This window comes from Zingiber officinale, chromosome 11A, assembly GCF_018446385.1.
Source record: "Zingiber officinale cultivar Zhangliang chromosome 11A, Zo_v1.1, whole genome shotgun sequence".
Classification (NCBI taxonomy): domain Eukaryota; kingdom Viridiplantae; phylum Streptophyta; class Magnoliopsida; order Zingiberales; family Zingiberaceae; genus Zingiber; species Zingiber officinale.
In genome coordinates this window covers 13,538,446-13,610,534 of record NC_056006.1, presented here as the reverse complement: position 1 = coordinate 13,610,534, position 72,089 = coordinate 13,538,446, and the positions used below count along the sequence as shown (strand labels likewise).

Here is a 72,089-nt window from a genome sequence, read left to right as displayed (position 1 = left end):
TTTATATATATATAATCTAAGTATACGAGTCTTTGGCTCAATTAATTCAAGAGATAAGTAACTTTCTTTCTATTTCTTATTGATTAAATTCGGAAACATGGACAGTTCCTCATCTAGTAGCTTCAGATTTTTTCTTTTTAGGAAAAAGATATTATATACCAGAGACACATAAAATTATTGTTCAATCAAGTGAACAAGTAGAAGGAGCATGAGAGCTATTGATCATCCATATGGTCCAACACATTGCCACTCAAAGAATCGCATGAAAGCTATTGATCATCCAATATGGTCCAACGTAACACAGTGTCAAATCGGTGAGACGTCTCACCAACTTGATAATTTTTGCTTTAAATTGTAAGGCACATAATGCAATTGAGACGGGACGGGACGGGACGGGACGGGACAATAGTATTTTATAATAATTGCACAAGAGCAATGCATAAACCATAATTTAATAATTATTAATTTCATACTTAGATTTTATTAAGATATACTTCCTCATAAATCTTAAATCTTGGAGTTATTAATATCTTCTCATGGTAGTTGAGACAAGAGTATTATTATATGAGATTTTAAATTCGAAATTTAGTATTTTTGAACATGTCTTTTTCTATATCTTTGATGAATGATTAGTAGTTGTTAGTTATTATTTAATGGGTGGGTTTAATTATAAATTGTGCATATGAGTATAAATTGAATTTATTAAAATGATCTAACTTAGACTTATTAGATTTCGATTATTGGATGTAGATCTTGTATGTGTAGAACTTATAATTCTATATCTATTATCATCTATGAGCTAATAATAGATATCTACTATATATAAGGTTGGTCCTCAAGGGTTTAGGGTTGAATCTTGACAAAGCTTTTGATTTCCCATTGACCTAAAGCTTTTCGGCGTCGTTACCCCTAAATCTCTTAGAAGATGTTCCTTTTCTTTTGACTCTTCAATCAGATTCTTTGTCATAGTTGTTTATGTACTTATTTTTCTTATATTATGTTCTCGATGAAACGAAGATCCATCTTCATATGTTTTTATTTTTCATATACGAATTCTTATTTCGGCTGTCTAGAATTCATAAGAATTATATTTTATAAGAACTATCAATTGATATCAGAGTCACAGGTTCTGTTTCATTATTTTCATTGACAATAATGTTTAAATTTACTGTTTCAATGTGAAATTCGTCAAACAGAAAAAAAAAAAAAAAATTTGAAACAGTGACTATTTCATTGCAAGAGTAAGGAGAAAAAAACTATTATATTTTTATGCGTAAAAAATAAAATTAGCTACTGTTTCATTTTGAAACAATATGACACATTGTTTTTTTGACCGTATTAAACCTTCTGTTTTTTTTAACAGTGCTTACTATTAAAAAATGTATTAAATATTTATTTATTATTTTTTTAATGCATGAATAATTAAAGAATTAAATAGTATTAAATTAAGGAAAGGTTCTATATATAATCATGTAATCGTACATTGACTTTAAGATCGATTGAGATAATCAATTGAATTATATCAATCAATTACTATCAGGTACCAATCGATTAATAAGCCTAGTTTTATGTTATTAAGGTTGATTAAGTAATTTCCATTCGAATTAAGTTTCTAGAGTTTTCTTGGATCTATCTATACAACGTGCTACTAAGTTAAACTAATGTGTTGGCTCAAAGGAAGGCACATTAGATAGGTTTAGTATATATATATATGCTAAAAGTAATCGGTCCAAAGGAAGATTACTTTTATACCAGGTATATGCATAAGGTAGTTTATAACTCTGAAATAAAATATTATTTTATTCAGATTATGCACAAAATATGTCGGCCTAAAGGAAGATATATTATGTGGCTGATTAAGGTTGTTGTGATCTATGGATCAAAATATAACTCATATAAAGTATCATATTATGTGAACAATGGGTTGGTCCAAAGGAAAGTACATTGTGCGACCAATTAAAGTTTGAGTTATATTAGAGAGTATCGCTAACAAGTAATGTGTTGGCCCAAAGGAAGGCACATTATATTATACTTGGTATCTCATAAAGAGCTCATTTATATGTATTTAAAATTTTTATTTTATTTGTATAATTTTATATTACTTATATGTTCTTAGTTTTTGTTAAATCGTGAGCTTAAATAAATTTCTCTCTTTAATTTCAGTGTAATCTGTAACTGCCAGAATTAATAACATTCCAATACTAACTAGTTCGAATTTTGCTGAATGGAAAGAATACGTGACTGTAGTCTTAGGCTGCATGAACTTAGACTATATATTAAGGAATGATCGTCATGCACCTCTGATCAGTGCTAGCACTATAGAGTAGAGGGCTGAATTTCAGCTGTGGGACAAATCAAATCGCATGTGTCTGAGTATCATGAAACTTTTCATACCGGCACCAATAAAGGACTCAATAATAGAGGGAGGAGATGCTTGGAGTTTCCTAGACCAATTAGCAGACCGATTCATTTCAAATGAAAAGGTCGAGACTGCCACACTTCTTACGAAGTTGGTAACCACGAGACACAATGGTAAAGGAAATATAAAGGAGTACATTATGGAGATGTCCAATATAGCGACAAGTCTGAAAGTACTAAAACTCGATATGTCTGAGGGTATGTTAGTGCATTTCGTCTTGATGTCTCTGCATGCACGGTTCACTCCTTTTAAGATATCATATAATACTTAAAAGGAAAAGTGGACATTGAATGAGCTCATTGCTCAATGTGTGCAAGAGGAAGGGAAACTAAAGATTAAGACACTTGAAAGTACTCACCTAGCATCTAGATCTCAAGGTTCAGGCAAGAAATGAAAGATAATCAATAACAAAGGAAAAGGAAAACAAACTGCAGATTCTGGAGGCAATGACCATAATGAGCACAAGAAGTAGAATAAGGAATCCACTTGTTTCTTGTGCAAGAAGAAAGGTCATATGAAGAAAGACTACCTCAAGTACACTAACTGGTGTGTAAAGAAAGGTAAATTTCTCAATTTTGTTAGTTCGGAAGTCAATCTAACTATTATACCCACTGACACTTGGTGGATAAATACCGCTGCTACTACTCACATAAGTGTCACTATGCAAGGTTGTCTCAGGAGCCGACATTCGCTTGATGGTGAAAGATACATCTATATAGAAAATGAAAAGAAGGATAAAATCGAGTCGATTGGTGTTTTTAGGCTTTGTTTAAGAACCAATATTTTTATGGATTTAGAAAATACATTTACTGTACCATCTTTTCGACGGAATTTAATTTCAATTTCTTGTTTGGACAAATAGGTTATTCTTGTTCATCTAGAAATAGAATTTCAGTATTTTCTTTAATTCAGTGTTGGTTGGCAATGGTTCCTTGATTGATAAGCTTTATAAATTGAACACCTTTACTCCTACGGTTGACAACGTAATAATGCATAGTATAGGTACGAAACGCAAATTGACCGATGAGAATTCTTTCATGTTGTGGCATAGGCATTTAGGACGTATATCCAAATAACGCCTAGAAAGGTTAATGTCACATGGAATTCTCAATTCCCTTGACATGTCAGATTTTGATATCTGCATAGAGTGTGTTAAGGGAAAGATCACTAACAAAAGGAACAAGGGGGCTAGCAATTGTAGTGACGTTTTGGAGCTAATATATATGGACATTTGTGGACTATTTCCCAAGGCATCTTGGAATGGACACATATATTTTAGTAGCTTCATAAACGACTATTCTAGATTTGGCTATTTGTACCTTATTCATGAGAAATCACAATCTTTGGACATATTCAAAAATTTTAAAGTCGAAGTTGAACTTTAACTAAGTAAAAAAATTAAAGTTGTTCGATTTGACCATGGAGGTGAATATTGTTAGAGTGTATACTAAAAGCCTAGCTTTTTGTAAACATTTATTTTAAAATAAAGAATCACATTGGTCATATGTCTATATTTATATGTTAAGTGTAGTTGTTCAATTAATTTATATTTTAGATAACATGGTGTGTGGTGCCACACACAGAAGATCATGTTATCAATTCCTTATAAATTATAAACAATAGCTCACGACTAAGATGGATAGGAACAAACCATTGGAATAGTCGTAGTATAATTTGGTATTAGTTTATCTTAACTATAAAATTACACTAGTACACTCAGAGTGTATTGAGCTGGACCATTTAAGGTAAGTTCCTTTTATACTAACTACATAAAAGAGCAAGACCTTTGTTATTATGGAAGTGTGTGCTCTTAATCCTGATATAATAACAAGCACATATATCTAGTATTTATTTCTTTGACTTATCAAAGGGTGTGATTTAGTTCGATAAATCAATAGGCCCGATAAGTTAGGAAATGATATTATTTATAGTGTGTGTTATTGATTATAGAAGAAAACTGTATCCTAATAATCTAAGTTGATGATGTCTCCAAGAGGAGCTCATAAGGATTGTCATGTAAACCCTGCAGGTGGACTTAGTCCGACATGACGATAAGGTTGAGTGGTACTACTCTTGGAGCTAGATATTAATTAAGTGAGTTGTTAGTAATTCATTTAATTAGTGGACATTCTATATCTTAAACACAAGGAGACTGATACACTCATGATAAGGAGCCCAAAATGTAATTTGGGATTGGTGCGGTAGTTCAATAATAATTCTTTAGTGGTATGAATTATTATTGATGAAATTAAGTTGGGTGTTCGGGGCGAACACGTGTAGCTTAATTTCATCGGGAGACTAAAACCAATTCCTCCTCTCGGTCCCTATCATAGCCTCTTATTTATAAAGTATTATATCCACCTTCTTACCCACCTTAAGGTGGCCGACCAAGCCTAGCTTGGAGCCCAAGCTAGGGTCGGCCAAACCAAGGTGAGTTGGTTTCATTAGGTGGCTGACCCTGGCTTGAACCCAAGCTTGGTGTGGCCCACCACAATAAATTAAAAGGTTTTTTATTTTTTAAAATCTTTCTTATGTGGAAGCTATGATTTTAAAAGAGAGTTTAAAATTTAAATCTTTCCTTTTATAGTTTTATAAAAAAGATTAAATGAAATGTTTGGTATCTTTCCTTATTTATAGTTAAAAGGAAGATTTTAATTTTTTGATAAAACCTTCATTTTTTAACCATCCTCATAATTTAAAAGAGAGTTTTAAAATTAAATCTTTCCTTTTATAGTTTCTATAAAAGATTAAGAAAAGATTTGATGTCTTTCCTTATTTGTAGATTGAAAGGAAGATTTTAATTTTAGAGAAAACTTTCCTTTTTGTAAATCATCCATATGTTTTAATAGAGAGATTTTAATTTATAAAAGTTTCCTTTTATGACCAACCATGAAGGGAATTTTCAAAAGAGAAATTTTTATTTAAAAATTTCCAGAAACAAATTAGAAAGTTTTAATTTTGTGTTTAAAACTTTCCTTTTTTGGAGGGATTAAGGTGGTCGGCCATTGAAGTTTAAAAAGGAAATTGTTGTTTAAATTTTCCTTTTGTTGGCAAGGAGAATAAGGAAGTTTTTATTAAAACTTTCCTTATACGCCAAGACTAAGGAATATAAAAGAGAGGGTAGAGGTGCCTCACCTCATGACCTAACATCTATTATTCCCTCTCTTCTCTTCCTTGGTGTGGTCGGCCCCTCTCTTCCTCTCCATCTCCTATTCTTCTTCCTTGGTCGACATCATCTTCATCTCAAGGGTTTTGGTTGGTGGCCAGATTTTGTTAGAGGAAGAAGGAGAGATAGGAGGTTTTGTTTCTAGCATCCCTTGGAGCTTGGTGGTGGTGGCTGAAGCTCATCTTCTCTTGGAGTTCTTGTGGTGGCCGAAACTTGCTTGGAGAAGAAGGAAGCTTGGGTGGTTCTCGTCTCGGTAGATCGTCACCCACACGACGTCCGAAATAAGAAGAGAAATACGATAGAAGATCAAGAGGTTGTTGCTTATAAAGAAAGGTATAACTAGTAATTCTATTCCGCATCATACTAGTTTTCTTTGTATAGATTTTGAAATACCAAATACAAGAGGCATATGATTCTAGGTTTCAAATTTGTGATTCGAGTTTGTGTTTTTTTTTTATTTTTTTTCGAACTTGTGATTCGATTGTTCTTTTTGGTTAAACCTAGGGTTACTATAAGAAAATTAAATATTAAATTTCGTTGAAAGGCTTTGTCTAGGAAGTGGTGGATGTTCTCATACCCAAGAAGACCTAGTGCCTCACTATGTTTAACCTGAAAGTTGATCTCTGAAATTAATATTTAATTGAATTTGTAAAATGGGTGGATTTGGATCAATAATATTAAGTATCGTTTGCGATCCAAGTCTAAACCTCTAAGAACAGATAAGTTAAATTTAGAATCAATAATGTTAAGTTCCGTTTGTGATTTCTAATTTAATTTCTAAAGAATACAATAGGTTGCTAGGAATGGTTCAGGACTTATACAAAATTTTTGTGCAGGCGAACCGGTACGATATTCCGAGTATCAACCAACAAATATTACGGTCGATATGATAGATCAGGTGAGCAATGTCTAGGACCTTTTTCTAACTACCTTGCTGAGTGTGGGGTTGTGCATCAATATACCATGCCTAGTACACCCAGTCAGAATGGTGTAGTTGAGCGTCGCAATCGGACCCTAAAAGATATGGTAAGAAATATGATAGCTTTCACTTCTCTACCAGAGTCTTTGTGGAGTGAAGCATTCAAGACCACAGTTTACCTATTTAACAGAGTACCTAGTAAGGTAGTAACTAAAACCTCATTCGAGATGTGGACAGGTAGAAAGCCTAGTATTAATCATTTACACGTTTAGGGTTGTCCAGCTGAAAATAGGCTTTACAGGCCTACTGAAAGGAAACTAGACTAAAAAACAGTTAGCTATAATTTCATAGGTTATTCTGAGAAGTTAAGAGGATATAAATTTTATGATTCCTCTAATAGATCCTTTTTTGAAACAGTAAACGCCAAATTCATTAAGGACAGTGGGAGTAATAAGATTAGGGAAATATCTTTTATGGAATGTATTGACAATCCTCTTGTGGTCACTACTAGCGCGATCAATAGCGGTGTGGTTACCATACCATACATTATGGGCATCACACATCCAGTGAGCATAGTGAATCGAGATATTTTCATGATATCTCCAATACAATTAGAGGGGTCTGCCACTGAAATTGAAGTATTGTCTCATATTGATGAGCAAGTATCTCAACCATCTCAAACACAAGTGCCTTTAAGGCGATCCATAAGGGAACGGAGAACCACGAATTCTCGTGATTATGTTTATCTTTAAGAGCATGACTTTGATATAGGGTTGGAAAGTGATCCTACATTTTTCCAAGATGTCAAACAATACTTCATCCTGTCCGAAAGTCGAAGAGATGGAAAGCTAGGGATGTAGCGTTCCCACTAATCACTTGTAGACTCTGCTCTGACCTGCAACACAAATGACGTCAGTGCCGAGCCAGGGAAGGGGTCACCGGCGTTGGCCCTCCGACGCTCAAGTCAGTCACTGACGATGAAGTATAAGGCGGAGCAACAAGGAGACTAGCGCAAACAGTGAATATCGTATGTATTGCGTACCTTCATCGATACTTGAACCCCCCCCCCCCCTTTATATAGAGCTCCTATAGTGCACATGTATGTTCCCTAAGGCGGGCATACTTCCCCAAATTTTCCCTGAAAAGACTTGTCAGTAAAGTGTCACTGACACAGTACCTTAACGGGCCAAGCATTTCTCTGAAGTGACAGTGGAAGCTTCCGTCATATGGTCTTCTAGTTATCCATGCCCAGTGTCAACGACACTAACTTCCAAAAAGATGTCGCTAGATATCAGAGAGAGTATGTTGCTAGGCCAAGTAGGTTGGCTGCTCGGCAGGTTCCCTCGCTGTTCATTGTGTCTCGTCCGCTCGACCGAAGATCCAACGTGTCAATGTCGAGTCCTGCCGCCTGGCCGAACGGGGTAGCTGCTCGGTTGAAATTCTGCTCTGCCAATGTCGTATCCTGGTGCCTGGTCGAGTGGGGTAGCCGCTCGGCCAAAGTGCCATTATGCAAATGTCAAATCCTACATCGCTCGGACCAGCTTCTGCACATCATTTTCTCCTTCATCTAACATCCCTCACTTCATTGAGCGTCGGGTGTTCGGCACACGTCCGAGTTAGAGGCGGGGTTGGATCGAGCATCCTTTCCTCCCGGTTGGGGCGTCTCCGCCCAACCGACTGATGCTAATTGAGCATTGACCACCTTGACTTTGACCTCCACCGTGGCAACTACCCTCTGCGGGGTAGGGCCCCTCCTTACCACCGTATCACATGCCCCTCCCTCAAGTCTAGTCGAAGGAGACTGCAAGTCTGGCTGACTGGACAATTGTCTGTGAAACGTGTCATCCGCTCGGCTTCGTCACTCCTTGATTTCTGATCAGACTAACGCGGTGCAACGGCCAACTGTGTGACCTCTCTCTACCGGTCGGCTTGTTGAATCTTCTTGTTCGGCCGTAGGTATGCTCCCTTGAGCCAGTCCGAACAACGAGCATTCATACGTGGAAATCTTTTCTGGGGCTTCTTTAGGTAAGCACGATCTGGGCTTCTTTAGGTAAGAGTGATTCGGGCTTACGTCACCTTGATTTCTAGGAAATCATGCAAATCTCTGCGCATTAAGGCTGAGCGCACCCCCATGCCTTTTAATTACCCTCATTAAATGTCGGCCTGTGGCAATGCGCCACGTGTCACGTCTGCTATCATCGCACACTTGGCGTGATAGGTAGATATCTGCTGGCGATGTGATGTTTGACGGTTCAAATTCAATGGTACAATCTCTACTTGGGTTTTCGAGACCTAAATCGCACGGCTCCGGTCGGCCGACCCCGGGGTTTATAAACATCGCTTGCTTCATCTTCGTTACCCTGTGTCATCTTCGTTTGTAAGCTTCTCGGTGATACCGCGATCTAGTCCATCGCCCCCTTTCTCAGGCAATCTTCTGCGATCTATAGTAAGCTTTCTTTCAATCGCACCTTGCATTCTTCCTTTGTACTTCCCCGTCTTTGAGTTTTTCGGCGTCTCTTTGTGTTCCGGTGATAATTTTGCCAGTAGGCTTCCTTCCCTTCGCATCTTGTCACCCTCCCTTTCTTTTGCGATGGCGAGTTCCTCACAGCCTCCCGCCGACATCCCTAGGCTCTGGTACACCTCTATCGAGTCCTGGTTTGATGCCAACGATGTTGAGAGCTTGACTGTCGCCTATGAATTTCCTCCTGATTATCTAATCGTTCTTCCCACTCCTTCCGATCAACCAAATTCTCCACCGTCAGGCTGCATTTGTTTCTTTAGGGATCAGTTTATCGTTGGTCTGCAGTTTCCTATTCACCCCTTCTTTCCCGCCGTATGTAAGTACTTTCGTATCTCCCTTTACCAACTAGTGTCGAACTCCTTTTGGCTGCTGCAAGAAGTAGTGATCTTGTTCCACCTACATGGCATTTCTCTCACTCCTCAAATTTTTCAGTACTTTTATTATCCGAAATTGTTCAAGTCGGAGACTTTTCTTTTCCAAGCCCGAGTGAGCTTAGTTTTCTTCGACAAAATACCAACCTCCAACAAGCATTGGAGGGAATATTTCTTTTTTGTACACCTTCCCAGATGGCCGGACTTCCCGACCCACTAGCAGCTCGAAGTGGAGAATCAACCTCCTTTGAAATAGTACAAGAGCTAATCGGACTAGCTCAACGTAGCTTCAATGTTGGCCGGTCAGAAGTATGACATCCATAAGTTGCTCCTGGAGGGTGTCCTTTATATCTTCGGCCTGAGTCCAATCCACATCCGGCTTCCGTACAGTCTAGGTATGCGACTTCTGTACTCCTTCCTTTGATTTTAACTGATTTTTCTTCCACTTTTGCAGCTGAAGTCATGCTACACACGCGTCTGGCCGGCAAGGCTAAACTTGCGAACACCATGATCAATGAGGCTGCTGTGGAGGAGTTGGAGAGTCGCGTCCTTCAGTCGGTCGGCTCCCAAGAAGACCCCCCAAGATGAGAGTGAGGCGGCTCCAGCCTTGGCGAGTGGTAGAGCGACGAGTGGATCACGCCCTCCCTCCTAATGACAACAGGTCATCCCGGTTGAGGGGGCATCAGGCTCAGCCTCCTTAGGAGAGCCATTGATCAGGCGCAAGAGATGCCGAGCGGAGACATTGTCGCGCTCCGCTTCCTCAACGATGCGGCCCACTGAGCGGGTTGAGACTTCGAGCCCCGCTCCAATTCAAGAGACGATGGCTCCTACGTCATCTGATCGGACTCCCTCCCTATTTGGTCTGCCCCAAGGAACAGGCTGCGCGCCACCAAAATCGAAGGCCAAAATGTTAGGCATTCATCTGACGTCTTCGCCACGGCCATCCAGGCAAGCAACCTCTACACAATCGGCCCTGAGCAGCTAGCGCCTTAGAACGGCACTACTACATCTACCGACCGAGGAGTGGCACAAATCTAGCGTTGAATCCCGAGCTCCCAAGTACCAAATAATCATCCAAGACCCACTCGCCCAAATATGGGTTGATGCCCGGGCTCGTGCAACGATGATGTCTCTGGGGCACTCGCGGGCAGCCACACTCAGATGTCTACTGGGGTAAGTGTTTACATTTTCCTAGTTTATTTCTGATCGGTGCTTATATTCTCTTTGTTGATTGTACTACTGGGTGGAGAGTCTAGTCATGTGCCAAAGGCTCGCATTTTTGGAGGAGGAAGTGAAGAAACTGAAAGCGTCGAGCAGCCAGTCTTCCTCCTCTCAGTAGCAGACAAATGTTGTAGTGGCTAAGATTAGGGCTGACCTGGAGAAGAGCAACCAGCTGCTAGAAGTCGAGTGGGGAAAAAGCGCAGAGCAGGACACTCTGCTGGCTCGGCTCGGCTCAACAAGTAGGTCAGCACCTTCGACAACAAGATCGAGTCGGCCAACGCGAGGAAGCTTCGGGCCATCGTAGACCTCGACCTGAAGAATAAGGAGGCATGGGCTGTCACTAAGAAACTCAATGAAGCTGAGGATCTTTTGGTCACCGAGCGGAACAACTGGTCGGTTGAAGAGGTTGCCCTTCACGGCCAACTCTCTGCCAAAGATAATGTGCTAGCTATCGTGAAGGACGAGCTGGAGGCCTCCCGAGCGACTTTGAAGACTTATCAAGATGTCGAGGCTGGTCGGTTTGAGACTATGAAGAAGAAATACATACGCTCGATGCTTTCAACGACAAAGTTGTTGGCCAGACACTTCGCCTGTTTGACCTAGCGATCGACGGGACGATCGACCAGCTTAAAGAGGGAGGCTACCAATCGGCAGCTCTGACCAGCAACATCATTAGCCAGGACAAACTTACCACGTCGTTGCCTGACGACGCCTTAGATTACCTTGAGTGAGGTCGAGATGTAAAATTTTTAAAGTTTTAATTAATGTTTGTCCGTTCGACAAAGCTTGATCTCCTTGTATTTGTTTTTTCACCTCGTGTCCTCGTGACTCCTCCGATCATCCACGATTAGTCTATACATCCGATCGATCCTTTTTGTCTTCAGAGTTCCATTATGATTCTACGATCTTTCGATCGACCCTGGGAGTGTTTTAAAGAATAGTCCCGAATGATTACTGTATTTTGAAGACTTCGAGGTTTTGAGTAGCCCGGGTTCATGGTCGGATATTCATCGACGCTTGCCTGCTCACTAAGCCAAGGGTTTAAGGTCGTCGCTCGATCGTTGAGGAAGATTAGGCGAGCACTAGGGTTTAAGCTCGCTACTCGACCGTTTATGACGACTAGAGTTTAAGGTCGCCACTCGACCGTTGACGGAGACTAGGGCCACTCAACCGTTGATGGAGACTAGGGTTTAAGGTCGTCACTCGACCATTGACGATGACTAGGGTTTAAGACCGCCGCTCGACCGTTGACGAAGACTAGGGTTTAAGGTCTTCGCTCGACCGTTGGCGGAGACTAAGGTTTAAGGTCGCCGCTCGACCATTAACAGAGATTAGGGTTTAAGGTCACCGCTCGACCATTGATGGAGACTAGGGTTTAAGGTCGTCGCTCGACTGTTGAGGGAGATACATCTCAAGAGGCCTTCTCTTTTTATTCATATTTTGCCCTGTGCTTGAGAAACATACAAAAATACATGTATTCACTCGCCCGCCTCTCATCCGGTCCTGTAGGGTTGGAGATGATTCACGCTCTATGGTCTCTCAAGCTACCTTCCCTCTTTATCCTCCAAGTAGTAGGCACCTGAACGGAGCTTTTGCACGATCTTGAAAGGTCCCGGCCATGGGGCTCAAGCTTGGTGACGTCGCCAATCGGCTTTACTTTCTTCCAGACGAGATCGCCGACCTGGAAGGACCTAGGGATCACCCTCCGGTTGTAGTTCTGTTTCATTCGTTGCTGGTACGCCGTGAGCCAAATAGTTGCTTTCACCCGCGTTTCGTCCACCAAGTCAAGCTCCATGAGCCTCCGTTCGACGTTTCCTTCATCGTAGCACTGCACCTAATCGGATTCTACTCTGACCTCCATGAGGACGACTTCCTTGCCATCGTATACCAATTGGAAGGGGGTCACACCGGTCGCCTCCTTTGGGGGCATGCGAAGGTCCCACAACACACTGGGGAGCTCGTCGACCCAGCTGCCTCTAACGTGGTCGAGCCGAGCACATAAAACTCTGAGGATCTCCTGATTGGCGACTTCAACTTGTCTGTTACCCTAGGGGTAGGCCACCGTATGAAGGCCTGCTGGATGTCATAGCCCTCGCACCACTCTCTGAGCCCCTGACTGGTGAATTGCCTCCCATTGTGTGATACGAGTCGGTGTGGGATGCTGAATTTGCATATGATGTTCTACAATATAAACTTAATGACCATCTAATCAGTTATTCTTGTAAGCGGCTCGGCTTCCACCCACTTCAAGAAATAGTCAACCGCGATGAGCAAAAATTTTCGTTGACCGGTTGCCATGGGGAACGACCCAACAATATTCATGCTCCATTGCTCGAACGAGCAAGATACTGTAGATGCCTGCATTTCCTCGGTCGGTCTGTGTAGAAGGTTGTGATACTTCTTGCAAGACAAGCAGGTGGTCACCATCCAAGCGACATCTTTTTGGAGGGTCGACCAAAAATATCCGGCCAGGAGTATCTTTCGAGCTAATGTACGACTGCTCGGATGGCCTCCGCAGGAGCCTTGGTGCACCTCCCTCAGAATGTACTCGACGTCTTCTGATCCGACGCATTTGAGTAAGAGCCTGGAGAAGGCTCTCTTTTAAAGTTGGTCCCCAATCACGGTGAACCCTCCGACCCTCTTCTTTAGCAGGTGAGATTTTTTTGGATCAGTAGGTGTTACTCCCAACCATAGAAACTCTGTCAGAGCTGTCCTCCAGTCATTCGAGAAGGTCATTCCTTCCATTCGGTCAATATGTACCACCATCGAGACCTATTCGATCAGTTGCCCTATGACGATCGGAGATAGCGAACTGGCTAATTTTGCCAACTCATCCACCGCCTAGTTCTCCGATCGGGGGATCTTTTGTATAATGACGTTCTGAAAGTTGGTCTTCAGCTTTTTGAAGGTTTCCACATAGAACCTGAGTCGGGAATTGCTTATCTCGAACATCTCGGAAAGCTGCTGAGCAGCCAACTGAGAGTCTGAATGAATGAGGAACTTAACGACCCCCACATGTTGGGCTGCCTGTAGGCCGACTATCTATGCCTCATACTCTACTTCATTATTGGTGGATCTGTAGTCCAGCCAAACGGAGAGCTGCATCCGGTCCTCTCGAGCGCAATATGCCGATTCCACTACCTTGTTGAGTGGACAAGCTATCAACATATATCTTCAATGTTGCCTCCGGCTCGATATTCTGGACCTCTATGACGAAATCCGCCAAGGCCTAAGCCTTGATTGCCGCTCGGGGTTGATATTGTATATCGAATTCACTTAACTTGGTCGTCCATTTAATTAGCCTTCCTGATGCTTCGGAGTTGAGAAGGACTCGTTCTAAGGCGCTGTTAGTTAGCACAATGATTGTGTGCGCTAGGAAGTACGGGCGAAGTCTCTGAGTGGCGAGAATCAAAGCGTAAGTTAATTTTTCGAGACCAGTGTAGCGAGACTCTGCAACCTTCAATATATGGCTTAAAAGTATACAGGCTGTTGCTCTTGGCCATTCTGCCTAACTAGAGCCGACCTGGTCGCATACTCGTTGGATAATAAATAGATTCAGAGTGGCTCACCAAGAATTGGCTTGGCTAATATAGACAAGGAGTTAAGATATTCCTTCAATTCTTCCAATGTCCGATCGCACTCGGTGTCAAATTGGAATTTCGTAGCTCAGCGAAGCACTTTGAAGAATGGCAGGCTCCGGTCAGACGACTTGGATATGAATCTGGACAACGCCGTGATCCGACCAGTCAGCCGTTGAGCTTTCTTCAAGTTTTGAGGTGGTGGCATGTCTTGCAATGCTTGGATTGACTTCAATGCCCCGCTCGGGGACGATGTAACCCAGGAAGCGACCACTCTTTGCGTTGAACAGACACTTGTCGAGGTTCAGCTTTATCCCATAAGCTCTCAGCGTTCGGCAGATCTCCTCGATATCTGCGCATAGGTCAGCAACTCGGAGGGATTTTATTAATATGTTATCTATGTATACCTCCATATTACAACCGATCTGCTATCAAAACACCTTGTTCATCAGACTCTGGTAAGTGGCTCTGGCATTCTTGAGTCCGAATGACATGACATTGTAGCGGTACATTCCGTCGGCCATAATAAAACTGACCTTCTCTTGGTCTTCTCGGGCGAGCAACACTTAGTTATACCCTTGGTATGCGTCGAGAATGCAGATCAGCTCGTAAGCTATTGTTAAGTCCACCATCTGGTCTATCATGGACAACAGATAGAGGTCCTTTGGGCACACCTTGTTCAAATCGCGAAAGTCGATGTAGACCTGCCATTTATTGCTTAGCTTGGAGACAACACGACATTGGCTAGCCAGCTCGGGAATTGAACTTCCCTAATATGGCCGGCTTCCAGCAATTTCTCTATCTCCGCCCAGATGATCAAATTTTGCTCCACGCTGAAGTCCCTCTTTCTTTACTTCACAAGCCGAGCATCTAGTCGGACATGAAGCTCATGTTGAGCCACGCTCGGGAAGATACCGGGAATCTCGTGTGTCGACCAGGCGAACACATCGTGATTTTTTCTAAGGCAGGTGAACAAGTCTGCCTTCTTTTCCCCCTCCAGGTCGGCGGCAATAAAGGTGGTTGCTTCCGTTCAACTGGGGTGGATCTGTAGCTCCTCCTTTTCTTGGTACACTAGTGTAGGAGGCTTTTCAATGATTGTGTTCATCTCCAAGCGCGGATTCTTCCGAGCACTTCTCGCTTCGGACTTGACCATCTCGACGTAGCATCGCCAAGCAACTAGCTGATCACCTTTAACCTTGCCCACCAGGTCATCCACCGAGAACTTAATCTTCTAGTAGTAAGTAAACACCACTGCCCGAAATTCATTGAGGGTCGGTTGGCCCAAGATGATGTTGTAGGTCGACGGTGTGTCCACCACGATGAAGTTTGTGGTTCTGGTTCTTCTCAATGGTTCTTCCCCGAGCAAGATGTCCAGTTGGGCCTGTCCGAGTGTAGCATTTCATTGCCTATGAAACCATAAAGAGGGTTCATCATGGGCAGCAACTCCTTCGATCAATTTGTAATTGATCGAATGCTTTCTTGAAGATGATGTTCACCAAACTCCCTGTATCAACAAAAGTTTGATGAATAGTATAATTAGCGATTACTTCCCAGATGATCAGCGCTTCATCATGAGGGATCTCCACTCCCTCCAAGTCACTGGGGCCGAAGCTAATCTTGGGCCCTTCGGCCTTCTCCCTGTTGCATCCACCACGTGGATCTCCAACTATCGAGCGTACGACTTCCTGGCTCGATTAGAGTCGTCGTCGGTCGGCCCTCCGGCGATCATGCCTATTTCTCCTCGGGATACGTTGCTTTTGTTTTCATCTTCCCGAGCGGAGGGTCTATTTCGCTCGGCTGGGACTCGGGAGGGATTAGTGTCATCCCTCCGCTGATGTTGATGGTGTCGCTCGGGCGCCTTTCTTTCATCCTCTCATCACACAGTAGATCTATGTCTTTATCACCAATCGGGAGAGGGAGATCGGCGGCGGTATCCTCTTGGAGCCAGTCGGCTGATGATTGGTGTTGGATCGCGATAATCACACGTGTTATGGGTCATCGATTGGTGGAAAGAACAGAACATCGACGTCCACACCTTGCCTTTTGTCGCTTTCTGCCAATCGGATGCCACATGCTGCACGACATGTGTCCTGGTCTCCTGGTGTGGCCACGCTCTTTCGGCCCTTGGCCCTTTGGGCGGCTGATGGCTGCTTGATGGTTGGTGCTTGGTCGACGATGAGGGTTGGGTCGGTGCCTCTTTTCTTCTTGTCGCTTGGGATTCTTTCACATTTATATATTCGTTGGCCTTCTTGAGCATGTGGTCGAAGTTCCTGGACGACTTCCTGATGAGCGATCGGAAGAAATCTCCCGCGATAAGCCCCTGAGTGAAAGCGTTCATCATCGTCTTGGATGAGACTAAGGGGATGTCCATGGCTACTTAATTGAAACACTGTATATAGGCCCAGAGCGCTTCTTTTGATCCTTGCTTCAGGGAGAAGAGACTAATGCTCGTCTTTTGATAGCGTCGGCTGCTGGTGAAATGGTGTAAGAATGCAGCTTGAAAGTCCTTGAAGCTACGTATAGACCCGCCCGACAATCTTCTAAACCAACGCTATTCCGATCCGGATAGGGTAGTAAGAAAGACTCAGCACTTCACTCCATCTATATACTGGTGCAATGTGGCTTCATTATTGAACCTATCTAAATGATTATCTAGATCGGTCGATCCGTTTTATGTCCCGATCACTAGCGGGGTATAGTGTCTGGGCAGAGAGTCTTGTAAAATCTCCTCGGAGAATTGCCGATTGATCCGCTTGGGCGACGCATTGCTTCAGGGTGCCTTGCCTTTTCGTGCATCCCGAACAAGAGCATCATCCGAAGATGATCCTCGTTCTTGATTCACTTGGACTATTTCTGAGAGAGTTTGAAACCAGGCGCGATGAAAGGAGATCGGTGTGGGCGACGCTTCTCCTTGTGTGTCGGTCGGCCCTTTATTCTGCCCACATATGAAGATTTGCTCCACTCGGTCTTCCAGCTCCGCTCGTCTCTCGGCCGTCGATGTCGCAGGCTACAGCGTTTGCCAATCGGCTAACGCCTGTTGTTGCTACTGCTCAATCATATTTGTCGCTCGGGCTTACACGAGAATGTCGAGCTCTTCCTGGGTGAGCGTCACGATGGTGAGTCATCCAACGTCCTCCATCTTCTCGGCTCAGATGCAGGTTAAGTTCCCATAGACGACGCCAAATATGATCCTGTCTGAAAGTCGAAAAGATGGAAAGCTAGGGATGTGGTGCTCTCGCTGACCGCCTGTAGACTCCGCTCTGACTTGCAACACAAATGACGTCAGTGCCGAGCCAGGGAAGGGTTCCCTGACGTTGTCCCTCCGACGCTCAAGTCAGTCACTGACGATGAAGTATAAGGCGGAGCAACAAGGAGACTAGCGCAAACAGTGAATATCGCATGTATTGCATACTTCCGCCAATGCTTGGACCCCCCTTTATATAGGGCTCTTGTAGCACGCGTGCACGCTCCTCAAGGCAGGCATGCTTCTCCAAGTTTTTCCTGAAAAGACTTGTCGGTAAAGTGTCCCTGACACAGTACCTTAACGGGTCGAGCATATCTCTGAAGTGACAATGGAAGCTTTTATCATACGATCTTCTAGTTGTCCATGCCCAGTGTCGGTAGCACTAACTTATAAAAGGATGTCGCTGGATATTAGAGAGAGTATGCTACTAGGCCGAGTGGGTTGATTGCTCGACAGGTTCCCTCGTTGTTCCATGTGTCTCGTCTGCTTGGCCGGAGATCCAACGTGCCAATGTTGAGTCCTGCTGCCTAGCCGGACGAGATAGCCGCTCGGCCGAAATTCTGTTCTGCCAATGCCGTATCATAGTGCTTGGCTGAGCGGGATAGCCACTCGACTGAATTGCCATTATGCTAATGTCAAATCCTACTTCGCTTGGACTAGCTTCTGCACATTGTTTTCTCCTCCATCCGACATCTCTCACTTCATTGAGCGTCGGGTGTTCGATGCACGCCCGAGTCAGAAGTGGGGTTGGATCGGGCATCCTTTCCTCCCGGTTGGGGCATCTCCATTCGACTGGCTGATGCTAATTGAGTGTTGACCGCCTTGACTTTGACCTCCACTATGGCAACTACCCTCTGCGGGGTAGGGCCCCTCCTTACCACCGCATCAATACTCTAACCCTGAAAGGTAAATTAATGTCATGCAAGAAGAGTTGAAGTCTATGACAGACCATGATGTTTGGGAACTTGTCGAATTGCCTTAAGGAAAGAAGCTTGTTGGTTGTAAATGGATATTTAAAATCAAGCAAAATTCAAGGGGTAATGTCGAAAAGTATAAGGCTCGTCTTGTTGCCAAGGGATTCACTCAGAAAGAATATATTGATTACAAGGCGACTTTCTCACCTGTGTCGATGAAAGACTCCCTTAGAGTAATCATGACACTTGTAACTCATTATGATTTGGAGCTACATCAAATGGATGTAAAGACTGCATTCCTCAATAGAGACATAGAGGAGTCTATATATATGATGCAACCAAAGAACTTTGAGTCTAAGGACTCAAAGCACCTAGTATGTAGATTAAAGAAGTCCATTTATGGTTTAAAGCAGGCGTCCCGTCAATGGTACCGAAAATTTGATCAAGTGATTACTTCATTTGGATTTAAAGAGAACCCCATTGATCAGTGCATATATGTTAAATTCAGTGGGAGTAAGTTTATTATACTTATTTTATATATGGATGATATGTTGCTTGCAAGCAATAATAAGGGTATGCTGCATCAAAACAAGTCATTTCTATCAGATAATTTTAAAATGAAAGATCTTGATGAAACATCCTTTGTTTTATGCATACAGATCTATCGTGATGGTTCAAGAAGCATTCTTGGAGTTTTACAACAGGCCTATATTGAAAAGATGTTTATAAGGTATGATATGGATAACTGTACACCTGGTGACACATCTATGTCAAGAGGTGACAAGTTCAGCTTGTAATAGTATCCACGGCTTGAACTTGAAATAAAAGAGATGGAACAATTCCCATATGTGTCAGCAGTGGGAAGTCTCATGTATGTACAAGTTTATACTCGACTAGATATATCATTCATAGTGGGAATGTTAGGTAGATATGTTAGTAACCTAGGATTGTCACACTAGAAAACGGTTAAAAGAGTGATGTGTTATTTGCAAAGAACTAAAGGACATATGCTCACGTATCGGAGATCAGATCATCTGGAGGTGATTGGATATTCAGACTCTGATTTTGTTGAATGCTTGGATAGCAGGAGGTCAACTTCGGGCTATATTTTCATGCTTTCCAGAGGGCTATATCTTGGAAGAGCATCAAGAAGACGCTAATAGCCACTTCTACTATAGAGACAAAGTTGGTAGCATGCTATGAAGCATCCAATCACTGGATTTCACTGTGGAACTTCATCACAACATTACAGATCGTTGATGGTATTGACAGGCCATTGAGGATGTACTGTGATAATAAAGCCGCAGAACTTTATGCTAAGAACAACCGTAGTTCGTTGAAGTTCAAGCATATCGACATCAAGTTTCTAGAGGTTAAAAAAAGAGTTCAAAGTAGTCAAATTATGGTAGAGCACATCAGCACAGATTCTATGTTGATCGATCCACTCACCAAAGGCTTGATGCCTAAGGTGTTTCATGCGCATATTGTGGATATGAGAGTCCTTCTTATCGAAGAAGAACTCATATAGTGGAAATCTGTATTTATCTTATTGCTCTATATTTGATAATAAAGGCAAATATTTTGTTTTGATTATTGTACATACTTAAAGTTCAAAACATTAATGAGAATTTCTATGTTTGTCTGACATTTTGACTATGATATCATCATTTACTGCTGCTGTTTAGTATTTAGTATTTGTAAATATGATACAGATTTCTTTTGAAATCATAAAATTGATCATGATTTGCTATTGAAGTTTAGCATAAAGTATTTCACAAATATAATCTGACCTCTTTTGAGGTCATCTTAGGATCAGTTGAAAATTGACATGTATTGATCACATTTCATGTAATTTTCACTCTACACATCTACATCTTGATCTATGTCATTAATGGCATTGGTATTGTGATTACTGTTCGGGTTTGTTATGAGCATATACAGTAATTATGACTTCTTTAGTCCTATACCAATTAAGTTAATAAACCAGATTGTTTACAGGGATATTGTATATCCATAAAGTTTAATATCAACTAAAGTTTCATTTGCATTTCATATACAACTCACAAATAGCGTAAGTGGGAGATTGTTGATTATTATCTCTAATTGGTGGGCTTAATTGTAAGTTGTGCATATGAGTATAAACTGAACCCATTAAAGTGATCTAACTTAGGCTTATTGGATTTTGATTATTGGATGTAGATCTTGTATGTGTAGAACCTATAGTGCTGCATCTATTATCATTTATGAATTGATAATAGATGTCCACTATATATAGGATTGGTCTCCAAGGGTTTAGGGTTGAATCTTGACAGAGCTTTTGATTTCCCATTGACTTAAAGCTTTTCGGCGTCGTCACTCCTATGCTCTTTGGAAGACCTTCCTTTTCTTTTTGCTACATCTTCTTCCATAGGGATTATTTCTTGACGACACTAAAAATAATGATGACTTTTCAATCAGGTTTCTTGTCATATTTATTTATGTACTTATTTTTCTTATACTATGTTCTCATAGAAACGAAGATCCATGCTCATATATTTTTATTTTCCCTATACAAATTCTTTTTTCAGCTATCTAAAAATTATGCGGTTTACATTTACAAAAACTATCAATAATCATTCATGATTTATCTCTCCCAAGAGCTTAAACTTCATATCTCATATCTCATCTAGTTGCCTCTCAAACAATTTATTTATTAAAATGTTTAGCTGTCACAAAATATCTAAGTAACCTCTAAGTGGTGACAAAATTATGAACAGAGAGGTGATCTTCACACTGAGCCTGCACTCAAGGATACTCAATATATATATATATATATATATGAGTTATTTTAAAAAAACAGATATTTTGATAAATAAAACTATTTTTGATAAATATGAAAATAAGGTATTTGTTTTTGCATATTTTTGAAAGTTTCATGCTAAATTGCCCTATTTAAATGGATGTAGGGCGCTTTATCTCTTCGTGCCCATTTTTTTTAAGTCAAAAAATGTTTGCGCTTGTCTTGTCTCTTCTCTTCCTCGTCGCACTCCTCTCAACTCTTCTTCTCGCCGGCGGCAGAGAAGCAAGAACCAATCCGGCGATTCAGAAGCTTCCGCCCGGCCCCGCGAAACTCCCGGTCATCGGTAACTTCCACCAGATACGCGGCAATCTGCTGCACCAGTCCCTGTGGGAAATCTCCAAGCAGTATTGTCCGTTCATGCACCTAAAGCTCGGTCAAGTCTCCGCCGTCGTCGTCTCCTCCGCCACCCTCGCCAGGGATGTCCTCAAGACCTTCGACCTCGCCTGCTGCTCCCGCCCCCACAACGTCGCCACCTCAGAGCTCTCTTACGACGGCTCAGATATCGCCTTCATGCCCTACGGCGAGGGCTGGAGGCAGCTACGCAAGCTCTGCACCGTCGAATTCTTCAGCCCTAGAAAGTTCAACTCTTTCATGTCCGTAAGGGAACATGAGATTGCGAGGATGGCGAGGCATATCTCTTCTCGCATCTCGGGCTCCCTGGCCATCAACGTGAGTGAGCTCGCCCTGTGCTTCTCCTGCAACACGACATGCAGGACGGCCTTCAGCGGTGATATCGCCGGAGATGACCTCAGCATTTACGGCGTGCTCAAGGAAGCGCAGGAGATGTTGGCTAGCTTCTTCGTGGCAGACTTCTTTCCCCTGCTCGGATGGGTGGATGTGGCGACGGGGATGAAATCAAGGCTTCGGAAATCGTTTCTTGAGATCGACGGAATCTACCAGAAATTCATCGATCGCCATCTCGACGCGAAGAGTGGATCAGGAAGCGAAGAGAATGAGGATTTATTGGATGTTCTGCTTCGGCTGCGGAAGGATGAGCAGCTTGTTGTGCAAAGAGAGGGCAATACCTCTCAACCTTTCTGAACCGCGGAAGAAGAGGAAGAGAGAAAAGAGATCGCGCGGAACAACAAGACAAAGACGCACAAAAGAGAACAAACACTAGGAAGGAGAAGAAGAAGAGAAAGAAAAACAGTTACCGTGGTTCGGCGACTTGCCTACTCCACAAAACGGCCGAAGCTTTATTAGAATTCTCTTCTACACAAGAGAATCACATCTAATGATTCTTGTTATACAATCTATTTACAATGATCCCTATAAATCTTGCTAAACCCCGGACCTGATAAAATCGTAGCGAATTTGTTATGAAAAACATAACAGAATTTATTATAAAAATCTTAACAGAATTATTTATTACGAAAAATCTTAACATTGATATCCTTCATCCAAATATGAGCCACCATCAACAATCTCCACCTTGGCGAATATTCACCCTTCGAAGAATACGAATATCTGGACAAAACTCCACCGGATCTCTGGGGCAGGGCTTCCTTCCTCTAGCATCTAGCGATATTGATGAAGTTCAAGCAATGCTTAAACTTCTCTGTGGTCACTGGCTTTGTCAGCATATCTGCAGTGTGAACCTTCTCAAGTTGAATTTCCCGGAAGCAATCAACTCTCCGATCTTGTGAAACCTCACATCAATGTGTTTGGTTCTCGCATGATACACCTGATTCTTCGCCAAATAGATAGCACTCGACTATCGCATAACAACTTGACTCCACCTTGCTGAACACCCAGTTCTCGACCAACCCTGTAAGCCATAAAGCTTCCTTCACTGCTTCATTTGCTGCCATGTACTTCGATTCCGTAGTAGACAATGCAACAATAGATTGTATCATAGATTTCCAACAAATAGGTCCTCCTGCCACGGTGAATACGTATCCTGTAGTAGACCTCCTGTTATCTAAATCTCCTGCATAGTCTGCATCTACGTATCCAGAACTAAAGGATCTTCCGGTTGTCTATCGAACATGATGCCATAATTAGTTGTATTTCTCAAGTATCTGAAAATCCATTTCACTGCATCCCAATGTGGTCGACCAGGATTTGAGAGAAATTTGCTTACCATACTAATCGCTTGCGCCAAATCTGGTCTCGTGCAAACCATGGCATACATCGGACAACCAACTGCACTGGCATAAGGAACCTTTGACATCTCTTGGATCTCGTCATCCGTCTTTGGACACTGTGTTCTGGATAACTTGAAGTGATGCGCCAGGGGTGTGCTCACCGACTTTGCATTGTTCATGTTGAACCTATCCAACACCTTCTCCACATAGCTACGTTGAGACAACCATAATCTCCCTGCAACTCTATTCCTGTGAATCTCCATCCCAAGAATCTTCTTGGCCTCTCCCAAATCTTTCATGTCAAATTCCTTGCTCAGTAGCCTCTTCAATTTGTCAACCTCTCTCATCTTCTTCGCAACAATGAGCATGTCATTCACGTATAGTAGTAAGAAAACTAGTGATTCATCTTCCATGCTCTTCACGTATATACAACAATCATACTCACATCTCCTATATCCGTTTTGAATCATGTATGAATCAAAACGCTTGTACCATTGCCTAGGAGATTGTTTCAATCCATAGAATAATTTGTTCAACTTACAAACCAAATGCTCTTGTCTTGACTGAGTAAATCCCTCATGTTGTGATAAAAAAAATCTATTCCTCAAAATCACCATAAAGAAACATTGTCTTCACATCTATTTGCTCCAGCTGTAAATCGTAATGTACCACCAAAGCCAATACCGCTCTAATTGACGTATGTCTTACCACTGGAGAGAAAATTTCTTCATAGTCAATCCCATTTCTTTGTAATACCTCTTTGCTACCAACCGAGCCTTAAACTTCACTTCCTCTCCTCCGCATTTCTTCTTTCTTCTTGAATATCCACTTGCACCCTATAGCTTTCTCCCTCGGAAGTTCCACTAGATCCCACGTTTGGTTCTTATGCAACGACTCCATCTCCTCTGTCATAGCACCCGTCCACCTGTCCTTTTCAGAGCTATGTATTGCCTCTTGAAAAGATGTAGGGTCTCCGCTACTAGTGGTAAGTGCATAAGATACCAAGTCTTCGAATCCGTATCTAGTGGGTGGTTTTACGACTCGTCTCATTCTACCACTAGCTATAGTGCGATGCTCCATGTGCTCTGAGCTAGAATCATCGAAGTCATGAGTCTCTAGCTCCACCTGCACAATATCTTTCTCTTTGTTGCTTTGTGGTGTTTCCTTTCCTTCTTCCTGAGTACGTTGTAACATAGCTTTCTCGTCAAACACCACATCTCTGCTGATCACCACCTTGTTTGCCTTAGGATCCCAAAGCTTGAAGCCTTTAACTCCTTTCTGATAGCCCAGAAAAATACATTGCTTTGACTTTGCATCCAGCTTTGATCTTTCCTCACTAGATATGTGCATATAGGCTGGACATCCAAAAACTCGAAGATGAGAGTATTCTACTTGATTCCCTGTCCATACTTCCTCTGATACTTTGCCTTCTAGTGCTGCCCTTGGTGATCTATTAATGAGATAACATGTCATGTTAATCGCTTCTGCCCAGAAATTCTTTGCAAGCCTTGCATTCAACCTAGGACATCTTGCCTTCTCAATGATTGTCCTGTTCGCTACCCCATTCTACTGAGGTGTCTTGCGAACCGAGAAATGTCTCATTATCCCATGCTGCTTATAAAATTCTTGAAACTTTGAATCTGTGTACTCAGTCTTATTGTCTGATCTAAGACATTTGATCTTCCTTCCGGTTTGGTTCTCCACTTCAATTTTCCACAATTTAAACTTTGTAAAAATTTCAGACTTGTGACGCATAAAGTATACCCAGACATTTCGTGAGTAATTATCAGTAAAACTCACAAAATACAAGTGTCCTTCACGTGATACTACACTGGTTGGTCCCCAGAAATCCATATGTACATAGTCCAGAATCTCGTTCGTCTTGTTTGTTGTCATCTTGAATTACACTTTGCTCTGTTTCCCAAGAACACGGGATTTGCAGAATTCAAGCTTGCACTTCTTGACACCCTTTAACAAATCTTTTGGTGAAGCTCTAGCATCCCACGCTCACTCATATGCCCTAGCCACATATGCCACAAGACAGTATTGTCTGATTCAGACTCCATCGAGGTAATTCTACTTACTACTATAGTCTCTATCAACTTATAGATGTTTCCTGCTAATTTTTATCCTTTCATTACCGTCAAAGCTCCCTTACTGACTTTTATCACCCCGCTTACTGATTTGTAACTACAACCAATACCATCTAGTGTGCCTAGCGAGATCAAGTTCTTTCGTAGCTCTGATATGTATCTGACATCCCATAGGGTTTTGATCAAACCATCAAATATCTTGATTCTAACATTTTCTATGCAGATAACTCCATGTGATGCATCGTTTCCTATCAACACTGAACTAGAATCTACTACCTTATAGGTGTCAAATCACTTCTTGTTTTGAATCATGTGATATGAACATGTAGAGTCTAAGATTCATGCATCTGTCAGCTGCTCTGAACTCAACATAACTGATAGCATATCTCCATTACTGCTTTTTGAATTTTTTTCTTCAACTATGTTTGCAGATTTTGCTGAACTACCTTTGTTCTCTATAATATGTTTCCAATCTCTCTTGATATGAACTTTACCTCTATATTTGTAGCACGTGATTACCTTCTTACTTCTCAATTTAGAATGAGCCTTGTTGTTGTTACCAGATCCATGTCGAGATTTGCTTCTACCACACTCTTGGTTGTTATTTTCCACAAGTCATTCTCCTTGAGAAACTTTATCGTTTGTTTTCTTCTTTTGGTAAAAACCTAGCAACGCACTTGTGATTTCCTCCAATTTGAGAGTTTCCTTACCCCACATCAAAGTAGTAACCAAATTCTCGTACGTAGGAGATGAAGGTAGAGAATTCAACAACATCAGCGCCTTGTCTTCGTCTTCAATCTTCACATCAATCCGCTTCAGATCACTTACAATCTGGTTGAATACGTTGATGTGCTTGTTCGGATCGGTTCCTTCTGTCATCTTTAGCTCCGCTTGTTTGTCAATGATTTTGACATGTACCGGCTTTCCAGCTTTTGCCAAACTGTCACCGGTGACATGGTATATCACGTCATCCGTAAGACAAAGCCTGATTGTTGCTACTGCCTTCGCCTGAAGTTCTTCCCAATCTGATTTCTCCATGCTTTCCGGTTTTCTTTCTCCTAGCGCCTTCACCATGCCTTGTTGCACCAACAAGTATTTGACCCTTCTCTGCCATAATCCAAAGTTTCCGGTTCCGTCAAACTTCACCGTATCAAACTTCGCAGAAGTCGTCCCCGACATGTTGAAGAAATCTGCCAAAAACCTGGAGCTCTGATACCAATTGTTGTGCAAAGAGAGGGCAATACCTCTCAACCTTTCTGAACCGCGGAAGAAGAGGAAGAGAGAAAAGAGATCGCGCGGAACAACAAGACAAAGACGCACAAAAGAGAGCAAACACTAGGAAGGAGAAGAAGAAGAGAAAGAAAAACAGTTACCGTGGTTCGGCGACTTGCCTACTCCACAAAACGGCCGAAGCTTTATTAGAATTCTCTTCTACACAAGAGAATCACATCTAATGATTCTTGTGTTGTCTGATCTACAATGGGTTTACAATGATCCCTATAAATACTGCTAAACCCCCAGACCCGGTAAAATCGTAACAGAATTTGTTATGAAAAACATAACAAAATTCTGTTATATAAAATCTTAACAGAATTTTATTACGAAAAATCTTAACAGATTTTTCTTCTATGATATCCCTTCATCCAAATATGAGTCACTCGTCAACAATACAGAGGAGAACCTCAGAGGAGTTCTTATGGTGACAATTATTTTCAGTTTCTACGGCAAAATGAATTGTCGAAGTTAAATCTGACTCAATCATTGACAGAATATTTTTATCGGCGGGACGGATACCTCTTCAGCTGTGGTGGAATGGGTGATGGCCGAGCTCATCCGCCTGCCGGAGTTGATGAAGAGAGCCCAAGAGGAAGTGAGAAGCTGCGTGGGGAGAAGCAAAAGGGAAGGTGGAGGAGAGCGACCTGCACCAGCTTCACTACCTCAAATGCGTCGTCAAGGAGACGATGAGGCTGCATCCTCCGGTGCCGATGCTCATCCACCGGGAAAAAATGAACTCGGTCACTTTATGCGGCGAGTACCAAATTCCTCCGAAGACGACAATCTACGTGAACGCATGGGCGATCGGCAGGGATCCGGATGCGTGGGAGAGACCGGAGGTGTTCGACCCGGATAGGTTTGTTAACATGGTGTCGCCGGGGGTGAACTCGTTTGCGCACTATGACTTCAAGCTGATTCCGTTCGGCGAGGGACGGAGGATTTGCCCGGGGAAGAATATGGGGATTTTGATGGCGGAGTTGGCGCTGGCCAACCTCTTGTACTCTTTCGACTGGCAATTGCCGCAGGGAATGAGGGCGGAGGACGTGAGCATGGAAGAAGCGCCAGGGATCACCGTGCACAGGAAGCATGCTCTTTGCCTCATGGCAGCCAAATCTGAGGCAAACTGAGCATGTTGTTTCGGTCATATGGAAAATAAAGTGTCAGGCGAATTTCAGAGAACGAAAGATAGATGCTTCGGTAATTTTACAAAGGGGCATTTAAACTTTCAAAATGCCCAAAAATATACTAATTTTCATTTTATTACTCCTGTCACTTTCCTCTCTCCTTTTATAACAGTTTGTTCTCTTTCTCTGTTTTGTTTTTTCTCCTCTTAAATTAAATTAAATTTTAATTTTAATATTAATAGATAATCTTCTAAATTTATTTATTATTTATTATTTATTTTTATTTTAAAACTTTAATAATACATATAAAAATATTAAATAATAATAAAAAATTGTTATTTTTAAAATATCTAATTATAAAAGGATAAAATTAATAACGAGTTAGTTTTATTAATAAAATAAAATAAAAAAAAATCAGTTTATGCTATATTTGGTTGGATGTAATATAATTGTAATGTAATCAAATTTATAATGTAATATAATATTGATTACATTATTATATTTGGTAATATAATGTATGTAATCTTGGTTATCTTACGACTTCTGTCGATAGCCACCACACCTCTGTCAGAACTTACGCTTGTCGACGACCGACAACGGCCAACGGCGAAAGATGGTTCGGTAAATTTAGAAAGGGCATTTAAACTTTCAAAATGCCCAAAAACATACTTTCGTTCTTCCAAAAGGCATATTTAATTTTCATTTTATTACTCCAGTCTCTTTCCTCTGTCTTTTTTTCTATTAAATTAAATTATATTATATTATATTTTAATAGATAATCTTCTAAATTAATTTATTATTTATTTTTATTTAACATTAATAAAACATATAAAAATATTTTAAAAATAATTAAAAAAAATTTAATTATTTTTCAATGTTCTTCGGGGCATTGTGCACATGAAGCTTGCGCTATGCCTAACGACCGCCAAATCCAAGCAAGGATCTTCTGGTCCATATTTTTTGGATCCAGAGATAGATGATATGGAATTATGGTCAGATTGTGATCGTAATTCGATCATAATTGATTACGATCTCTCTTTGGATTCATCGTCCCTCCTATTTTATAATTTGGTTGGAAGCGGGCGGTCAGAGGTCGCCCGAAGGCCATCAATGATGGCAAATGGCCAGATTGTTGGGCGTCAAGTGGGGGGCGGCTTTTGGACGGCCTTCGACCTCCCGCTTCGAACGAAACTACAACATAAGAGGGACGATGAACTTAAGGAGAGATCATAACTAATTATGGCTGGATGATGATCATAACCTGATTATAATTCCATATGATCCATAAATATATGGACCAAGAGACTCCTGTTGATTGAGCATAATTTTTCCCATGTCTTGACCATTTGCACTAATGGCTAGTAGTCATTCGTGATTTACCTTCTCCGTATTGACTTAGAGACGGATTAACGAGAACACTAGGGGCAAACGAATCACCTTTTATCACAAGAGACCCCTGCTGACCAAATCCTAGGTAACCTGTGCACGTTGCTTCGCCCACATGTAGAACAGTTTGGTATTATATTATATTATATTATATAAAATGTTCAATTAATATATTGACGGCAATATCAAATTATTTAGTACTTAATACTATAATTAAACTCTTAAATCTTAAGGTTGTATTTGGTTAGTTTGTATTAGGTTAATGGTAATATAATCATGTTTATAATTTAATAGAATTTGTAATGTAATTTATTATATTACTATATTTGTTTGGAAGAGTTGTATATTTGATTATATTTTTTTTATTGTGGGTCCATTATTTTTATAATGAATATAATTTATATTATTATAAAATGATAAAAATATACTGTGATATCTATTGGCGGTGGCAATTGAAAACAGTCGACGCCCAACTAGCGGTAGGGGTGGGCGGCGGTAGCTAACAATGGCAGTGATGTCAGCTACTGATTGACGCATGAAATTAACTAAGGATATATTTGACATTTAAATTTTAATTAAATATTGAGTTTGGACATATATATATGATATTTTTTTATTATTTTTTCAGTTTGTTGTTATACTATTTAAAATTTTATTTTTAGTATTTAGTATTTAAGGATTGGATTATAATATTATGAAAAATAATTAAATAAATCAAAAAATAAACCTCTCTATATACTAGTTTCGTTTGCGACTGTGCAATTGAGATTTTTTTTTATTTGTTTTTAGTTTGTGATTATGTCTTTAGAGTTTAGAAGTTAAGTGATAGTATTAAGTATGAAATAATTTTTAAATTAAAAATAAATTTTAAATGTGTATAGGATGTGCAATGTGTGTGTATATATATATATTGTAAAATATCGAAAAAAAGGACGAATAACCATAAGGAATTTTTTTTGAATTTTTAGAAATTTTTCGAGAATTTTTCGGAGCTCGTATGATGAGTTTAAAGGGATCAAATATTGGACTCCGGAAAAGCCTGTTTAGGCTATCCCAATTTAAATGAGAAAAAGTTGAATTTTCCTTTTCATTTTCTTATCTTTTTTCTTTTATTTTTCTCCCCTTTCCCCCTCGTGCCCGAGCCATCCCCGACACCGTCCGTTCCCTTTCGTAACCGGCGCCACACGCGACGATTTCCTCTCCCTCGCGGATAAAAAAATCAGTGGCCAAGGGAAGTCTCGCTTTTTCTTCTTCTCGCCACTGCACGAACCCCTCCTCTGCCTCCCGATCTCTTCCCTTCTCTCGATCAATACCCGAACCCAGTCACGATCGTCAGTGGCGGATCCAGGAATTCAAATATGGAGAGACAGATCACGATAAACAAGGGGTAGTATCCTCCATCTCCACCGGTGGAATGCCATAATACTAGGGGTTCCACCGCCGGCAAGAGGGGGCGACCGCCGATGCCGCCCCCCCACTGGATCCGCCCCTGACGATCGTCCTCATCGCGTCGCCTCTGATCGCGACGGCCAATACCAGTTGTCACCGCCCAATTCGACCGATTTCCTAAGCCCTATGTTGGGTTCACAACCGACCGACTTCCTCTTCCTTGGGCTTGTAACACCGCCGTCTTTCTCTAAGCCCTAGCCTCGACCTTTTCGCTTCATCGCCGGCTTGGATCTACTGTCTTGTGCTCAAGCTTCCATTTCACACACGGTGAGCATCCCTGGTTGTTTCCATCAGTAAGCTACTAGGGTAGGATTGCTATGTGTTGTTTTGGTTGAATTCGTGATCTCCTCTTCTTGATCCAAACAGTAGAGTGGAATCTAGCAAGGTGTTGTTCTTAGGTCTTTTCTTGGTTCCGGCAGCAATACAACCAGCAGCTTCCCTTGATCCAACATCAACAGGGGGTTGTGAATTGAGGTAAGGTATAGGGTTTTGATCTTGTTGTCGATGATTGATAGATAGGATAGTAACTAATGTTAACCTAGGTATATGTACTGAATTAGGGATTATTTTTGTTGTAGGTGAATTATACTAGATGAATTAGGTATGAGGTAGACTTCATGATTAGTATAATTGATTTAGGTTTGGATTATTAATCTAATAGGTTGATTGGGGATTAGGTAACTAACCCTAATTAACCGTTGGATTTAATTTAGGTAGGTTGAGGTTTATGGTTTAGGGGTTTTTCCTAAATTATTCTTAAGGATTTTATTTAGCTATTCATTTGAGTTGTATCTAAATAAAAATGTATATATATTGGTGATACAGGATTTTGACGCGAGACGAGCATCTCGACATCGGATTTGGACCGAATTGGACTTTCTATTTGAGGTGGGTACCTTGACCTATCTATTTTGATATGTCATATTGATATGCTTAATAATATTTAACAAGTAGTAATATTTATGTTCATTTTTTGCATCGGTATGTCATTATCTATTACCTAAGCATGTTGTATTTATTTCCTACTATTGCATACATGTTCCTTTGATTATATATATGACCTTAAGGTAATGACATACCATGTCATATTATGTTCAGGACATTGATCTATTTTACCATACCTGACCTGTGTACCTATATCATATTATTTGATCCATATATCTTTTGGAACATATTTTGATAGAGATGGATAGGATCAGGATATTTTCATGCTTAGTGTCATGCATCATCTCGCATGATTGCATACTGTACGATTGTTGGCTCCATTATTGTTGAGCACATCGCCAATTACATGGATCTGCACACACAACCACTCATGGGTTAGTGGTTTTTATCAGGTAGGGTGTGTTGCAGCAAGTTGCTCTATCAAAGCTCTGTTGGTCCACTCATTGATAGTGTGACGCAGTGTGGTAGCAGGACAGGGATCCCTCCTTTGGACTGGCTCAGGGAGATGAGAGCATCGTGCTCTCCCACTTATGATTTGGGGTAAGGAGGATAGGTGTACTCCGACAACATCCCGTCCACTCGGTCACTCATCAGGAGTAGTGATGGCAGAGTGCATGGTTGTCACAACCCTACCCACTCGGTCTCACCATCGTGTGTGAGACGACTGACTGACAGTAGGGGTGACTAGGACATGTCATTGACATCATACACATTGATGCATTTATTGCTTGTGTTTGTTGCACTTATTTACTGCATATTTGGTGGATGCATATGTTTGACATGCATACAGAATTTATGATACTCTTGGTCAGACGACCTTGTTATCCCTATACTCAGGTCCTGATTAGTACGGATACTCCTGCTCCTTATAATTTTACATTATATATATATATATATATATCCAGGAGACTGTACGCATATTTATTATTAGTTGTTATTTCTTACTATGCATGTCAGTAGTTACCCGCTGAGGAGTTGACTCACCCCATTGATATTACTATTTTAGGTTGAGGCTGTCCGGAGATCTCCAGTCACTAGTCCCCTTGCAGATCGTAAGGATGTTTGTTTGGTCTTTTGGTTTTTCTTATTATACTATCTAAACTATGTTTTAGACTTATTCTGATTTTGCTCTCTGGATATTGTATGGTTTTTTCCTTTATTATCGTTGAATTTTATTTGGATATGTTCTGCTACGTGCCTTTCTGGACGACAGAAGAGGTGAGTTGATTTTATTTGCGTTATTATGATTTGAGTTTTATGGGTGTAGTTGAGTAGGATATAAGATTTGAGTTTTTTTTGGTGTAGTTGAGTAAGATATTTGAGATGATTTCCTTATCGTTGTTTTAGTGGATTGTGATATTAAACTGCGTGGTATGTTATTATATATATTGTTATTGTTCCGGCTGTGTTGGTCCAGGTATATGTGGCCCTGAGGACATTGTAGGAAGTTTCATATTGTCACTCGTATAGGGGAGATGCTGCCGAAATTTCTTCTGGCAGGGACTACCTGGGGCTTGATAATATTTTTGGTATCAGAGCCAAGTTTGTGAGTCAAACTGGGTACTTTCGGATTTGTACGAATTTCCGTTATGTTCATGTTTCGGAATTCCGTTTTGGATTTGTACGGATTTCCGTAGATTTTCTCGTACTGAATTCCGAGGTTATATATGGGGACTGGACAACGATGGAACATCTCCTGACGGAAAATAGGTATGAGAATTCATTTTATAATTTTGATACTTATAGTAATATCTGGAACATAACAGATATGAAGTGATATACACATATTTGGACACGTGTTTGGGACTCTCGTTTGAGATTTACCATTTATATTGCTTTTAGAAATTTTACAATTTTCTTTGCAATGCAGACCCGATACTGTTTTAGTTTGTCCTATATCTACATATAAGATTATATATATGGTCATATCAATGTCATATCCGGTTGCCTAGGCTCATTAGTTTCATATATTGAAGCGAAGCTAAGTGTTGAGGTCCACAATTGCATACGCTACAAGTGATGTGGTCACCTACTGCAATGCCTAGGCAACATGTTAAAACACTCGAACAGACCTACTACGTATAGGTCTACTAGTGGTATACAAACACTCGAACAGACCTATGACTCAATTTTGCCGATCTTTAAGAAGTGCCCTCAACCAACTTGTTTATCTTCCTTTTTGTATCAGACCATCCACAATTTCAGTAAGTTGGATATCTACATGTGACCACAGAATATGTGGCCGCCTAGCCCTTGGTCACATATATTGTTGATAAATGAATATAAGGTTCACATATGCAACAAACGATGTGATCCCTACTGCAACGTCTAAGAAACAGTTTTGAAACCATGTTCCTAGGTTTTAAATATCGTAGATATATTGTTTTTCTTTCCAAGTTGATTTGAAAATTTGCAAATTCCTTTACAGACCACCTATTTCTCCTTCTCTATCATTGCTATCATGAATGACTTATCAATATTTTCCAAGGCCTACAACCAAAATTTGTCCTATTGTGAAGAAGTGCTTAAATCAAGGGGTAGCATAAATGGAGCAGCATGTAGATATGCAGGCAGGGGCGGATCTAGGATTTTAAGTTTACAGGGGCCGTATACTAACTAACGAAAATAATTATTAAATGTATTATATAATAATGACCTCTCTAAACTTTAAAAATACATAATGTATATTTAGTTGAAATGTGAAAAATAAAGGAGACAAAAAACTTAAATTCAATCATGTGAAGATTCGATAATGTATATTTAGTTGAAATGCGAAAAATAAAGGAGAAAAAAAACTTAAATTCAATCCTATGATGATTCGATCTCAAGAGGTGTGCTATAATAAAATTAAAATTTACCAATACACCATCTACACATATGGTTCAAGTTAGGGTAAAATAATATATATACGAATAAAATTTTTAAAAAAATTTCTCTATGAAATCATGTTATTAAAAATTTTTGGGGGGGCCGTGGCCCCCTCATGTCCTAAGGTAGATCCGCCCCTGTATGCAGGTGTATCACTGCAAACTTGCAAGGGTCGGAAACCCACAAGCTCTTGTGGCCTTAGTAACTCTAACACAGACGGCTCTTGGAAACGAGCTAGTTGCTTAAGTGCAATGGTAAAATGAGCCCTTTCATGGTTGGAACACTAGGAATAATTTTAAGTCTGTCTTCCGAGTATATATTTATTAGTAAATTGGAAATAATAATAATAATAATAATAAAAATAAAAAATTAAACTCTTCCTAACATGTTAATTGGTTAACTAATTAATTTTACTGTAATTGATTACTTAATAGAGTAAGATTGATTTAATCTAATAAACTTATATGATAAAATTGTATAGAATGTTAGCCAGATCTCAACAAATTATGAATGTCGTATTCATGAACCTGATGAGACTTCTTGTGCCTTTATGAGAGAGATTGATAGATTACCCATTATTAGACCGCAGTGACTGACCGTCTCTCTACCATCCGGTGATACTTTGGACGTCACCCAGGAGGTCAGAGGTTGACCGTTAGACTTTGGCAACATGATACTTACGATAGATCTTTTAATACTGGAAATGGTCGAGTTTGATATTATTCTTGGCATGGATTGGTTGTCAGCATATCATGCCACTGTTGATTGCCAAATGAAGGTGGTCACATTCCGACCTCCAAACCAACCCTTGTGGGAATTCATTGGCATCAGAGACGACGACATATCGACTATTTTGACGATTCAGGCTCAAAAGCTGCTGTCACATGGCTGTCAGGGTTTTCTGTTATCTTTGATTCATACTGAAGACGATAGTAGTTCTCAACTCTCCGACGTTCCAATAGTTCGAGAGTATCTGGATGCATTTCCAGAGGAGCTACCAGGCTTGCCTCCTAGAAGGCAAGTGGAGTTTGTCATTGAGCTGATTCCGGAGACTGCACCAGCATTGAAAGCTCCATATCGAATGACACCGAAAGAGTTGGACGAGCTAAAGGTCCAACTCCAGGAGTTATTGGACAGGGGATTTATTCGCCCTAGTATTTCTCCGAGGGGTTCTCCGGTATTGTTTGTCAAGAAAAAGGATGGTATTTTGAGGTTATGCATTGATTACAGACAGCTGAATGCAGTGACCGTCAGGAATAAGTACCCCTTACCACTGATTGAGGATTTGTTTGATCAACATTTTCAATTCATTGGCAGCCAGATAGCTTCCGGGCAGCAGATAGAGTTCACCCGAGTTGATGCGGGTATTATATATTTTTGAGGTCTATTATGCATACCTCCATCTCACCCGGTCAGGGAGGAGTTACTTCAGGAGGCTCATCGCTCCCAATTTGCTATCCACCTAGGTGGGACCCACATGTATCGAGATTTGAGGTGTTCCTACTGGTGGAACGGCATGAAGAAAGACATCACGGAATTCGTAGCTAGATGTCTTGTCTGTCAGCAGGTGAAGGCTGAGCACCAGAGACCTGCCGGATTACTTCAGCGGATTCCTATTCCTGAGTGGAAATGAGAACATATTACCATGGATTTTGTGGTGGGTTTGCCTAGGACACGTCGAGGTCATGACACGATTTGGGTAATCGTTGATCGATTAACCAAATCGGCGCACTTCTTAGCGATCTGGAAGACTGATTCCCTGGATCGATTGGCAAATCTGTATTGCCGGGAGATCATCAGATTACATGGTGTTCCTTTGAGTATATTTCGGATAGAGACACTCGGTTCACATCCCGATTCTGGCAGAGTCTGCAGCAGGCCTTGGGCATTCAGCTTCGTTTCAGTACAGCTTTCCATCCCCAGACTGATAGACAGTCAGAGCGGACCATTCAGACTCTAGAGGACTTGCTGAGATCTTGTGTATTGGATTTCGGAGGCAGTTGGGAGGACCATTTTCCATTGGTAGAGTTCGCCTACAACAACAGCTTTCATTCGGCTATCCAGATGACACCGTTTGAAGAGTTGTATGATAGGCCTTGTCGGACACACCCCCTCTGGGAGGAGGTTGGGGAGGCCCAATTGCTAGGGCCTCATAGAGCTCAGCAGGAGGTAGAGTTGGTCCGTACTATCAGACGGAGGATGTCAGAGGCGCAGGACCGCGCAGAAGAGTTATATTGATCGGAGACGGAGACCCTTAGAGTTCTCTACAGGCGACCATGTATTTCTGTGAGTCTCACCCACGAAAGGGGTGAAGAGATTTGGCCTCCGAGGTAAGCTAGCTCCGCGATACATTAGACCTTTCCATATCTTGGAGAGGATTGGAGTGGTAGCTTATCGTCTGGCACTACCACCGTCCCTGGCAGACATTCACGACGTATTCCATGCGTCTATGCTAAGGAGATATATATATACGACCTGGCACATGTGCTGACAGATATCTCAGCTCTCATTCAGCCTGACGTTACTTACGAGGAGGTTCTGGTACAAATTCTGAACCAAAAAGAGCATCAGCTGCGGAATAAGACTATCCGGCTGGTTAAAGTTGGATGACAGCATCATTAGGACGAGGAGGCTACCTGAGAGCTCGAGGATATGATCCGAGCTCGATACCCCTACCTTTTTACTTGAGGTATGTAAGTTATATTTCCGTTTAGCACTGATACTTGTTAGCTTTTGTTAGTATTTGCTGATGGTAATAACGAAAATTTGGGGATCAAATTTTTATTAGTGGGAGAGAATGTAAAATACCGGAAAAAGGGCGAATAACCATAAGAGAATTTTCTAGAATTTTTAAAAAAATTTTGGGAATTTTTCGGAGCTCGTATGACAAGTTTAAAGGGATCAAATATTGGCCCCAGGAAAGCCTGTTTAGGCTACCCAATTTAAACGAGGAAAAGTTTAATTTTCCTTTTCCTTTTCCTTTTCTTTTCTTTTCTTTTTTTATTTTATTTTTCTCCCCTTTCCCCCGCGTGCCCAAGCCATCCCCGACATCGTCCGTTCCCTTTCGTAACCGGCGCCGCACGCGACGGTTTCCTCTCCCTTGCGGATAAAAATCGGTGGCCAAGGGAAGTCTCGCTTCTTCTTCTTCTTCTCGCCACTGCCTGAACCCCTCCTCTGCCTCCCGATCTCTTCCCTTCTCCCGATCACTACCCAAACCCAGTCGCGATTGTCCTCATCGCGTCGCCTTTGACTGCCACAGCCGATACAAGTCGCCACTGCCCGATTCGGCCAATTTCTTGAGCCCTAGGTTGGGTTCACAACCGGCCGACTTCCTCTTCCCTGGGCTCTCGACACCACCGTCTTTCTCTAAGCCCTAGCCTCGATGTTTCCGCTTCATCGCTGACTTGGATCTATTGTCTTGTGCTCAAGCTTCCATTTCACACACGGTAAGCATCCTTGGTTGTTTCCATCAGTAAGCTACTAGGGTAGGATTGTTATGTGTTGTTTTGGTTGAATTCATGATCTCCTCTTCTTGATCCGAACAGTAGAGTCGAATCCAGCATGATGCTGTTCTGAGGTCTTTTCTTGGTTTCGGTAGCAATACAACCAGCAGCTTCCCTTGATCCAACATTAACAGGGGGTTGTGAATTGAGGTAAGGTATAGAGTTTTGATCTTGTTGTCAATGATTGATAGATATGGTAGTAACTAATGTTAACCTAGGTATTTGTATTGTATTAGGGATTATTTTTGTTGTAGGTGAATTATACTAGATGAATTAGGTATGAGGTAGACTTCATAATTAGTATAATTGATTTAGATTTGGATTATTAATCTAATGGGTTGATTGGGGATTAGGTAACTAACTCTAATTAACCGTTGGATTTAATTTAGGTAGGTTGAGGTTTAGGGTTTTTCCCTAAATTGTTCTTAATGATTTTATTTAGCTATTCATTTGAGTTGTAGCTAAATAAAAATGTATATATATTGGTGATACATGACTTTAACACGAGACGAGCATCTCGACGTCAGATTTGGACCGAATTGGACTTTCTATTTGAGGCGGGTACCTTGACCTATCTATTTTGATATGTCATGTTGATATTCTTAGTAATATTTAACAAGTAGTAATATTTTTGTTCATTTTTTGCATCGGTATGTCATTATCTATTACCTGAGCATGCTATATTTATTTCCTGCTGTTGCATACATGTTCCTTTGATTATATATATGACCTTAAGGTAATGACATACCATGTCATATTATGTTCAGGACATTGATCTATTTTACCATACCTGACCTGTGTACCTAGATCATATTATTTGCTCCATATATCTTTTGGTACCCATTTTGGTAGAGATGGATAGGATCAGGATATTTCCATGCTTAGTGTCATGTATCATCTCACATGATTGCATGTTGTACGATTGTTGGCTCCATTATTATTGACACTTCGCTAGTTACATGGATTTGCACACACAACCACTCATGGGTTAGTGGTTTTTATCAGACAGGGTGTGTTGCAAGAGGTTGCTTTATCAAAGGCTCTGTTGGTCCACTCAAGGGTAGTGTGATGCAGCGTGGTAGCAGGACAGGGATCCCTCCTCTGGACTGGCTCAGGGAGATGAGAGCATTGTGCTCCCCCACTTATGATTTGGGGTAAGGAGGATATGTGTACTTCGACAGCATCCTGTCCGCTCGGTCACTCATCAGGAGCAGTGATGGCAGAGTGCACGGTTGTCACAGCCCTACCCACTCGGTCTCACCATCGTGTGTGAGACGACTGACTGGCAGTAGGGGTGACCAGGACATGTCATTGGCATCATACGCATTGATGCATTTATTGCTTGTGTTTGTTGCACTTATTTACTGCATTTTTGGTGGATGCATATGTTTGACATGCATACAGAATTTATGATACTCTCGGTTTGACAACCTTGTTATCCCTATACTCAGGTCTTGGCTAGTACAGATACTCCTGCTCTTTACAGTTTTACATTTTTCATATGATATATATATATATATACAGTCTTTCTTACTATACATGCCAGTAGTTACCCGCTGAGGAGTTGACTCACCCCGTTGATTACTACTTCAGGTTGAGGCTATCCGGAGATCTCCAGTCGCTAGTCCCCCTGCAGATCATAAGGATGTTTGTTTGGTATTTTGGTTTTTTCTTATTATACGATCTAAACTATGTTTTAGACTTGTTCCGATTTTGCTTTATGGATATTGTATGGTTTTTTCCTTTATTATCGTTGGGTTTTATTTGGATATGTTCTACTACGTGCCTGCCTGGACGACAAAAGAGGTGAGTTGATTTTATTTGCGTCGTTGTGATTTGAGTTTTATGGGTATAGTTGAATAGGATATAAGATTTGAGTTTTATGAGTATAGTTGAGTAGGATATTTGAGATGATTTCCTTATCATTGTTTTAGTTGATTGTGATACTAAACTGCGTGATGTGTTATTATAAATATTGTTATTGTTCCGGCCGTGTTGGCTGAGGTATATGTGGCCCTGAGGGCATTGTACGAAGTTTCATATTATCACCCGTACAAGAGAGATGCTGTCAAAATTTCTTCTGGCAGGGACTACCTGAGACTTGACAATATTTTTTCGCAGGGACTACGGTGATTATAATACCCAGATTTTGAGATTCTGGTTAAGTATGACTTAAGGTTAGATGGTACTATCCATATCACCAAGGTGTATTTTTTTTTCGGAAGCCCAAACTTAAGAATTCCAAAGTTAAGCGTGCTTGGCTTGGAGTAATCTGAGGATGGGTGACCTCCTGTGAAGTTTTCTAGGGTGCGTGCGAGTGAGGAAAAAGCACGCTGAAAGGACATCTGGTGGTCTGTGGAGCTAGTCGTCAACCCGATGGGCAATTCTGGTGGCGTTCCCGGTTCGGTCCGGGTGGGGCCCGCCCGGGCCGGGGCGTTACAGATGGTATCAGAGCGACCTTGCGACCGTGAGTGCGCCTGCGGCAGGAGCACCCAGGGCACCACCTAACAAGGGAGATTCTGGAATTTCTCTATGGTGTGATTCATGGTTATACAACGAGGACGTTGTGTCTTTAAGTGGGGATGATTGTAATATCCCGGTTCTGAGATTCTGGTTAAATATGGCTTAAAAGGTTAGATGGTACTATCTATATCACCAAGGTGCACCTTCCTTTTCGGAAGTCCAAACTTAAGAACTTCAAAGTTAAGCGTGCTTGACTTGGAGAAATCTGAGGATGGGTGACCTCCTGAGAAGTTTTCCAGGGTGCGTGCGAGTGAGGACAAAGCACGCTGAAAGGACCTCCGGTGGTTTGTGGAGTTAGTCGTCAACCCGATGGGCAATTTTGGTGGCGTTCCCGATTCGGTCCGGGTGGGGCTCACCCGGGCCGGGGCGTTACAAATAGTATCAGGGCGACCTTGCGACCGTGAGTGCGCCTGCGGCAGGAGCACCCAGGGCACCACCTAGCGAGGGAGATTTTGGGATTTGTCTGTGATATGATTCGTGGTTATACAACGTGGACGTTGTGTTTTTAAGTGGGGGTGATTGTAATACCTCGATTTTGAGATTCTGGTTAAGTATGGCTTAAAAGGTTAGATGGTACTATACATATCACCAAGGTGCATCTTCATTTTCGAAAGCCCAAACTTAAGAACTCCAAAGTTAAGCGTGGTTGGCTTGAAGTAATCTGAGGATGGGTGACCTCCTGGGAAGTTTTCCAGGGTACGTGCGAGTGCGGACGACAAAGCACGCTGAAAGGACCTCCGGTGGTTTGTGGAGCTAGTCGTCAACCCGATGGACAATTTTGGTGACGTTTCCGGTTCGATCCGGGTGGGGTCCGCCCGAGTCGGGGCGTTATATATAGCATTCAGTCTTTAGGATTTTATGAATTGGGCAATTCTGGTGGCGTTCCCGATGGGCAATTCTGGTGGCGTTCCCGATTCGGTCCGGGTGGGGCTCACCCGGGCCGGGGTGTTACAGATGGTATCAGAGCGACCTTGCGACCATGAGTGCGCCTGCGGCAGGAGCACCCAGGGCACCACCTAGCGAGGGAGATTCTGAGATTTGTCTGCGATATGATTCGTGGTTATACAACGTGGACGTTGTGTTTTTAAGTGGGGGTGATTGTAATACCTCGATTTTGAGATTCTGGTTAAGTATGGCTTAAAAGGTTAGATGGTACTATCCATATCACCAAGGTGCATCTTCATTTTCGAAAGCCAAACTTAAGAACTCCAAAGTTAAACGTGGTTGGCTTGAAGTAATCTGAGGATGGGTGACCTCCTGGGAAGTTTTCCAGGGTACGTGCGAGTGAGGACGACAAAGCACACTGAAAGGACCTCCGGTGGTCTGTGGAGCTAGTCGTCAACCCGATGAACAATTTTGGTGACGTTTCCGGTTCGATCCGGGTGGGGTCCGCCCGGGTCGGGGCGTTATATATAGCATTCAGTCTTTTAGATTTTATGAATTAGGTTACCATATTAGAGCTAAAGAAATTTTTTAAAAAATTACACATGGTGAGGTAGGTGGGATATCAAGACTAAAATATATTATCAAATTAATTTTAAAATAATTAGTATATAAGTTAAAATATAATTGTATTTTTATTTTTATTATTTTTTTATAATTCATATATCCAGGTCTTATTATCGAATGAATGTTGGAGATGAATGATCTAATCCCATGAAAGTTTTTCACCCACCATCAGTATAAATCTGAAAGCACAAGTAATAATCCACAAAATGGTCTAGCGATCCTAGTTCAAACGTTGGAGGAGAATTTCTTACACTCGTTGGATTTTGAACCCTGACTACAAGAGGAGACTCAAGATAACACTGCACCAAAACCTAGGGGAAAATTAATTATTCTTTATTTTTTTTAATTTAGATATCCATCTCTTATGATTCGACTAATTTTCGAGTTAATCAGTTTGTTTCCATAAAAATTTTCCACCGACTACCAAAGTCGGGAAGCATAGATGGGTCATGACAGACAACTTAACGTCATAAATTTTTTAAACTTCAAGGTGTAATGGGTCATGGATGATATTTGAATGCTCATTGCCTAGAGAGTATGTTCCACCTCTTACCATCACACCATTGTCCGGGGCAAATTAAAGTATAATTTATTATAACATAAGGTGATTATGCTCATTCCAGATGTCTCTCACCGTCTGTCCCAGATTATATGAAGAGAAGTAAATTATGAGGTCAACTTATAACAGACCGCCTAAGTAACTAGGGCTGAGAGAGATTTTTTTTTTCGAATGCATGCGAAGTATAATTTAGGTAGAATGAATAAGTGGATGATAAATGATCAATATTGCACTTAATGACAATAATAGAAATAATCTCTAATTGATTTCAATCAATTGGGATTTATTATATTTGACACACAATCAAGATCGACATAAATCAAATAGGAAAAATAATATTTCCAAGTCTACTATATTACTACGGTTATAATTATTATGATTGTATGTCTTATTTAATCTTTCCATTATTGTTTTGGATAATTTGTATAAATAAGTTTATTGGTTTTAGTAATAAGATTATCAAAAAGCTTTATATTATTTCTTTCCTCTACCTATTGATTTATACATGGTATAAGAGCCATGATCCTTCCTTTTCCTTATCTTCCTTCAAAATTTAGTTTCTTCCTTCTTTAATTCTTGTTCCAGCACTTCAATTCCAGCACCAGATTTCTACAACATTAGTCAGCAACAACGTGAACATCTTGGAGCACAACAGCAACTTGGAGCAACCCAAATATTAGCATGCTCCAGCAACATCTTACAGTCTTATCGCCAACGTCCTTTCTTGCCAGTTTTGTGCGACAACCTTGGGAACTTCGACAACTATAGTAACAAATTTTTTTCTTCTACTAGTTCAATTTTTGATTCTCTGCATTGAAAAATAAATGGATTTTGGTTAGCGTATCTATTCATTTTCATATTTTTCTCTTAAGATTTCTATTCAGTTGGATTTTAAAAAAAAAAGAAAAAACAGTGAGAGAAAAACAAACTAAGAAAAAAAGTGTGAAAAAATCGAGAAAAAAAGGTGAGAGAAAAAAAACTAAGAAAAAAAAGTGAGAGAAAAAAATCGAGAAAAAAAGTGGGAGAAAAAAACAGAGAGAGAAAAAAAATGTCTTCTCTCGTGTCTACTGAAATCTCTTCACCATCACAAAATACCTTTTTTTCAATTCTCATGGTTCCTTTCTTCATTAAACTTGACCATGATAATTATTTACTATATAAATTGTAATTTCTTCCTTTACTTTATATTCATGATTTACTTGGTAATGTTGATGGTAGTTTATCCCCACCTCAAAAAGATTATTCATCCTATACTATTTAGTTTAAGAAGGCTTAATTAGTCTTGACTTGGTTAATTTCATTAATTACTGAGTTTATACTTCCTATACTCGTTGAGCTCAACACTTCGCACTAGGTTTGGGAAGCTCTTGATCATTCTTTTGCATCTCACTCTCAAGCACGAGTTCTCCAACTTCGTCTACAAATATTACAGTCTGTACAACAAGGAGATGTCTCTATCAATGACTATATGCAATCAGTCAAGACCATTGCCAATAACCTACCTGCAATTGGACATCCAGTCTCTGATCTAGAACAATTAATGCATGTTCTTGCAGATTTAGCTCCTTAAAATGATAGCTTTGTTCCCAGTGTGACGACTCGCATGGATCAAGTGTCACTTGAAACACTTCATGGTATGTTATCCTCTCATGAAAGGCTTCTACAAATACAATCTCAAAGGAAGTCAGATTCTCTATCTTTATTGGCACAGATGATTAGCAATTCTCCACAACGTAATCAACATAATCAACCTCCTCCCCAATATGGTCACCAAAATCATTTTAGAAGTTTGAGAGGCTAGGGGCGAGGTCGAGGACGTTGTCAGATTTACTTCAATTATGATCATTATACTCAAAATTGTTATAAAAGATATGATTCAAATTTTCGAGGAGGACCTGTATCATCAAGTCGACCCTCTCCCTCATCTTAGCAATCTAGTGCTCAATCATCTAATTCTGGAGTATTTTCACTATTCATGCCTCCTAATGCAACGTCATCAATTCTTGAACCCCCAAGATTGTTGGTTGCTACTCGGAATACCGTTCTAGTTCCCCTGTATAAAAATTTGTACAAGCATAGAACTATCCTAGCTACCCATGTGCTCTACTGAAGTTAAATTTTGGATTGCAAACGATGCTTAACATTATTAATCCAAATTGTCCTTCCGAAGTTAAACTTGGATTGGAAACGATACTTAACATTTTTTTACTACAGGTTTAACCGATGTGATCTTCCTAAATTAAACCATATTATAGAAGTTAATCAAATATCTATTTTAAAGATCGACTTCCTTGTTAAACATAGCGAGGCACTAGACCTTCTTAGGTATAGGATCATCCACCACTTCCTAGACAAAGCCTCTCAAAGAAATTGGATATTTAACTTCTTACAGTAAACTAGGTTTAACTACAGAGACTTCAATAGAAACATATTATTGAAACATGAAATTGAAAAATAAAATCGATAACAAAAACGATAACTTAAAACCGATAACATTTTGTGTTTAGTTTTTCAAGATCTATACAAAAGATGAACTAGTTATGATGCGAAAACTAATAACTAGTTATACCTTTTGTAGCTTATAGACCTCTTGATCTTCTGCTGTATTTCTCTCCTTCTCTTAGACGTCGTGTGGGTGATGATCTTCTAAGATGAAATCCACCCAAGCTTCTTCCTTTGCTTCCAAGATTCGGCCACCTATTAACCTCCAAGGGATGCTAGACAAGAGAGCTTCCTTCTCTTCTTCTCCTTCAAGCAACCGGCCACCAAGAGAAAGCAATTGTTGTTGCCACCGGCCTCCAAGAGAGAAAACAAAAGGAGAAGAGAAAAGGAATAGGGTCAACCACCAAAGGATTGGAAGAGAGGAATAGAAGATGTGTTATCTCATGAGGCACCCCTCCATCTCATTTATAATCCTTGGTCTTGGCAAAAAAAAAGGAAAGTTTTAAACATAATTAAAACTTCCTTATATTCCTTGCCAATGACTAAAAAGGAAAGTTTTTAAACAAAAAATTAAAACTTCCTTTAATGCTTGTCATGGTTGGCCCTATACTTGTGCTCCAAACAAGGAAAGTTTTAAACATAAAATTAAAACTTCCTTATTTGTTTCCGGTAAGAAATTTTAATAAAAAATTTCTCTTTTAAATCCCTTGTTGCTTATAAAAGAAAAATTTTATAAATTAAAATCTCTCTTTTAAAACATATGGATGGTTACAGAAAAGGAAAGTTTTATCAAAAATTAAAATTAAATCTTTCTTTTAAATACAAATAAGGAAAGATATCGAACATCTCTCTTAATCCTTTGTAGAAAGTTATAAAAGGAAAGATTTTAAAATTTAAAAACTCTCTTTTTAAAACCATGACTTCCACAAAAGGAAAGATTTTAAAATTTAAAATACCCTTTTATTTTAATATGGTCGGCCACCTTGCTTGGGCTCCAAGCTTGGCCGACCACAACTTGGCTCCACTCTTTGGCTTGGCCGGCCCTAGCTTGGGCTCCAAGCTTTGCTTAGCCGACCACAACAAGATGGGTAAGAAGCTTGGCTTTAAGTGGATATAAGGCTTTATAAATAAGAGGCTACAACAGGGATCGAGAGGAGGAATTGGTTTGGTCTCCTGATGAGCTTGAGCTTCCCGTGTTCGCCCCGAACACCCAACTCAAGTTCATCAATAATAACTCATACCACTAAAGAGTTATTATTGCACTACCGCACCAATCCCATATTACAATATGGACTCCTTCTTATCATGAGTGTGTTAGTCTCCCTGTGTTTAAGATATCGAATGTCCACTAATTAAATGAGTTACTGACAACTCACTTAATTAATATCTAGCTCCAAGAGTAGTACCACTCAACCTTATTGTCATGTCGGACTAAGTCCACCTATAGGGTTTACATGACAATCCTTATGAGCTCCTCAAGAGGACATCATCAACCTAGATTACTAGGACACAGTTTCATTCTATAATCAACAACACACCATATAAATAATATCATTTCCCAACTTATCAGGCCTATTGATTTAACGAACAAAATCGCACCCTTTGATAAATTAAAGAAATAAATATTAAGTATACGTGCTTGTTATTATATCATGATTAAGAGTACGCACTTCCATAATAACAGAGATTTTTTTCTTTTATTTAGTCAGTATAAAAAGAAAACTACCTTAAATGGTCTTGCTCAATACACTCATAGTGTACTAGTACAATTTTATAGTCAAGATAAACTAATACCAAATTACACTACAACCACTCCAATGGTTTGTCCCATTCCATCATGGTTGTGAGCTACTATTTATAATTTATAAAGAACTGATAACATGATCTTCTGTGTGTCACCTCACACCTTGTTATCTACAATATAAATTAAATGAACAACTACACTTAGCATAAATGTAGACATTTGACCAATGTGATTCTTATTTCAAAATAAATGTTAATACAAAAGCTAGACTTTTAGTATACATTCTAACAAAGATGACATCCGGATTCTGGAACAACTTATGATGTTACACCGGAGTATAATATTTTCACAAAAGCTTCACTTTATCATGGACCCGACATTATACAAATAGGCAATGGCTCAGGTTTACAAATTGCTCACATTGGAAACACATCCTTTCATTCATATGGTTATACTTTTCGTATGCGCAACACTCTTCATGTTCCTTCAAATACTAAAAATTTACTTTCCGTTCGTCAGTTTGCTCTTGATATTGATGTGTTCTTTAAATTTTATGTTCATCATTGTCTTGTGAATGATCCCACAACTGAAAATATTCTACTCCGAGGAAATATTAAAGACGATCTTTATCATCTTCAGCCTACTTATACTAATGTGTTTGTTGGAGAACACACTGATAAATTCTCTTGGCACGCACGTCTTAGTCATCCGTCTCTACATGTTGTTCATAATATCATTAACCAGTATGGTTTACCAATTTCTTTAGTCTCCTCTTCTCATTTATGTGAAGCTTGCATGAAAGTAAAATATCATAAATTACCTTTTGTGTCTTCTTCTCGCACTTCTAATTTTCCTTTAAAAATTATTCACTCTAATGTGTGGGGTCTTGCTCTTATTCTATCTAATCAAGGTTTTCTTTATTATGTTATTTTTATTGACAATTTCAGCAAGTTTACTTAGATTTTTCCTATGAAAAGAAAGTCTGATCTCTTTGATATTTTTTGTCACTTTAAAAAACAAGTTGAGCGCTATTTTAATCGTAAAATCCTCTCCCTTCATTCTGATTGGGGTGGAGAGTATCAAGCGCTTCATTGTCATTTTACTTCCTCTGGCATCATCGAGTCTCTTGTCCCCACACTCCTGAACAAAATGGATCCGCCGAGAGAAAACATCGTCATGTGATTGAAACTGCCTTAGTTCTTCCTAATCATGCCTCGATTCCACTTAAATTTTGGGATGATGCCATCCAAACCGTAGTCTACCTTATCAATCGTTTACCCACTCCACTACTTCAAAATAAATGTCCCTTGAAAGACTTTATAATTATCTTACAGATTACTCCTTCTTTTATATCTTTAGTTGCGCATATTATCCTTGACTACGACCTTACTCTAAGCACAAGTTAAACCCTTGCTCTTTACAATATGTTTTCCTTGGTTATAGTAATTTACATCATGGGTACTGATACGCTGCGTGTTTTGTAGGGTCGATAGGATGCTGTAAGTAGGAGTCAAGGCCCCAAGAGGGTCAGAAGTCAGGCTGACCTTGAGGGTAGGAAGGTCAAAAGTCAAGCCTCCGTGGTTGGCCAACAATCAAGCTGATCTGGAGGATAGGAAGGTCAAAAGTCAAACCTCCGTGGCAGGTCAGCAGTCAAGCTGATGTGGAAGACAAGAAGGTCAAAAGTCAAGCATTCGTGGCCGGTTAGCAGTCAAGCTGATGAAGACAACAAGAAGGTCAAAAGTCAAGCCTCCGTGGTTGGTCAACAGTTAAGCTGATCTGGAGAACAGGAAGGTCAAAAGTCAAGCCTCCGTGGCAGGTCAGCAGTCAAGCTGATGTGGAAGACAGGAAGGTCAAAAGTCAAGCATTCGTGGCCGGTTAGCAGTCAAGCTGATGAAGACAGCAAGAAGGTCAAAAGTCCAGCTGACGTGTCCAAAGTCAAAGTCTCAGCGGACAGGGCGGTCAAAGGAGGAGATCATAAGACCAGCCCTGACAGTGAGTAATAAACGGGCACGCGGGCCAGATATAGCTAAGAACGGAGACTACAAGCCAATAGGTCTGAGACAGACCCAACGTGCAGGTCGGGACGTTCATGCATTGGATATCAGCAGATAGATGTGGGTCGGCAGACAGACCCAACGTACAGGTCGGGACGTTCATGCCTTGGATAACAACAGATAGATGTGGGTCGGCGGACAGACCCAGCGTGCAGGTCGGGACGTTCGTGCCTTGGATAATAGCAGACAGACGTGGGTAGGCAGACAGACCCAGCGTGCAGGTCGGGACGTTCATGCCTTGGATAACAGCAGATAGATGTGGGTCGGCAGACAGACCCAGCGTGCAGGTCGGGACGTTCGTGCCTTGGATAATAGCAGACAGTAGTGGGTCGGTAGACAAACCCAGCGTGCAGGTCGGGACGTTCATGCCTTGGATAATAGCAGATAGATGTGGGTCGACGGACAGACCCAGCGTGCAGGTCGGGACGTTCATGCCTTGGATAACAGCAGATAGATGTGGGTCGGCGGACAGATCCAGCGTGCAGGTCGGGACGTTTGTGCCTTGGATAACAGCAGACAGATGTGGGTCGGCAGACAGACCCAGCGTGCAGGTCGGGACGTTCATGCCTTGGATAACAACAGATAGATGTGGGTCGGCGGACAGACCCAGCGTGCAAGTCGGGACGTTCGTGCCTTGGATAATAGCAGACAGTAGTGGGTCGACAGACAGACCCAGCGTGCAGGTCGGGACGTTCATGCCTTGGATAATAGCAGATAGATGTGGGTCGACGGATAGGCCCAGCGTGCAGGTCGGGACGTTCATGCCTTGGATAACAGCAGATAGATGTGGGTCGGCGGATAGATCCAGCGTGCAGGTCGGGACGTTTGTGTCTTGGATAACAGCAGACAGACCCAGTGTGCAGGTCGGGACGTTCATGCCTTGGATAATAGCAGACAGATGTGGGTCGGCAGACAAACCCAGCGTGCAGGTCAGGACGTTCATGCCTTGGATAACAACAAACAGATGTGGGTCGGCAGGCAGACCCAGCGTGCAGGTCGGGACGTTTGTACCAAGAATCAGAGGTCTTCTCACAGACCCGGTGCGCAGGTCAGGACATCTGAGTCAAAGAGTAGAAGTCTGGATATAGACCCAGAGTGCCGATCAAGATGTGCAGGCCAGAGATAGTAGAGGACAAAGGCAGGGCAAGCCTAGATCTCGGAACGCATGCTCGTCGGTCAGACACTACAAGACAAATTAGCGAAGGAATCGTAACTGCTTGTCAGAGAGAATAATCAAGGTGTCAGGGGATATGCCAACAATCGGGGCTCAACACACCTTCGGTTTTGCCGCCAGCCTATCAAGAAAAGCCACGTGTCAATCATCGCCAGACAAAGCCTGACAGCCGACATTCCCTGACACCCGTCAGACCCAGAAACTTCCGTTGTAGTATAAAAAGGGATGTCTTGTCCCTTATGCAGGTACGCTCACTCGTCATTTTTCACTAGTCCTTTACTTCTCGTCCTTTTGCTGCGATTTCTGGGGAAAAAGTACCTGACTGGAGCGTCGGAGGGCCTGACCCGGGGACTTTTTCCCTGATTTTTAGTCTCTAACGACAAAGGGACTCGTCTGAGTGTGTGCAGACATACAGCGTCAGCGTTCGGGTCATCTCTCTTCGTCGGCTGCCCGTGCGAACCTTTCCAGGGGGTACCAGGTAGATTCATTGCTTCAACGACTCTCTGTCAACTTTCTGTACAACAAAGCCCGCCTTCATCCGACTCAACTTCCGGACGGGATCAGGTACCGTTATCTCTATATTTTGACCAATCGGATATACATTTTATTTAGATGTACTTCCTCTTAAATCTTGGAGTAATATCTTCTCAAGTAGTATGGTGGTTGAGTCTTTATTATCATATAAAATTTTGACATTGAAATTTAATATTTCTATTTTTTTATCATCTATTAAATATTAATAGCTAATAATTATTCATAATTTATTTTCTTCCTTTTAGTTTAGGAACAAATTGACAGGGGTTTAAATCTCATATCTTATGTCTTTATCCAGTTGCCTTATGCTGACTCAGATAGTTTATTTATTAAAATATTTAGCTGTCACAAAATATCTAAGTGACTTCTAAATGGTGACAAAATTATGAAAGTAAGGTATTTGTTTTAGAAAGTTTCATGCTAAATTGCCCTATTTAAATTGATGTAGGGCGCTTTATCTCTTCGTGCCCATTTTTTAAAGTAAAAAAAATATGTTTGCGCTTGTCTTCTTGTTTCTTCTCTTCCTCGTCGCGGTCCTCTCAACTCTTCTTCTCGCCGGCGGCAGAGAAGCAAGAACCAATCCGGCGATTCAGAAGCTTCCGCCCGGCCCCGCAAAACTCCCGGTCATCGGTAACCTCCACCAGATACGCGGTAATCTGCTGCACCAGTGGCTGTGGGAAATCTCCAAGCAGTATGGTCCGTTCATGCACCTAAAGCTCGGTCAAGTATCCGCCGTCGTCGTCTCCTCCGCCACCCTCGCCAGGGATGTCCTCAAGACCTTCGACCTCGCCTGCTGCTCCCGCCCCCACAACGTCGCCACCTCAGAGCTCTCTTACCACGGCTCAGATATCGCCTTCTCGCCCTACGGCGAGGGCTGGAGCCAGCTACGCAAGCTCTGCACCGTCGAATTCTTCAGCCATAGAAAGATCAACTCTTTCATGTCCGTAAGGGAAGATGAGATTGCGAGGATGGCGAAGCATATCTCTTCTCGCATCTCGGGCTCCCTGGCCATCAACGTGAGTGAGCTCGCCCTGTGCTTCTCCTGCAACACGATATGCAGGACGGCCTTCGGCGGTAATATCGCCGGAGATGACCTCAACATTTACGACGTGCTCTTGGAAGCGCAGGAGATCTTGGCTAGCTTCTTCGTGGCAGACTACTTTCCCCTGCTCGGATGGGTCGATGTGGCGACGGGGATGAAATCAAGGCTTCGGAAATCGTTTCTTGAGCTCGACGGAATCTACCAGAAATTCATCGATCTCCATCTCGACGCGAAGAGTCGATCAGGAAGTGAAGAGAATGAGGATTTATTGGATGTTCTGCTTCGGTTGCGGAAGGATGGGCAGCTGACGGAGGAGAACCTCAAAGGAATTCTTATGGTGACCATTATTTTCAGTTTCGATGTCAAAATGAATTGTCGAAGTTAAATCTGACTCAATTATTGACAGAATATGTTTATCGGTGGGACGGATACGTCTTCATCTGTGGTGGAATGGGCGATGGCCGAGCTCATTCGGCAGCCGGAGTTGATGAAGAGAGCCCAAGAGGAAGTGAGAAGTTGCGTAGGGAGAAGCAAAGGGAAGGTGGAGGAGAGCGACCTGCACCAGCTTCACTACCTCAAACGCGTCGTCAAGGAGACGATGAGGCTGCATCCTCCGGTGCCGCTGCTCATCAACCGGGAAATCATGAACTCGGTCACTTTATGCGGCGAGTACCAAATTCCTCCGAAGACGACAATCTACCTGAACGCATGGGCGATCGGCAGGGATCCGGATGCGTGGGAGAGACCGGAGGTGTTCGACCCGGATAGGTTTGTTAACATGGAGTCGCCGGGGGCGAACTCGTTTGCGCACTATGACTTCAAGCTGATTCCGTTCGGCGAGGGACGGAGGATTTGCCCGGCGAAAAATCTGGGGATGCTGATGACGGAGGTGGCGCTGGCTAACCTCTTGTACTCTTTCGACTGGCAATTGCCGCCGGGAATGAGGGCGGAGGACGTGAGCATGGAAGAAGCGACAGGGATCGCTGTGCACAGGAAGCATGCTCTTTGCCTCATGGCAGCCAAATCTGAGGCAAACTGAGCATGTTGTTTCGGACATATGGAAAATAAAAGTGTCAAGACAATTTTAAAGTTAGACGACTTTCTTTTTATAATAAAATCAGGGAACGAAAGATGGTTAGGTAAATTTACAAAGGGCATTTAAACTTTCAAAATGCCCAAAAACATACTAAGGGACTGCTTGTTTGGGAGTTTAGAATGGAATGGAATGAAATTTGTGCTTGGTTTGGGGAAATGAAGGTGGGACCTACCTATTCATTCCTCTAAATAGAGGAATGGGCCATTCCTAAGTAATATGAGGGGTATAAGTATTATTCTCATTTCATTAATATTTACAATCATTCTTATATCCTTTCCCATTCTCTTACCCGAACCAAACACCCCTAAGTTTCATTCTTCCAAAAGTCATATTTAATTTTTCATTTTATTACTGCAGTCGCTTTCCTCTGTCTTTTTTTTCTCTTAAATAATTAAATTAAATTAAATTTTAATAGATAACCTTCTAAATTTATTTATTATTTATTTTTATTTTTAAACTTTAATAAAACATATAAAACTATAGAAAATAATTAAAAATAATTATTTTCAATGTGTGCCAGGGGTCGTTGTGCGCATGAAGCATGCGTTGTGCCTCATGGCCGCCAAATCCGAACAAGATCTCTTGGTTCATATGTTTTGGATCAAGAGATAGATCATATGGAATTATGATCGGATTGTGATCATGATTTAATCGTAATTAATTATGATTTCTTTTTGAGCTCATCGTTCCTCCCATTTTATAATTTGATTCAAAGCAGTCAGTCAGAGGTCGTCCAGAGGCCACCGGTGGTGGGCCGCTCACTTGATTATCAGGATTCACTGGCCAGGGGTGGGAAGACCTAGCGCACGGTCGAGAGTCGTCGGTCGACGACATAAGGGGTCACTAAATGGACCGCCAGTTGGACCGCCCAAGGAGCCAAGAGGCCGGGTCATTACAGATTTCTCCTTGAGTTCACCGTCCCTCCCATTTTATAATTTGGTTCAAAGCAATCAGTCAGAGGTCGTCCGAAGGCCATCGGTGGTGGGCAAGTGACCAGATTATTAGGCGTCGAGCGAGGGGTGGCTTTCAGGCAGTCTCCAGCCGTCAGCTTTGAACCAAACTATAATATGAGAGGGATGATAAATCTAAAAAGAGATCGTAATTAATTACGATTGGATCGTGATTATAATTCGATCATAATTCCATATGATCCATCCTTGATATGTGATAAGAAATTGCTCACCAAATCCTAGGCAAACTCAGCACGATGCTTCGGCCATATGGAGAACAGTATATTATATTATATTATATTATATTATATACAATGTTCAATTAATATATTGACGGCAATATCAAATTATTTCGTACTTAATACTATAATTAAACTCTTAAATCTTAAGGTTATATTTGGTTAGTTTGTATTTGGTTAATGGTAATATAATCAAGTTTATAATTTAATAAAATTTGTAATGTAATCTTAAGGTTATATTTGGTTAGTTTGTATTTGGTTAATGGTAATATAATCAAGTTTATAATTTAATAAAATTTGTAATGTAATTTAATGTATATTACATTACTATATTTGTTTGGAAGAGTTGTATATCTATTATATTTTTTTATTTCGTTTCCATTATAAAAATAATGAATATAATTTATATTATTATAAAATGATAAAAGTATACCGTGACCTCTACTGGCGATCAGGGTCGTACCTGAATTTTCGTAGGCCTGAGTTTAAGTTTCAAAATTAGGTCCCTGCAATTAATTTTTCTTAATCAAAAGTATTCTTCATTAAGACCTACAAAATACAAAACAAAATATTAATTTGAAATTGTATATACAATATATGTAATTTAGTTAAACAATAATAAATTATAGATATTACCAATACTCACTTATATATAACATGTCTTGTCGTTTTTGATGTAAAAATATCAATTAAGCATGAGTAATCAAGATATTCCACAATTTTCTTCTCAATTGATAGCATGGCTAGCCCGTTCAATCTTTCTTGTGACATAGTTGATCGAAGATAATTTTTGATCAATTTCAACTTCGAGAAACTTCTTTCGGCAGTTGTAACTATAACTAGTATAGTCAACAAAATTCTGTAAGCAATATAAGCATTCGGATAACAACCATCCACATCTTTGAGATGATTCAACACGTCTATTGCTATTTTTGCTTCTATTGGTAAAGAATGCTTCAAAAGAGTTAACTCCATGAATAACTCATGTCTATCAATATCAGAATTGTCATTATGCTTTAAACATTGTTCAAGATTTTCACAAGATCTTAACAAATTATCATCATCAACACACTTTAATTTCTCCAAACTGAATAAAAACCCAAAAGTTTCTTTATATTTTTTAAATTGTTCAAACCAGCTTTGTAGAGAAGAATACCCTTGATCAATCAAAAAAAGAAAGTAGTTAACTCTGAAAAATTCCTCCGCTGATTGTGTTACCTCATTTGTAATAGTTTCATCAAACTGTTTTTTTCTTCTAATAATACGTTTTTCCTTGAATGAAGCTTCAATTCCCAATTCATTTGCCATTTGTTTAGCTTCATTAACAACCTTTTCATATCCATGTTCTCTATATTCTTCAAAATTCATCATAAGACCCTTTATATGTTTAATAGCAACATCAATATCTACATCTTCAGCTTGGAGAATCTTGCTTACAATATTTACTGAATGCAACAACTTATAACAAATTACCAAACCAATCAAGAATTCAAAATTTTCAAGATCATGTGTTGCTAAAGACTCAGCCTCACTCTTTCCTGTTGGATCATCACCCATGTCTGCTAAGTCAAGTAAAGCATCTCTTATCTTTGAAATTTGTTCTTTTATCGGTCTCACACTTTCAACGTGACTTTCCCAACGGGCTTGTGACAATGGCTTAAGTGTTAAACCTTCCACGTGATGTTTGAAAATTTTCCATCGCTTGGTAGAAGATGAGAGCAATTTATATATCCATTGTATTACTCCAAAAAATGACATCGCTTGAGGACAACAATTCGCAATATCACATAATGGCAAATTTAGGCTGTGACATCCACAAGGAGTATAGAATGCTCTAGGGTTAATATCTAATAATCTTCTCTGCACTCCATTATGTTTTCCTTTCATATTTGATCCATTGTCATATCCTTGGCCTCTTATATCATCAAGATTAAGTCCAAGATTTTTCAACACAATTTTTAACTCAGTTAAAAGTCCATGTCCTGATGTATCATCTACCTTCAAAAATTCAACCCAATATTCTTCTATTACTGCAAAGGTTGTTGAATCATCCACACAACGTATTACAAGGGACATTTGTTCCTCATGACCTGCATCTGGAGTACAATCTAGTATAACTGCATAATATTTGGCCTTTTTAACTTTTGCAATGATTGATTTTTTCACTTCATGTGCTAGCATCTGTATCAACTCATTTTGGATTTTAGGATCAAGATATGTATAATGAGTTTCACTTGATTGTATCCGACGAATGTGTTCTTTCATTATTGGATCAAACTCCGCTATCATTTCAACCATTTGCAAAAAATTGCCATTGTTTTCAGCATAAATTTTCTCATAATCTCCTCGAAATGCCAAGTTATTTTTTGCCAATCTATGCACAATAGCAATTATCCTCTTTAATAGTTGTCTCCAATGCTCCTTCTCTTTGTTGATTTCTACTTATATATTATCATCAATTGTCTTATTTTTTTCCAACCTTTTCTCCAATTCAATCCAATTAATCATACAATCTATATGTTCCTTACTTGCTTCATGATTTTTCAGACTACGACTCAAGTTATGCCAATCTTTGTACCCTTTATTAGCCAATTGACTAATTTTGTACATGATTATTTGAGTTTTGAATAATTTGCAACAGAAGCAAAATACTTTCTCGGAAGAAATTGAATACACAAGCCACTTTCTATCTTTTTTTCGCCATTAGGTAGTAATCTCTTGTAATGTTATGCATCAAAATGCCTACAATTATTGTCCTTAGGAAACAAAACACCATCAACTCTACTTGAACCCCTTTCAACTAAAAAATCCTGAATATTTTGATCAATCTTATCCCAATTTGTTGGATCATCAACATTAAGTGGAAACAAAGTCTCTTGATTTTCAGATTGATTATTAACCACACCCACATCATCTTCATCATTCGATTCATTTACATTGAGGATTTGAATCAATTCTATATCCAAAGATTGATCAAGTTCTTCAACATGAATGCTGTTTTCATTCTCTTGTTCCACATTCGTTGGATTATCAATTGTTTCTTCTACCATCATTCTCTTGTTACTAGAAAAATATTTATCAATATCTCCTGCTTGACTTTGATTTAATGCTTCTTTCTTTTGCTTTCTCTTTCTTTTCTGATAGTCAGATAGATGTTTGGGATTGGAAGCCATTAATTATATATTTTACCTAAAAAATGTGTAAGAATTATCCAAATATTAAAACTCTTATAGTCTTATGTTGTCAAAATTTTTCTAAGAAATTATATTAACTACAAGAAAAACCCACCTCAAGGGAAGAATTTCCAATTTGATATTTTTGCCTATATTATGCTATTATGCTCCCCTTAGTTAATTAATTGTAACCAAATATGCAAGATATAAACAAGATTCCAATTCTTACTAATGATCTTAATCATCAAGACAAAATCAAAAAAAAAAAAAAATCCAACGGCATTGAAAGATACAAATGGAAACTTTAATCTTGTGTCTCATACCTTATCGAACCTTAGGTAAAGAGAAATTGAAGCTCTAATCTTTAATTTTGTGCCAGAAGCTTTAATCCAAACACAACAAATTCTGCAAAAACAAATTCTGATTTCTGCAATAAGAGAAATAGGGTTATAACATTAAAACCCCAGATTGAAACATCATCAAATTCAAACCCACTAGTCACTAGAGAAGATACGATCATACGAACCTTGCACAGACAGCACAGTTGCACTGAATGATTAGAATCGATGAATGGGAAAGAAAAAAATGTCGATAATGACGTGAACAACAAGTCAGCACTCAGCAACTTAGGTAGCGAACTAGCGATTGTTGAATGTTGAGCCTCGATCGATGCTTCCTTGTTCAAAAATTTTGATAGAGGGCGACAACCGACAAGAGACCGCAATAGAAAGGCTGTTAGGGGAGGAGAAGCATCACAGGTGGCTTCGTGGAACAACGGCAAGTCGGCGACGCGGAACGACAGCAGCAGTGCGGACCGACGCGGAACGACAGCAACAGTGCGGACCGACGATGTTAGTTGCTGGCGGCAGGGGAAATGATAAATCGAGAACCTGTGGAAGAAAAAGGGGAAATAGGATTAACTTATTATTTTACACTTTTACATAAAGTTTTTAAAATTATAATTAAGTCCTGAAAAGTGTAGCATGATTATTACAAATACCCTCTATTGTGCTCCAACTAATGGGCCCCCTAAGATGATGGGCCCTGAGATAGTTGACTCTTGGGACTGTGCTCAGGTCTGGCCCTGCTGGTGGTGACAATTGATGATGGTCGGCGCCTAGCTAGCGGCAGGGGTGGGTGGCGAGAGCCGACAATAGTAGTGATGGCAGCTATCAATTGATACATGAAATTGACTAGGGGTATATTTGACATTTAAATTTTAGTTAAACATTGAGCTTGGACGTAATTAAATTACATGGTGTTAACCTTTTAATCTAGATTATAAAATTTTATTATTTTTTGTAATCCGTATTACATTATATTATAGCTTTAGAATTGTACTAAACAAAGTAATGAATATTGTAATATAATCTTAGTGGCAAAATGTAACTATGCTCGTCCCAGCACCCCCGACAACCCGTCCCAGGACTAACACAAAGGAGGTAAAAAAGTAATATTGTAATATAATCTTGGTAGCAAAAAGACGAATACGTCCACCCCAGCACCCCACTAACCCGTCCGAGGACTAACACGAAGGAGATAAATCACAGATGGTTATTAGCATCTAGAATAGTGATTAACGTATAAGGGAGATATTTATCTCGATAATATCAAGATTTGAACCTCAGACTTCATGATGACAACACTTCTGTCAAATGTAACCTTAAAAGTAAAATTTTATTACCTTAACCAGAGCTTTAAAAAAAATGAAAATAATAAAAAATAATGATTCGTCCGCTTTTATATAAATATAGTTTACGGTTTAGAATTTAGCATTCAGTCTTTAGAATTTTATGATTTGGGCTATCATATTAGATCTAAAGAAATTTTATATTAGAGCTAAAGAAATTTTTTAAAAAATTACACAGGGTGAGGTTGGTAGGATATCAAGACTAATATATATTGTCAAATTAATTTTAAAATAATTAGTATATAAGTTAAAGTATAATTGTATTTTATTTTTATTATTATTTTAATAATTCATATATCCAGGTCTTATTATTTAATGAATGTTGGAGATGAATGATCTAATCTCATGAAAGTTTTTTATCCACCATCAGTATAAATCTGAAAGCACAAGTAATAATCCATAAAATGGTCTAGCGGTCCTAGTTCAAACGTGGGAGGAGAATTTCCTACACTCGCTGAATTTTGAACCCTGACAATAAGAGGAGACTCAAGATAATGCTGCACCAAAACCTAAGGGAAAATTAATTATTCTTTATTTTTTTAATTAGATATCTACCTCTTATGATTCGACTAATTTTTGAGGTAATTGGTTTGTTTCCATGAAAATTTTTCACCGACTACCAAAGTCGGGAAGCATAGATGGGGCATGACAGACAACCTAACATCATAAATTTTTCAAACTCCAAAGTGTAATGGGTCATGGATGATATTTGAATGCTCATTGCCTAAAGAGTTTGTTCCACCTCTTACCATCGCACCATTGCCCAAGGCAAATTAAAGTATAATTTATTATAACAAAAGATGATTATGCTCACTCTAAATGTCTCTCATCGTTTGTCCTAGATTATGTAAAGAGAAGTAAATTATGAGGTCAACTTATAACAGACCGCCTAAGTAACTAGGGGTGAGAGAGATTTTTTTTTCGAATACATGCGAAGTATAATTTAGGTAGAATGAATAAGCGGATGATAAATGATCAATATTGCACTTAATGATAATAATAAAAATAAATTTTAATTGATTTCAATCAATTGAGATTTATTATATTTGACACACAATCAAGATCGACATAAATCAAATAAGAAATAATATTTCCAAGTCTATTATATTACTATGTTTATAATTATTATAATTATATGTCTTATTTAATCTTTCTATTATTATTTTGGATAATTTGTATAAATAAGCTTATTGGCTTTAATAATAATATTATAAAAAAACTTTATATTATTTCTTTCCTCTACCTATTAATTTCTATATCATAGTCATGATCCTTTCTTTTCCTTATCTTCCTTGAAATTTTAGCTTCTTCCTTCTTTAATTCCTCTTCCAGCACCTCAATTCCAGCATCAGATTTCTACAACATTAGTCAGCAACAACGTGAAAACTTGGAGTACAATACCAACTTGGAGCAACCCAAAGATTAGCATGCTCCAGCAACATCTTACAGTCTCATCGTCAATGTCCTTTCTTGTCAGTTTTGTACAACAACCTCAGGATCTTCTATAATTACAATAACAATTTTTTTTCTTCTATTAGTTCCGTTTTCGATTCTATGCAAAAGAAAAAAAAGGATTTTGGTTGGTGTATCTGTTCTTTTCATGTTGTACTCTTAAGATTTCAATTCAGTTGGATTAAAAAAAACTAAGAAAAAAAGTGAGAGAAAAAATAAACTGAGAAAACAAGTGTGAAAAAAAATCGAGAAAAAGAGTGAGAGAAAAAAAAGTGAGAAAAAAAGTGAGAGAAAAAAAATCGAGAAAAAAAGTGAGAGAAAAAAAAGTGAGAAAAAAAAATAGAGAGAGAAAAAAATGTCTTCTCTCGAGTCTACTGAAATCTCTTCATCATCACAAAATATTATTTTTTTTTCAATTCCTATGATTTCTTTTTTCTCCGTTAAACTTAACCATGATAATTATTTACTATGGAAATTGTAATTTCTTCCTTTATTTTATGTTTATGATTTACTTGGTCATGTTGATAGTAGTTTATCCCCACCTCAAAAAGATATTCATCATATACTATTTAGTTTAAAAATGATCAATTAGTCTTGACTTGATTAATTTCATCAATTACTGAGTCTATACTTCCTATGCTCGTTGAGCCCAACACTTCGCACTAGGTTTGGGAAACTCTTGATCATTCTTTTCCTATGCTCGTTGAGCTCAACACTTCGCACTAGGTTTGGGAAACTCTTTTCATTCTTTTGCATCTCACTCTCAAGCACGAGTTCTCCAACTTCATCTATAATTATAGTATGTACAATGAGGAGATGCCTCCATCAATAACTATATACAATCAGTCAAGTTCATTGTCAATAACTTACCTGTAATTGGCTCATGGCAGGCAAATTGCAAACTGAGTATGTTGTTTCGGACATATGGAAAAAAAAGTGTTAGGACAATTTTAAAGTTACACGACTTTCTTTTTATAATAAAATCAGAGAACGAAAGATGGTTCGGTAAATTTACAAAGGGTTTTTAAACTTTTATTACTCCAGTCGCTTTCCTTTGTCTTTTTTTCTCTTAAATTAAATTAAATTAAATTAAATTAAATTTTAATAGATAATCTTCTAAATTTATTTATTATTTATTTTTATTTTTAAACTTTAATAAAACATATAAAAAATAAAAAATAATTTAAAATAATTTTTTAAATTAGTTTTTAAATAATTAAAATAATCCGAACAGGATATCTTAGATCAATTTTTTGTTTGGATTAAGAGATACATCATATGAAATTACGATCGGATTGTGATCATGATTTAATCGTAATTTATTACGATCTCTCTTTGAATTCACCGTCCCTCTCATTTTATAATTTGGTTCGAAGCGGTTAGTCAGAGGTCGTCCGGAGGCCACCAGTGATGAACAAGTGATCAGATTATTGGGTGTCGAGCGAGGGATGACTTTCAGGCGGCCTTTGACTGTCCGTTTTAAATCAAACTATAATATAAAAGGGATGATAAATCTAAAAAAGAATCGTAACTAATTATGATCAGATCATGATTATGATTTGAGCATAATTTCATATGATCCATCATTTATCCATAAATATATGGAAACGAAGATCCTTGCTCATCAAATCGTAGGCAAACTGAACACGTTGCTTCGGTCATATGGAGAACAGTATTATATTATATTATATTATATTATATTATAGAAAATGTTCAATATATTATTAATATATTGAATGCAATATCAAATTATTTGGTACTTGCTATAATTAAACTCTTACCTCTTAAGGTGGTATTTGGTTAAGCTAATGTAATCAAGTTTATAATTTAATAAAATTTGTAATGTAATTTAATATATATTATATTACTACATTTGTTTGGAAGAGTTGCATATTTGATTATATTTTTTTATTTTGTGTTTATTATTTTTATAATGAATATAATTCATATTATTATAAAATAATAAAAATATATTGTGATCTCTACTGGCAGTCGATGACGATCGGCGCCAAGCTAGTAGCAGGGGTGGGCGGTGGCAGCTGACAGCAATAGTGATGTTAGCTACCTGTTGATGCATGAAATGGACTAGGAGTATGTTTGACATTTAAATTTTAATTAAATATTAAGCTTGGATGTAATTAAATTACATAGTGTTAATCTTTTAATCTAGATTATAAAATTTTATTAACTTTTGTAATCCAAATTACATTACATTATAACTTTAGAACTGCATCAAACAAAGTAATAAATATTATAATATAATCTTAGTGGCAAAATGTGACTATGCTCATCCCAACACCCCCGTTAACCCATCCCAAGACCAACACAAAGGAGGTAAAAAAGTAATATTGTAATATAATCTTGGTGGCAAAAAGACGAATACGTCCACCCCCAGCGCCCCGCCAACTTGTCCCAGGGTTAACACGGAGGAGATAAATCATGGGCGGCTACTAGCATCTGGAATAGTGACTAGCGCATAAGGAGGGCATTTATCTCAGCAAACCTTAGACCTCATAATGACAACACCTCATGTCAAACGTAGCCTTATATATATATATTGTCGTTATACCATTTAGGATTTTACCTAAAGGTTGGGTTATAGTATTAAATAAAATAAATAAATAAATCAAAAATAAATTTAGGTGGGAATGGGGTATCCGTAACATCCTTGCATATAAACCTCTCTATATACATAGTTTCGTTTGCGACTATGCAATTGAGATTTTTTTTATTTGTTTTTAGTTTGTGATTATGTCATTTAGGATTTTACTTTGGAGTTTAGAAGTTAAGTGATAGTATTAAGTATAAAATAATTTTTAAATTAAAAATAAATTTTAGATGTGCATAGGGCGTGCGGCGTAAGGTCTGCGACACCCTATATATATATATGCTAAGCGACGCTTTGTGCGCAACCGTGAGTGACGCGCAGATGTGGCATTGCTAGTTCGATTTCGCTACAAGAAAAAATATTCCATTTATTCTCTCTCCCCTTCCGCCTTTTTTAAAACACTTCTGCATGGGAAATTTCCCAAATTAAAATCTCCCTTGCCGCTCTCTCTCTTTCTCTCGCTCCCGCCGTCTCCGTCGTTCGTCGTCCGTTGGACCTCGTGCCTCCCGCCGGGAAAGTTTCACCGACGTCTTCAATCTCACAACTACTGTGAGAGCTTACCACCTCTCTCCATTCCCAATGGTAATTCGTTTCATTTTAATTTGTTAGTCTCTACTGTTATAGCATACATATATTAGAAGGATTAATTCTATAACGTGCAGGGATGACGACGTCTACAAACGCCTGCAGGCTACAGCCACATCTGCGCGTTAGCTGCTACATGTTGTAGCAGCTATAAACGTGAAACATCCACTTGGTAAGTCGGTTTTATGGTAGATAAATTTTCTAGCAGATACTACCCCTACAAATATTTAAGTTCATGTATAGCAACTTGATAAAAAATTATTTGAAATTATTTTTTACTGACACAACGCCTTTGTTTCGCTTCTAAATGTTGCAACATCTACTTCGCAGAAAACTGTCCTTGTAGCTACTACAACTTGTAGCAGCTAACTTGGAATGATGGTCGTAGAAGGAAGGAAGGAAGGATTTATGCTATGACATGCAAGGCCGACGGCTGCTACAAACGCCTGCAACCACTTGGACTTTCCTTTGCTGCTACTAGTTATAGCAGCTACTAGTTATAGCAGCTACTTCAATAGTTAACTGCTACATCTTGTAGCAACTAACTATCCATGTAGCTGCTACAGTGTGTAGCAGCTACTTCGACAGGTAACTGCTACACTTTATAGCAGCTAACTCTCTATGTAGTTGCTACAACTTGTAGCAGACACTTGGTAAGTAGTGTTTTTACTAGCTATATTTTTTAGCAGATATTAACCCTAAAAATACTTGCTAAAAAATTATTTAAACATATTTATGCTGCTGTAGTGCCTTTTTGTTGCTGCTACACGTTGTAGCAGCTACTTTGACTAATAACTGCTACTCCTTGTAGCAGCTAACTTGAAATGACGAAGCTGCTACAACGTGTAGCAGTTCCTTCTTTGTTTATGCTCAACAAGATGTTACTTTGCATTTTTCAACCAATAATAAATAGATCATAACAATCTCAGTTTTTTATTTAGATCAATTAAATGAGGTTTTACACGTTGTAGAAGCAACTATAACACGTTGAAGCAGCTAGTCGTCAGAAGTTGCTACACGGTGTAGCAGCTTGTCAAGAGTGGTTGCTATACTGTGTAGTAGTTATTTCTGATTAGCTACTACACTTTGTAGCAGCTGCTCAAGAATAGTTGTTACAACGCGTAGTAGGTACCTCTAATCTCCAAATAACCTTTTCTGACTAATTAACTTTTTACAATTATTGTGCAATTATATTTTTACCCTCATTGGCCAAAGGTTTAACCCCTAAACTCGTCGTGTGCCAAACACTTCGAAAGAATTTCAATCATAATAGATCGGTGCCCACATGATGACTTATTTTTCATCCAAATCTTCGCCTCCATCGTAAGTATTCTGTCAGGGTGAAAGTTTTGAGTCATCTCATTTTGTTTAGGGGTATGAATTTTTAGTGCATTGAATCGTCTCCTAACTGCTACAATGGGGATTAATGATTTTATGGCTTTCGGGGTTAAGATTATGGTTAAGGGAATATAGTGCTTTAAAAAAATTATCTTTGTTGTAGCAGCTACTGTAGTTGAACCCTAATGATTAATACAACGTGGTTAAACCCTACAATCCCGATGGGCTTCTCGTGATAGTAGCAGCTACTTTAGCCTAACTGCTACAACGTGTAACAACTACTCATATTTAGGCAACTACTCACTAAGCTCTTATGTATTTGTTTGATAGAATTAAATGGTGAGCCAAAGAACTGCTGCTTCCCTGGCATATCGTAAGAAAGTGCATTGGAAAAATACTTACCCACACTTCAAGGGTTTTTTATCATCACTACACATAAATGACCGACAGATGGAGATGATCAATGGAAGCTCATTTGCTTGGGCAGTAGTCATGCCTGAAATTGCAAATATCCGAAGCCTTATACAAAATATGTTTGACAATTGGGACGTTGAAGCCAGATGTTTCATCTTTCATAATAAGTGTTAGTATTAGCCCTAGTACCAATTATGAGATGATTGTAAAGGGCTCCTTCTAACTCTGCCCATGATGACCGGTCATGGCTGGTCCCAAGCCCGGATAAAGGAGAAGGGTTGCGTTAGGTTGCCAGCCAGCGTCAAACTATGGCAAATATTCAATGAATGAATCCATTAAACTATTGTGCTAATGCTAGGTTGTTCCCCGGAAGGAACATATTGCAAGGTCCGACTGTAACATCTCGGCAAGGACCGCTACATCTCCAGAACTCGGGTGTAGTGATAAATATGCAAGAGTTCGCGTTACAGGGTACGACTGTAATGTCTCAGCAAGGACCGCTACATCTCCATGAGAACTTGAGTGTAGTGTTAAATAGGCAAGAGTTCTCACACCATAGGTTAAATAAGAACAAATATGATAGAAAAACTAATAATCTAAGATTTGGAACATGGAATATAGGAACTCTCACTGGTAAATCAATGGAGGTAGTAAATATGATGATTAGGAGAAAAATTAGTATTTTGTGTGTACAAGAGACAAAATGGACAGGCAAGAAGGCAAAGATGATAGAGAACTCGGGTTTTAAGTTATGGTACACTGGAAAGAGTAAAGCAAGAAATGGAGTGGGTATCATTGTAGATAGTTTGTTAAAGGATGAAGTTGTAGGAGTAGTTAGAAAAGGGGATAGAATTATAGCCCTTAAGATAATAGTGTTGAAAGAAACTATGAACATAATTAGCGTATATGCACCACAAGTAGGATTAGATGAAGCTACCAAATCAAGGTTTTGGGAGGATTTAGATGAAATATTACAAAATATTCCACCAAATGAAATGATTTTAATAGGAGGTGATCTAATGGGCATGTCGGAGTGAAAAATGAGGAATATGAGAGAGTACATGGGAGTTATGGGTTTGAAACGAGAAATGAGGAAGGGAAAACTATATTAGATTTTGCGATAGCATATGACCTTTTATTAGCTAATACGTTTTTTAAGAAAAGAGAAGAACACTTAGTCATATTCAAAAGTGGGAATAATAAATCGCAAATTGACTTTCTTATGGTTAGGAAGAAGGATAGAAAGATTTGTAAAGATTGCAAAGTCATCTCTGGAGAAAGCTTAACTACCCAACATAGGGTAGTAGTGTTGGATATACGCCTCAAACATAGTATCAATAGAAAGAAAATATATACAATTCCTAGAATTAAGTGGTGGAAATTAAAGGATGGGAAACAAAATATATTTAAGGAGAAGGTAGAAATACAAGCATTAGGTGAAATATACGATGACTCTAATACAACATGGGATAAAATGATATCAAAGTTGAAAATAGTAGCTAAGAGTATACTCGGTGAGTCAAAGGGACATGCGCCACTAAGTAAAGAATCTTGGTGGTGTAATGAGAAAGTACAAGAGAAAGTGAAGGAAAGATGAATAGCTTATAAGAAATTATATATTTGTAAGAACGAGGAAAACTTAAAAAAATATACAATAACCAAGAAAGAAGCTAAGAAAGTAGTGAGTGAAGCAAAAAATGAAACTTTTGAATGGTTATATCAAAAATTGGATACAAAAGAAGGGGAAAGAGACATTTATAGAATAACTAAAGTGAGAGAAAGAAAAATAAGAGATCTTAGCCAAATAAAATGTATTAAAGATGAATGTAATAGGGTATTAGTAAATGATGGAGAAATAAAAGAGCGGTGGAAGAGGTATTTTCATCAACTTTTTAATGAAGGTTTAGGTGACCAACTTAACTTAGGTAATTTAATTAGGTCAAATGAGTATAGAAATTTTAATTTTTATCGTAGAATTTAAACTTCAGAAGTAAAACAAACTTTAAATGAGATGCACAATGGAAAAGCCGTTGGACCAGATGATATTCCGATAGAGGTATGGAAGTGCTTAGGGAAACAAGGTATTGAATGACTTATAAAGTTATTTAATATGATATTGAAAATGAAAAGAATGCCTGATCAATGGAGGATAAGTACTCTAGTTCCCTTATATAAGAACAAGTGTGACATACAAAATTGTTCAAACTATAGGAGTATTAAACTAATGAGTCATACTATGAAACTTTGGAAAAAAGTAATAGAAAAAAGATTAAGGAAGGAGACCACAGTGACAGAAAATCAATTTGGGTTCATGCCTGGAAGGTCGACAATAGAAGCTATACATCTCCTTAGACAATTAATTGAAAAATATCGGGAGCAAAAACAAGATCTACACATGATATTCATTGACTTAGAAAAAGCTTATGATAGAGTCCCAAGAGAACTTATATGGAGAATTTTAGAAAAGAGAGGTGTTAGCGTAACATATATTGAACTAATTAAGGATATGTATGAGGATGTTGTTAGAGTGTATACTAAAAGTCTAGCTTTTGTAAACATTTATTTTTGAAATAAAAGAATCACATTGGTCAAATGTCTACATTTTATTTGTTAAGTGTAGGTGTTCAATTAATTTATATTGTAGATAATATGGTGTGTGGTGTCACACACAGAAAATCATGTTATCAGTTCTTTATAAATTATAAACAGTTGCTCACGACTAAGATGGAAAGGAATAAACCATCGAAATAGTCGTAGTGTAATTAAGTATTAGTTTACCTTAACTAATAAATTACACTAGTACACTCTAAGTGTATTGAGTAGGACCATTTTAGGTAAGTTCTTTTTATATTGACTTAATAAAAGAACTAGACCTTAGTTATTATGGAAGTGTGTGCTCTTAATCCTAATATAATAACAAGCATATATATTTAGTATTTATTTCTTTAACTTATCAAAGTGTGAGATTTAGCTTGATAAATCAATAGGCCTGATAAGTTGGGAAATGATATTACTTATAGTGTGTGTTGTTGATTATAGAAGGAAACTGTGTCCTAGTAATCTAGGTTGAGAATGCCCCCAAGAGGAGCTCATAAGAATTGTCATATTAAACTCTGTAGGTGGACTTAGTCCGACATGACAATGAGATTGAGTGGTACTACTCTTGGACTTAGATATTAATTAAGTGAGTTGTCAGTAACTTACTTAATTAGTGGACATTCGTTATCTTAAACACAGGGAGACTAACACACTCATATATGAAGGAGCCTATAATGTAATTTGGGATTAGTGCGGTAGTGCAATAATAACTCTCTAGTGGAATGAGTTATTATTGATGAACTTGAGTTGTGTATTCGGGACAAACACGGGATACTCAAGCTCATCGGAAGGCCAAAACCAATTTCTCCTCTAGGTCCCTGTCGTAGCCTCATTAATGCCTCAAGTCCATTTATAAAAAGTCCATCTTGGTGTTCAAGAAGGGGTCGGCCCATGGCTTGGTGACCAAGCCAAAGGGGCCGACCATATTCTCCTTGAGGTGGCCGGCCATATGCTTCTTTAATAGGGCTGGCCACATATTTCAAATAAGGAGGGGTGTTTTGAATTTTTAAAATCCCCTCTTTGTAGATATCTACAAGTTTTAAAAGAGAGTTTTTAAAATATAAAACTTTCCTTATTTGAATTAGGCCACATGGTTTAAAAGAAATTTTAAAAGTTTTAAAACTTTCCTTTTTTAACCATCCTCATGGTTTTAAGAAAAAAGGAAGAGAAGTTTTAAATTTGAAAATTTTCTAACTATGTTTAAAAAGGAAATTTTAGAAGAGAAGTTTTAAATTTTAAAACTTGGTTTTAATTTTCCTTTTTAACATTCACTTTAGGAAATTAAATGAGAGCTTGTAAAATTTTATAAGAGTTTTTCTTTGCTTATAACATTTTTACAAAGGTTATTTCTTTCCTTATTATTGTGACCGACCACCCTTGCTTGGTGCCCAAGCAAGGGGCCGGCCAATCAAGACAATCAAACCATGTTTGATGATTGAATCAATCAAGAGGAAAGAAAAGGAAAAATAAAAAGGGAAAAGGAAAAATAAGAGGAAGATTTTAATTTTTGTAAAAGGTCTTCCCTTATTTGCCTTGGGCAAGTAATATAAAAGAAGGGGAGGGGAGGCCTCATGAGAGAACAATTCTTATTCTCTTGTTGGTGATCCTCTTGTGTCCGACCCCTCTCTCCCTCTCTTTTCCCTCTGCTCTCTTTTGCTCCTTGGTGGTGGTGGTGGCCGAAACATAGAGAAGGAGGAGAAGCTCTTTGGGTGGTGTTCATCTTGGAGGATCGTCGCCCACACGACGTCCAAGGCGAGGAGAGGAATACGGCAGAAGATTTCGAGGTCATTAACATACAAAGAGAAGGTATAACTAATAATTTTCTTCTGCATCATGCTAGTTATTTTTCTTTGTATGAATTCTAAACACAAGAGACATTATATTCTAGTTTTTCAGATTTGTTTCAAAGTTGTGTTTTTTGTTTTTCAAATTTGTGATTCGATTGTTCCTTTTGGTTAAACCTAGAGTTATATAAGGAAATTAAATATTAGCTTTCCTTAAAAGGCTTTATCTAGGCGGTGGTGGATGCTCCCATACCCAAGAAGGGCATGTGCCTCGCCATGCAGTCCTGGAAGCTAATTTTGAAAATTAATATTTAATTAAATTTATAACATAGGTAGATTTGGATCAATAGTGTTAAGTTTCGCTTGCGATCCAAATCTAAACCATTAAGAATAGATAAGTTAAATTTGGAATCAATAATGTTAAGTTCCGTTTGCGATTCCTAATTTAACTTCTAAAGAACACAATAGGTTATTTAGGAAAGGTTCGACACTTGTACAAAATTTTTATATAGTGGAACTGGTACGATCTTCCTAGGACCAACCGACAATTGGTATCAGATCTAGGGTTTGCCTCTATGTGATTTAGTTTTCAAATTAATTATGCACATGTCATACATAATTTAGGCAAGATAATAGTAGGATGTGCTAACTTTGTGGTTGCAGACTCCAACTATTATGACATATAGATATTGTGTGTGATTGGACCCTTGGACATGTCAAGGGCATTATTTTGTGTGTGCATGATTGTATTTAACTAATATAGCAGGAGCTATATTAGCCCTAGGTTTTTAGAATTTCATTTTTCGATCTAGATTACATGTACATTCCTTTGTGGAATATAGGATCGATATATGTAAAATTCTATATTTGTCGCGGACCATATCCTTGCAAGGCGTGGTGCTATTGGAGGACCAGAGGCGTAGCGGAAAAGGGAAACTCAATGGACCCGACGACATAAACCTGAGAGCTGGCAGCACGTGAAGGATAGTGATGAAAGAAGCCATAATAGTTGAAAAATTAATTTTCATATTTATTTCTTTTATTTACTGTGATGTGTGCATGTGATATATACTAGCATAGGTTAAAATCCTCAATTTTAGATAACTAAGTGGGAGAGGAATTTTAATAAATTCCACGATCTCCATTACTGGTTTGTAAGTGATGCAAACAAACTTCCGTGTTGGCTCTGAGTGCCTTCCTCCATATCGGAAGAGATTATTTGTGGATCACTAGATCAAACTTCCATTTTGGATGACTATAGGGAATTAATCAAGAGCATGTGATCTTCCCCATCGGAAGGGGTACAATCTTATTAATGAACTAAGTGTCAAGTAATGGTATACACTTAGGCACGTCTAATAGTATCCTCCCCATCGGAGTCACTGCTATTATTTGTGTGACCGAAGGAAAACCAACTATTAATTTTATTTGTCAAAAGTTAGGATGACAAGAATAAAATTAATGGGTAAAACCTCCTCTTACAAATGTTTGATTTTGTATACTTCCACACTATCGTGGCATGCAAAATTCACGGTGATTTGAGGTGTTAGTTAATTTAAAATAGTATTGTTTGAGAAATTAATATTATTCTAAATTTAAAGTCCTGACCAAAGTTTATTTTGTGATTCTTAGGATGACTTTTAACCCAATGTACATTATATTGAAAGAGAACAGACTTACTGGTCCTAACTATATAGATTGGAAAGGAAACCTGGATATTGTCTTAACTGCTGAAAGGTATAAGTTTGTACTGTCAGAGGTATGCCCAGAAACACCTAACAATGATTCTACCCTAGAGGAAATTGAGTATCATAAGAAATGGGTAAAGGTAGATGAGATGACGCGGTGTTACATTTTGGCTTCAATGTCAAATGTATTGCAATATCAGCATCAAGACTTACCAACGGCTTATGATATAATGAACAATCTCAAAGAACTCTTTGGGTACCAGAGTTGGACTGCTACACAGGAGGCAATGAAAAAGTTAATGACAGCCACCATGTCGGAGGGAACACCCGTTAGGGATCATATTCTCAAAATGATGGCTTATCTGAATGAAATACAAGTTCTTGGAGGTGAAATCGATGGGGAAACCCAGGTCGATATTATTCTCCAAACGCTACCCAGAAGTTTTGAGCAGTTCTGCCTGAACTATAACATGAACAAAAGGGAGTATACGTTGGCGGAACTTCTGACAGAACTACAGGCAGTAGAAGGTATATTTCGTAACAGTTCTCATATTCACTATGCTGAAATTGATTCTTCTTCTAAGTTGAAAGACAAGAAGAAGAAGAAACAAGTTGTTTCAGCAAAGAAGGTGAATAAACCTCTAGGGACAGGACCAAAAGATGGAATGAAGAAGCCGAAGGGCAAGTGCTTCATCTGCAAGCAGGCTGGACATTGGTGTTGGATCGTGAAGTTTCGCTAGAGGGGGGTGAATAGTGATTATAAAAATTTTGACAAGAGTAAGCGCAGCGGAAAAGAAAACAAGTCAAAGAGAACGCAAGGATTTACTTGGTTCGGAGCTTTTGGCGACTCCTACTCCAAGGCCCGCACACAAGGGTGCTTTCGATGGGCAATTCACTAGTAGTTCGAAAGTTGTTACAAACTAAGTACAGAGAATGCTAATGAAAAAACAATTAAAGCAATACCGACAAAA

At 39.3% G+C, this 72,089-nt stretch overlaps 1 protein-coding gene and 1 pseudogene across 1 annotated transcript; both read left to right on the top strand.

Annotated features, from left to right (window-relative positions):
* Positions 1-21,337: 21,337 nt before the first annotated feature.
* On the top strand, positions 21,338-27,856 carry LOC122032352 (annotated as a pseudogene).
* A 23,060-nt stretch (positions 27,857-50,916) lies between these two features.
* Positions 50,917-52,806, top strand: LOC122032145 (cytochrome P450 71A1-like). The gene is made up of 2 exons (XM_042591405.1): positions 50,917-51,840; positions 51,910-52,806. Exons 1-2 carry the CDS (start codon positions 50,953-50,955, stop codon positions 52,540-52,542), a joined length of 1,521 nt encoding a protein of 506 aa, XP_042447339.1. The 5' UTR covers positions 50,917-50,952; the 3' UTR covers positions 52,543-52,806.
* The last annotated feature ends 19,283 nt before the right edge of the window (positions 52,807-72,089 follow it).

Excerpts from the sequence above, each read along its gene's own strand:
- LOC122032145 (XM_042591405.1), top strand. The coding sequence starts at position 50,953 with ATGTTTGCGCTTGTCTTCTTGTTTCTTCTCTTCCTCGTCGCGGTCCTC. Across the intron at positions 51,841-51,909 it reads ACCTCAAAGGAATTCTTATG|AATATGTTTATCGGTGGGAC; the intron begins GTGACCATTATT and ends AATTATTGACAG.